General features: G+C 41.6%; 3 protein-coding genes and 2 long non-coding RNA genes across 6 annotated transcripts; 3 read left to right on the top strand and 2 right to left on the bottom strand.

The window, feature by feature from the left end:
- The first annotated feature begins 14,784 nt into the window (after positions 1-14,784).
- Positions 14,785-29,751, top strand: LOC101102188 (general transcription factor IIF subunit 2-like). The gene is made up of 2 exons (XM_060397059.1): positions 14,785-20,355; positions 25,176-29,751. Exon 1 carries the CDS (start codon positions 16,966-16,968, stop codon positions 17,737-17,739), a length of 774 nt encoding a protein of 257 aa, XP_060253042.1. The 5' UTR covers positions 14,785-16,965; the 3' UTR covers positions 17,740-20,355; positions 25,176-29,751.
- A 2,743-nt stretch (positions 29,752-32,494) lies between these two features.
- LOC132657615 (uncharacterized) lies at positions 32,495-38,907 on the top strand. The gene is made up of 2 exons (XR_009596039.1): positions 32,495-32,768; positions 38,067-38,907. It is a non-coding gene; the product is annotated as an uncharacterized LOC132657615 (long non-coding RNA).
- Positions 38,908-39,810: 903 nt separating this feature from the next.
- On the bottom strand, positions 39,811-54,915 carry LOC101122402 (large ribosomal subunit protein eL33). Its single transcript, XM_012105830.5, is given in 6 exon segments — positions 39,811-41,387; positions 42,503-42,604; positions 42,921-43,047; positions 47,176-47,213; positions 48,913-54,663; positions 54,665-54,915. Coding segments are annotated over 2 exon segments (366 nt in total). The 3' UTR covers positions 39,811-41,387; positions 42,503-42,604; positions 42,921-43,047; positions 47,176-47,213; positions 48,913-54,548.
- LOC132657608 (uncharacterized) lies at positions 49,189-58,786 on the top strand. Its single transcript, XR_009596027.1, has 2 exons — positions 49,189-58,156; positions 58,439-58,786. It is a non-coding gene; the product is annotated as an uncharacterized LOC132657608 (long non-coding RNA).
- Positions 56,125-67,545, bottom strand: EXO5 (exonuclease 5). 2 transcript variants are annotated; one of them, XM_042246294.2, is made up of 3 exons: positions 66,638-67,545; positions 66,474-66,563; positions 56,125-58,082 (listed from the first exon to the last, which is right to left on the bottom strand). In XM_042246294.2, the coding sequence occupies exon 3, from the start codon at positions 58,055-58,057 to the stop codon at positions 56,945-56,947; it is 1,113 nt and encodes a 370-aa protein (XP_042102228.1). In that variant the 5' UTR covers positions 58,058-58,082; positions 66,474-66,563; positions 66,638-67,545; the 3' UTR covers positions 56,125-56,944. The 2 variants fall into 2 exon arrangements, with proteins under 2 accessions (XP_042102228.1, XP_042102214.1); XM_042246280.2 differs by having other exon boundaries at positions 66,474-67,545.
- Positions 67,546-72,089: the final 4,544 nt, after the last annotated feature.

Below are 72,089 nucleotides of genomic sequence, written 5' to 3'. Positions count from 1 at the left end.
AATATAAAGATATTAACTTTCCAAGTTGATCCGTAAACTCAACACAAGCTAAAAATTTCAGTTGGTATGTTAAGTAAACTTACTCTACAACTTATGTGCAATAATATAAATCTATTAATGGTTAGATCAACTTCTGTTTAAAGAAGAGAAAACTCAAGGATTGGTATGTAATATATCTAGGAAATTAATATATGATGAGAGGGGTACCTTAAAACAATGAGGAAAAGTGGATTGTTTAAAATATGTATTAGAGACACTTTCACTATCTGGACAAAAAGAGAAAGAAATCCCTGCTGTTGGGTTGCACTCCACAGACTTGCAAGCCTTGTAGCTGCCTAGCCTGCAAAGGGAAGAGGAGTCTGGAGACAGCGCCAGAATCATCAGCAGTTTATTGGACAGGGGATATCACACATCCAAAGCAAAAGATCCTGGAGTTGCACTCCACTGTACATGACTAGCGGGACATGGCAGCAATCTTCGCTACCTGAGAGGAGAGGGAGGCTACCTGTATGGGGGAATGACGTGATCAGTTACCAGGGAGACCGTGGCTGGGGCAGGAGGCAAGCACGCAGGCAGTTACTGATTAAGCCCTCTAATTAAGAGGATTGGAAAGTTATGTGAGTGAGGCAGGCCCTGGTGGAGCAGGGTGGGGTGTACAGAGAGCAAGAGAACAGCCATCTTGGGTGGTCTGTCCATATACCACACCTATATACCTTGCTGGACCCTTACAATCTTGGTCCAGCTCTCTTCCATGCTATCCCTGGGATCAGGTATGTAGAGGTGCTCTGCAACCAAATACCACGAAGGCCATACAGACACCAGCAACTAGAGGGTATCAAGAGTAAGATACCTGCTACACTAAAAGCAGGGATTGCCAAGAGGTGGGCAATTTTAGAGCCAGACACTTGGCATGCAGGACAGGAGGAAGGTGAGAGTCGTCAGTCGCCCCCACACGGTCACGTTAGCTGGGTCACTCTTCTGTGGAAAATCGCTGCAGGCCTAGCAGTGTGACTCATTGCACAGTGAAGCCACCGTTATCACGCGGTCTGTGCACAGATTGCCTCCACTCAGGCTAGGGAGGAAATGTGAGATGTTTAACGGGCACAGTACAGGGGAGATCATGACCATTATACAAAATAAAAACAGAAACTGTATTCTGAGATAATACCATCCCTGCCTGAGGCGTTTGTCCTGGCCTGAAATACCATATCACCTGTCCACCACTTGGAGAAGGAAATGGCAGCCCACTCCAGTGTTCTTGCCTGGAGAATCCCAGGGACCGAGGAGCCTGGTGGGCTGCCGTCTGTGGGGTCGCACAGAGTCGGACATGACTGAAGTGACTTAGCAGCAGCAGCAGTCCACTTCTGTCCCCATAGCTAGTGCCCAGTCCTGGAGAGGTGGTATAGCAATGGCACAGAGTTAATAGGATGGGGAGGGGGAGCATCTTTCCCTAGTAGGGTTCCAGATTAATTACCTTAGTTATCTTGGGTGGGGCCGGGAAGAAGATAGGTGAAATCTCCAAGTCCCTTTCTAATTCTACTCCTCATCGGGTGGCACACCCAAACCACCAGCAGCTAACCTGCCAGTCCCAGGGCCATTTTAGAATGTTTCCCTGGGGGCAGATCCTATGATAGCAAAAAAGTGAGCTGCTATCCTGACCAACCGTTGGCCACAGTCCTTTGGTAGTAAACAGTTGAACTCAGATGGTGTTGACTAGCTGCCTCTGGGTTCACATGGCATTCACAATCACTCCTGGGATGTCCAGTTATAGTTTGTAGGACTTGAGTTAGCCTCCTGGCCCATGGGTTGAGAGCAGGATTCCTGTCTCAATGGTGGTTCTGTCCCCGTCCCTAGCTGGGACCAGAAGTCCAAAGGGCCTCTTATTTTGCCATTGCCAAAGGCTTTACCCAAACCTTTCTGAGTAACTGGCCATGTCTGGTTCACAAGCCTGTCCCTATCCCTGAGTTAATATCCCTGAAGTCTGTGTCAGTGCTCGTTTAGGGGTGGTGGGCCAGGGGTATCCTTGTATTTTGTAGATAATTCAGGTCTTTGCACTTTGTCTCTATTCACCAGCCACCCCCATGCAATCAGATGAGTCACAAGCATGGCGCTGCTACTTTTTAACTGGAAACAGACTCTGAGGTTAAGAAAATATCAGCAGTGTAATGAAAGAGAAAGACATCTCTTCATGTAGTCAGCTGCCATAGAGCCCCTAGCTAACGTCAGGATCACCCCACAAGCTTCCATTCCCCATCCTTATTTCTTCTTGACATCTCGGCACTCACAGGAGTTTGCTCAGCCTCCTGACTGGTTCACCTATTGTTGGGCTGCACCCCACAGGCCTACAAACCTTGTAGTTGCTCAGCCTCAAGATGGAAGAAAGGGCCTGGAGATAGCAACAGAGACAGCAGCAGTTTATCAGATAGGGAAATCTTACATGTCTGAAGCACCCCACTATGGGTGGCTGGCTGGCAGGCAGGCCGGCCACAGCAGCGACCTTTGCTCCTCAGGGAGGAGGGAAGCTACCACTTTTAGTGGGAACTGAAGTCAGGTTGGCTTCTCAGTTACCAGGGAAACCTGTGGCTGGAGCAGGAGGCAAGCACGTAGGCAGTTACTGATTAAGCCCTATACTTAAGAGGACCGGATAGTCAGGTGCGTGAAGCAGGCCTTGGTGGAGCAGGTGTGTGCAGAGAGCACAAGGACAGCCATCTCGAGTGACCTGACCATATACCCCCCCAAACCAAGACACAAAGATAAACCCTCGATGGCTCAGTAGACCCAAAAACAAAAGGTGAAATATAAAGTTAATGAGAGAAAAATGTAAGATAAACAGTTCTGTGAAAGAAAAGCAAGGAGGAACTTTGACTATTTCAAAAGCACCAACTATAATTTAGAAAACTGTGTAATGTGATTACATTAAAAGTAAACATTTCTATTTAATGAATGGCACCATGGACAGAAGTTGATAAACAGATTAAAGAATGGGAATTTACAATGCCAAAAAAATGGCAAGGGACCAACAGCTATAGAATATACAAGGAAGTCCTGCAAATCAACAATAAAAAGGTAACGACTTCCATGGGAAATGGGCAAAGGAAATAAACAGGCAAACGCCAAAAGTTGATAAGCATGTGAAAATAGCCTCAGAATCATTATAATAAGAGATATGCAAATTAAAGAAATAATGAGATATCACTTTACACCAATAATAATTGGTAAAAATGAGAAAACTGATAATGCCAAAGGACATCAAGGACATGGAGGTATAATCAGTGTAGCCATTTTGAAGAGCAAGCTGACGTTACCTGGTCTAATTATATGCAGATCCTATGACCTACACATTTGTATATATCTCCATTAAAGGCACAGGTACAAGGAATATTCATCATGACGTCATTTGTGGTAAAGTGTGGCTGGCAGAATAGTGAACCCCCCGAAGATGCCCACATCCTAATGCCCAAAACCTGTGACTATGCTAATTTACATGACAGAAGGGACTTTGTGGATATGACTAAATTAAGGACTTTGAGACAGGAGATTAGCCTGCACTATGTGGATGTCTAATGATCCGGGTCTTAAAAGCGGAAAACTTCCCAGCTGTGGTCAAAAGACGTGACTGAAGAAGGATGGACAGAGACACAGTGTGACAGAAATTAGACCCTGAAGACACGGACAGTTAATCATACTCTGTTCATGGACTGGAAGACACTATATTGTGAAGATGTCAATTCCTCCCAAATTTACCTCTAGAATCAGTGCACTTTCAGTAAACATCCCAACAGGTTTTCCCTGAAGAACTTGGCATGCTGATACTAAGATTTATTTGGAAATGCAAAAGACCTTGAATAGCTAAAGGAATTTTGAAAAGGAAGAGCTGAGTTGGAAGATTTTATTATCTGATTGCAAGATTGATCATAAAGTAACAAGGGTATTGGCATAAAGATAGATCAATGGAACAGAACACTATGGAAATAGCTTTTGACAAAGGTGCGAAAGTCATTCAATAATCTGTACAAGTGGTGATGTAATAACTGGATATTGGAGTGCAAAATATGAACCCTTCATGATATATACAAAAATTAACTCAAAATGGTTCATAGACCTAAATATAAAAGTTAAAATTATAAAACTTCTACAAGAAAATACAGGAAAAGGTATCTTCACAATTTTATGGTAGACAGCAATTTCTTAGAACATAAAAAGCAGTAACCCTAAAATAGAAATCAAAAGATAAATCAGATTTCATCAATATTAAAATTTCTTCTCTTTGAAATATACCATTATGACTCATAATAAGATGACAACTTAATAAGACAAAGTAAAAAAAAAAATGGGCAAAAGACAAACAGATGGGTCACAAAAGAAATTATACAAATTGCCAATCTGATGGAAACATAAAATGATATAACCACTTTGGAAAACAGTTTGGCAATTCCTTTAAACTTTCTTATACACTTACCCCAGTTCAGTTCAGTTCAGTCACTCAGTCGTGTCCAACTCTTTGCGACCCCATGAACTGCAGCACACCAGGCCTCCCTGTCCATCACCAACTCCCAGAGTTCACTCAGACTCACGTCCATCGAGTCAGTGATGCCATCCAGCCATCTCATCCTCTGTCGTCCCCTTCTCCTCCTGCCCCCAATCCCTCCCAGCATCAGAGTCTTTTCCAATGAGTCAACTCTTCGCATGAGGTGGCCAAAGTACTGGAGTTTCAGCTTTAGCATCATTCCTTCCAAAGAAATCCCAGGGCTGATCTCCTTCAGAATGGACTGGTTGGATCTCCTTGCAGTCCAAGGGACTCTCAAGAGTCTTCTCCAACACCACAGTTCAAAAGCATCAATTCTTCGGCACTCAGCCTTCTTCACAGTCCAACTCTCACATCCATACATGACCACTGGAAAAGCCATAGCCTTGACTAGGCGGACCTTAGTCAGCAAAGTAATGTATCTGCTTTTGAATATGCTATCTAGGTTGGTCATAACTTTTCTTCCAAGGAGTAAGCGTCTATTAATTTCATGGCTGCACTCACCATCTGCAGTGATTTTGGAGCCTCCCAAAATAAAGTCAGCCACTGTTTCCACTGTTTCCCATCTATTTCCCATGAAGTGATGGGACCGGATGTCAAGATCTTCATTTTCTGAATGTTGAGCTTTAAGCCAACATTTTCACTCTCCTCTTTCACTTTCACCAAGAGGCTTTTTAGTTCCTCTTCACTTTCTGCCATAAGGGTGGTGTCATCTGCATATCTGAGGTTATTGATATTTCTCCCGGCAATCTTGATTCCAGCTTGTGCTTCTTCCAGGCCAGCATTTCTCATGATGTACTCTGCATAGAAGTTAAATAAGCAGGGTGACAGTACACAGCCTTGACACACTCCTTTTCCTATTTGGAACCAGTTTGTTGTTCCATGTCCAGTTCTAACTGTTGCTTCCTGACCTGCATACAGATTTCTCAAGAGGCAGGTCAGGTGGTCTGGTATTCCCATCTCTTTCAGAATTTTCCACAGTTGATTGTGATCCACACAGTCAAAGGCTTTGGCATAGTCAATGAAGCAGAAATAGATGTTTTTCTGGAACTCTCTTGCTTTTTCCATGATCCAGCGGATGTTTGCAATTTGATCTCTGGTTCCTCTGCCTTTTCTAAAACCAGCTTGTACATCAGGAAGTTCATAGTTCACATATTGTTGAAGCCTGGCTTGGAGAATTTTGAGCATTACTTTACTAGCATGTGAGATGAGTGCAATTGTTCGGTAGTTTGAGCATTCTTTGGCATTGCCTTTCTTTGGGATTGGAATGAAAACTGACCTTTTCCAGTCCTGTGGCCACTAATGAGTTCTCCAAATTTGCTGGCATATTGAGTGCAGCACTTTCACAGCATCATCTTTCAGGATTTGAAATAGCTCAACTGGAATGCCATCACCTCCACTAGTTTTGTTCATAGTGATGCTTTCTAATGCCCACTTGACTTCACATTCCAGGATGTCTAGCTCTAGATGAGTGATCACACCATCGTGATTATCCAGGTCATGAAGATCTTTTTGTACAGTTCTTCTGTGTATTCTTGCCACCTCTTCTTAATATCTTCTGCTTCTGTTAGGTCCATACCATTTCTGTCCTTTATCGAGCCCATCTTTGCATGAAATGTTCCCTTGGTATCTCTAATTTTCTTGAAGAGATCTCTAGTCTTTCCCATTCTATTGTTTTCCTCTATTTCTTTGCATTGATCGCTGAAGAAGGCTTTCTTATCTCTTCTTGCTATTCTTTGGAACTCTGCATTCAGATGCTTATATCTTTCCTTTTCTCCTTTGCTTTTCACTTCTCTTCTTCTCACAGCTATTTGTAAGGCCTCCCCAGACAGCCATTTTGCTTTTTTGCATTTCTTTTCTATGGGGATGGTCTTGATCCCTATCTCCTGTACAATGTCATGAACCTCATTCCATAGTTCATCAGGCACTCTATCTATCAGATCTAGTCCCTTAAATCTATTTCTCACTTCCACTGTATAATCATAAGGGATTTGATTTAGGTCATACCTGAATGGTCTAGTGGTTTTCCTTACTTTCTTCAATTTAAGTCTGAATTTGGCAATAAGGAGTTCATGATCTGAGCCACAGTCAGCTCCTGGTCTTGTTTTTGTTGACTGTATAGAGCTTCTCCATGTTTGGCTGCAAAGAATATAATCAATCTGATTTCGGTGTTGACCATCTGGTGATGTCCACATGTAGAGTCTTCTCTTGTGTGGTTGGAAGAGGGTGTTTGCTATGACCAGTGCATTTTCTTGGCAAAACTCTATTAGTCTTTGCCCTGCTTCATTCCGCATTCCAAGGCCAAATTTGCCTGTTATTCCAGGTGTTTCTTGACTTCCTACTTTTGCATTCCAGTCCCCTATAATGAAAAGGACATCTCTTTTGGGTGTTAGTTCTACAAGGTCTTGTAGGTCTACATAGAACCGTTCAACTTCAGCTTCTTCAACATTACTGGTTGGGGCATAGACTTGGATTACGGTGATATTGAATGGTTTGCCTTGGAAACGAACAGAGATCATTCTGTCGTTTTTGAGATTGCATCCACATACTGCATTTCAGACTCTTTTGTTGACCATGATGGCTACTCCACTTCTTCTGAGGGATTCCTGCCCACAGTAGTAGATATAATGGTCATCTGAGTTAAATTCACCCATTCCAGTCCATTTTAGTTTGCTGATTCCTAGAATGTTGACGTTCACTCTTGCCATCTCTTGTTTGACCACTTCCAATTTGCCTCGGTTCATGGACCTGACATTCCAGGTTCCTATGCAATATTGCTCTTTACACCATCGGACTTTGTTTCTATCACCAGTCACATCCACAGCTGGGTATTGTTTTTGCTTTGGCTCCATCCCTTCATTCTTTCTGGAGTTATTTCTCCACTGATCTCCAGTAGCATATTGGGCACCTACTGACCTGGAGAGTTCCTCATTCAGTATCCTATCATTTTGCCTTTTCATACTGTTCATGGGGTTCTCAAGGCAAGAATCCTGAAGTGGTTTGCCATTCCTTTCTCCAGTGAACCACATTCTGTCAGGCCTCTCCACCATGACCCACCTGTCTTGGGTTGCCCCGCAGGCATGGCTTGGTTTCATTGAGTTAGACAAGGCTGTGGTCCTAGTGTGATTAGATTAACTAGTTTTCTGTGAGTATGGTTTCAGAGTGTCTGCCCTCGGATGCCCTCTTGCAACACCTACCATCTTACTTGGGTTTCTCTTACCTTGGGCGTGGGGTATCTCTTCACGGCTGCTCCAGCAAAGCGCAGCCGCTGCTCCTTACCTTGGACGAAGGGTGTCTCCTCACTGCCGCCCTTCCTGACCTTCAATGTGGGATAGCTCCTCTAGGTCCTCCTGCACCAGCTCAGCCACCACTCCTTGGATGTGGGCCCAGCAATTCCAATTCTAGCTGTTTATCAGGAAAAATGAAAGGCTATGTCCACCCAAAGACAAAAATACTCATGGCAACTTTATTCATAATAGCCCCATGTTGGAAACGACACAAATGCCTAATATAGCTGTCAGCAGTCAATCAAAAAATAGAGACCACATAGTTACTTGAACAAGGGAATGTTAATATTAAAAATTATTAACTCTTTATTGTTAGAGAAGGTGATAAGAGAAATATACAGAATATTCTAAAGCTGAGGGAGTGTCCAAGGAAGGAACAAATTGAAAAGATGACCTCTCCTTCAAGCTGGCACTCAAAATTTGTTGGAAAACATGTGTCGTGATATGAGGTGTGCTAGGAACCCAGGCCAGGCCTGATCCATAGCCTCCAGGCCAGTAGGAAACATCCCTCTGGGGTTCTGATGGCAGAGGCTGCAGGGAAACCCTGGAGAGTCCAGGTTAGGAACCTACTTTCAGGCTGAGTGGTGAAGGTTTAGGACACTTGTGCCCATGTCTGGAGGAAACAGCCTTCCAGGGAGCTGCTGGGTGGAGGCTGGCAGGTGGGTGCACAGGGAAGTTGGAAGCCTGCTCATCCCTGGGATGATGCCTGAGGACCACTGAGTCCACTGTGGGAGGCTCTAGTGAGGTGGGCACAAGCTGTGAGTTCACAGGCATGTTCTGGACACACAGCTGGAGCAGAATGTTAATGGATGCTGCTGGGCATCTGCCTCTGGGAGCAGGGCAATTGCAAGAGAAACGGAGCACATGAGACCCAGGGAAAGCTTCTTCCTGCAGTGTCCCTCCATTGCCATCTACTGACACAGCTTAATACTGTTCTCACTGCGAAGGAGAAATCCGTAAAGGGGGCTATCCAGCTATCAGAGAGCAGGTAATGAAGGGTAGATTTGGAATGAGAAGCAACAAGTTGACAACAGTCATATCTCGCTACATGTGCATGGATAAGCAATTGGTGGCAAATCAATGTAATGGGATACCACTCGGCACCAAACAGAATGAGTCAGTGGTATATGCAATAGCACAGAAGGATGGTGAAACAGGACCCTAAAAGAAAGACACCAGACGCAAAGAGTAAGTACCGTTACGTGAAATTCTAGGCCACACGAGACTCATCTATAGGGGAAAATGTCAGTCAGCATTGCCTGAGGATTTGGAGTGACTGGAATTTTTTTAACATTTTGTTTATTTATCTGTATCAGATCCTAGCTATATTTTAAAGGGACTTGGTGTTTTCAGTGCAGAGGGCCCAGGTTCAACCACTGGTCAGGGAACTAAGATCCTACAAGCTTCTCAGTGTGGCCAAAAATAATAATAAAATTTATAAATCAATTTAAACAAATTTAAAAATGTATTCAGCAAAAACAAGACTGGGAGCTGACTGTGGCTCAGATCATGAACTCCTTATTACCAAGTTCAGACTTAAATTGAAGAAAGTAGGGAAAATCACTAGACCACTCAAGTATGACCTAAATCAAATCCCTTATGATTAAAAGTGGAAGTGACAAATAGATTCAAAGGATTAGATCTGATAGAGTGCCTGATGAACTATGGACGGAGGTTCATGACAGTGTACACAAGGCGGTGATCAAGACCATCCCCAAGAAAGAAATGCAAAAAGGCAAAATGGCTGTCCGAGGAGGCCTTACAAATAGCTGTGAAAAGAAGAGAAGCGAAAAGCAAAGGAGAAAAGGAAAGATATACCCATCTGAATGCAGAGTTCCGAAGAATAGCAAGGAGAGATAAGAAAGCCTTCTTCAGCGATCAATGCAAAGAAATAGAAGAAAACAATAGAATGGGAAAGACTAGAGATTTCGTCAAGAAAATTAGACACCAAAGGAACATTTGATGCAAAGATGGGCACAATAAAGGACAGAAACAGTATGGACCTAACAGAAGCAGAAGATATTAAGAAGAGGTGGCAAGAATACATAGAAGAACTGTACAAAAGAGATCTTCATGACCCAGATAATCACAATGGTGTGATCATTCACCTACAGCCCGACATCCTGGGATATGAAGTAAAGTGGGCCTTAGGAAGCATCACTGTGTACAAGGTAGTGGAGGTGATGGAATTCCAGCTGAGCTATTTCAAATTCTAAAAGATGATGCTGTGAAAGTGCTGCACTCAAGATGCCAGCAAATTTGGAAAACTCAGCAGTGGCCACAGGACTGGAAAAGGTCAGTTTTCATTCCAATTCCAAAGGCAATGCCACAGAATGCTCGAACTACCCCACAATTGCACTCACCTCACACACTAGCAAAATAATGCTCAAAATTCTCCAAGCCAGGCTTCAACAGTACATGAACCATGAGCTTCCAAATGTTCAAGCTGGATTTAGAAAAGGCAGGGGAACCAGAGATCAAATTGCAAACATCTGTTGGATTATCAAAAAAGCAAGAGAGTTCCAGAAAACATCTATTTCTGCTTTATTGACTACGCCAAAGCCTTTGACTGTGTGGATCACAATAAACTGTGGAAAATTCTTCAAGAGATGAGAATACCAGACCACCTTACCTGCCTCCTGAGAAATCTGTATGCAGGTCAGGAAGCAACAGTTAGAACTGGACATGGAACAACAGACTGGTTCCAAATCGGGAAAGGAGTATATCAAGGCTGTGTATTGTCAACCTGCTTATTTAACTTCTATTCAGAGTACATCATTCTAAATGCTGGACTGGAAGAAGCACAAGCTGGAATCAAGATTGCCGGGACAAATATCAATAACCTCAGAAATGAAGATGATACCACACTTATGGCAGAAAGCGAAGAACTAAAGAGCCTATTGATGAAAGTGAAAGAGGAGAGTGAAAAAGTTGGGTTAAAACATTCAGAAAACTAAGATCATGGCATCTGGTCCCATAATTTCATGGCAAATAGATGGGGAAGCAATGGAAACAATGACAGACTTTATATTCCTGGTCTCCAAAATCACTGCAGATGGTGACTGCAGCCATGAAATTAAAAGACGCTTGCTCCTTGGAAGAAAAGCTATGACCAATCTAGACAGCGTATTAAAAAGAAGAGACATTACTTTGCCAACAAACGTCTGTTTAGTCAAAGCTTTGGTTTTCCAGTAGTCATGTATGGATGTGAGAGTTGGACTCTCAAAGAAAGCTGACCGCAGAAGAATTGATGCTTTTGAACTGTGGTGTTGGAGAAGACTCTTGAGAGTCCCTTGGACTGTGAGGAGATCCAACCAGTCCATCCTAAAGGAGATCAGCCCTGAATATTCATTGGAAGGACTGATGCTGATGCTGCAACTCCAATACTTTGGCCACCTGATGTGAAGAACTGACTCATCTGAAAAGACCCTGATGCTGGGAAAGATTGAAAGCAGGAGGGGAAGGGGATGACAGAGGATGAGATGGTTGGATGGCATCACTGACTCAATGGACATGAGTTTGAATAAGCCCCAGGAGTTGGTGATGGACAGGGAAGCCTGGCATGCTGCAGTCCATGGGGTTGCAAGGAGTTGGACACAACTGAGCGACTGAACTGAACTGAACTCAAAAAATATATCCACAACTAAGACTTGGCACAATCAAATAAATAATAAGTAAAAATAAATATTAAACAAAAAATAAAAATAATACAATCTCCATTTATATTTGATTTAAGGAGTGGGAATAGAGACACTCTAAACTCAGGCAGCAAGATAACCAAGACATGAAAGTAGCTGTCTACATGAAAGTAGCCCATCTTGGGAAAGAGGCTCTTACCTGAGGGAGCTGCCCCACCAGGTTGTGTGTCTGCTCGCCATCATCCAGTGTCCCCCAGGTCACCAGGATGCTACAGACCACATTCTCAGGACTTCCGGGAGGGGCCAGGTGCCCCACTGGAAGGGACAGGAGGCCCATGATGGACAGTGGGGATCATCAGGCCTGGTGAGGGCTGGTTGGGGCAGATGTCCCAGCAGAGGCAAGGGAGGCTTATGTGGGCCCAAGGTCCACGCAGGTGGGGAAGAGGCAGGGTGTGGAGGAGGGGCAAGGGGCAAGGTTCAAGGCAGGTGTGTCAGAAAAGAGGGGAACAAGTTGGAAGGGGCAGCGAATGGAAGGGAGAGGGAGAGGGGAAGGTGGGTGGTAGGAGGAGCAGGGGGATAGACCAGGGTAGAGGTGATCCAGGCAGCAAGGTGGGAAAGTGCCGGGGTCCAGCCCCGGTGGATCCAGGGAATTCGAAGGGTGGACGGCGTTGGCGTGAGAAAAACTTATTTATCGATTGATATAAGATTAGATTAAGAAACTATAGTGTAGTAGGAAGATTAAGTGGAGGAACAGGGCTGAATAGCTTGGGTTACGCGGAAGACCAATAAAATTCCAGACAAGGAATTTGCACCATCTACGTTGGGCCACCGGCGCCCGCTTGAATATCTAAGGGTGCCTCACCTTAGGCTCCCTTTTGCGCGGGTCTTAACAGCCAGGGCAAGTAAGTAGACCTGGCGAGCCTCCGCGCCCCAGGTGGAGATTCAGCCTGAAATTAAAGTAAAGAGCTGAGGAAGGGAAAGGGAGAGAAGAAGAGAGACAGAGACACGGGGGGAGCCAGATTCCCAAGAAACCAGGCCGAGAGACTAGCTCGAGAAACTGGTCCGAGAAACTGGTCCCATCCTTTATTGTTCAGAAGGCCTTTTATACTTTTGATAAAACATGGAGATCAATGGGTAACACAAAATTATGTAGCGTTCGAAACCCAGATTCTTTCCGTATATCATTTTGTATACAAAAGGTCTCAGGTGATTTACATTATCTTCTGGCCAAGAGGCTTGTTAAAACTTTTTGGCTCTCTTCCTTAATGAATGTTAATTTTGTTTCCCCTGAAGTGTTTTTCTTCAATCTACATCTCCTTAAAGCGCTAAAGTTACATCTCTATAGAACAAAGGTGCAGTGGGTTATAACAAAGAAGGTACTTAACTCAAAGATCTAATGTTGCTAATACAAGGTCTACTACTTGTTTTTCTATATACCAACTATATCTAAAAATAAAGGATATGAAAATTTAGCAGCAAGTATTGACTCAACAAATGAAACTTTTAATCAATCCTATTCTAAAGATTTTGATTCCTCGGAAGCCCCTACATTCCTAGGATGTTTTAAGCTTCCTGTGCCTCCCGCGGTCAGGAGGCCTCAAACAATCACACGCGCAGCTGTACGAGTCCTGCAGGCAGGCTAAAAAGCCATCAGAGGGGTTTTTGGATTGAAACACTCTTTCAAATGCAGAAAACTAAAGCCCTGAATTGACTTTTTCCAGAGAATGTCAGAAGAGTGGAAAAGCAGAGCACAAAAACCGGCAGATTTTTGTTGGGGTACATGCTTAGGAATTTCCAGAGGGGTCCCTGAAGTCTGAGCATGCCTTGCGTATGTCAGCTTCCTTCCTCATGACCTTGTCACGGGCGGGATTCCTCACACTGGCTTCCGGCAGGAAAGGGAAAAACTAGTAAGAGGAGGGAGATGGTCTGGGCATGTGGTAGCAAGGGGACCAGTGTGGTCTGAGTAGCTGGTGACTGAGGCAGGCATCGGGTGAAGAGACAAGGACGACATAGGGACAAAGGCAGGACAGGAGTCAGGAAGCGAGCCAAAAGCTGAACCTGGGCGGACGAAGAGGCCATCGAGCAGGAAGGAGACAGGGCAGCTCCTTCTGCACAACTCTGGGTTGAGAAGTGATGGGTTCAGTGTTCAGCATTCTTTCTGTGCTTAATGCCTTTATGACTCAGATTCCATCAACAGGCAGTGCTAAATTCTGTGGCATTTTGACTTGGAAGATACCTTTAAGATCCATGAGTACGCCTTCTCCATCTTATAAATAGAGAAACAAAGGCTCAAAGGGTTGCCCAAAGTCCCTCAACAGTTAGTTAGGGGCACGGTATGGACAAAATTCAATCCAGAGATCACAAAAACAGTCCCAGGTTGACCAGGGAGTGGGTCAAATGGGAGGATTCTCGAGGGCCTGGAGGGGGTCCCTCTGGCTATTAGAGCCCACCCTAGATAGAGGCACTGGAGGTATCTACTCTCCATTTTTGAAAAGTACCTTCTATCCCTGACTAGCATTGTCAGAACCTGCAAGGAGCCTCTTGTCTCCCCACCATGGGAAAGCCCAGGAAAGGGACTGAACATGAAGGAAGTACCAATACTGACCTGCTCTCCAAAGAATGAGTGAGTGAGTGAGTGAGACAAAGTCGCTCAGTCATGTCCAACTCTTTGCTACTCCATGGACTGTAGCCTACCAGGCTCCTCTGTCTATAGGGATTCTCCAGGCAAGAATACTGGAGTGGGTAGCCATTCTCTTCTCCAGGGGATCTTCCCAACCCGGGGATCAAACCCAGGTCTCCTGCATTGCAGGTGGATTCTTTACCAGCTGAGCTACCAGGGAAGCCCCCTCAGACAATAATTTAGCTCAAATGGGCTAGAGGTACGGGGAATGGGGGAGGAAGGACCTGGAGCAGGGGGATGGGTCAAGGAGAATTTAGACCCTCCCTCTAGTCTTTGCATTAGATGCTGCTACGTCTTGCTCACTATCTCATTGGGAGTTCACCAGGTAGGGACATTACCTCCATTTTAAGCAAGAAGAAACTATGCCCAGATTGGCGGAGGCACTTGCCCAGGGCCACTCAGCATTGGAATAACAATACTAAGACCAGAATCCTGGCACCTGAGTCTGTACTCTTTCCATTAAATGACTACTGGAAAATGGGACGGAAACACAAGGGAACAAGCCCCTGCACTAGAATGAGAATTTGGTTGAGTTTAAAGTTTTAGAGGTGGGGCAGGGCAGATGGTGGTGGCAGATGGTGAAGAGAAGGAGAATTAGCTGAGAATTAGGGAGATTTTGCAAAAAATGATGGTGAGCAGCAGTCCCTTCTGGAAAGGCTTTGGAAGCCACCTTATACAGAATGGCCTTCATTCTGTGACATATGGGGAGGCTCCCAAATCTATGAAGAAAGAGAAAGGAATGTTTAGAATCATGCTTTAGAAACACTACTCTGACTCCAGCGTGTGGGATGTAGGGACAGGAGGAACTGGGTTCAGAAGAAAAGATATTGCACTGAACCAGGAGAGGAAAATCAGAGGGGAAACTTGAGATGAATTAAGGAGACAGAATAGGTAGAACTTGCTGGCCCACTGGAGCAAGACATGGGGAGAAGTAAGCTTAACACTCAAGTATCCAGTTTAGGAGACAGGGTGGAAGGGGAATATAGGAAGAGTAGGTTTTTTCTTTCTTTCTTTCTTTCTTTCTTTCTTTTCTTTTCTTTCTTTCTTTTTTTTTTTTTTGAGGTGTTGGGGAGGGGTGGCTCCTGGTTTTGACTTACTAGGAATCATGCACAGTTGAGGACATCAGTTGGCATTTGGGTGGCCTACCAGAAGCTCAGGAGAGCTGAACTATGGATGCCCTTTCGAGAGGCATCTGCTGAAATATAGTTTTCAAAATGTGTGTCAAATGAGAAAGGACATCACCTGAGCCAATGGGCAGCATTTACGGCCCAAGACACACTGAGGTGCCCAGGAAGGAGGCTGAAATGGCAGTCTGAGAGGCAGGAAGGAACCCACGAGCTTGTGTCATGGAACCACAGAAAGAGAGCGTTTTAAGAAGGGGGCAATCAGGGAAGGAAATAAAGACTTTCCACATTCAGTCAGAGGGTGAAAGAAAGTGAAAGTGAAAGTCGCTTAGTCCTGTCTGACTCTCTGTGACCCCATGGACTATACCATCCATGGATTTCTCCAGGACAGAATACTGGAGTGGGTACCTTTCCCTTCTCCAGGGGATCTTCCCCACCCAGGGATCAAACCCAGGTCTCCCACGCTGCAGGCGGATTCTTTACCAATTGAGCTATCAGGGCAGCCAGAGGGTAGTGAGAGCAATTTGTTTTTCTTACATTTTTATTTTTCAGCCACACCTGGGGCGTGCAGCTCAAGCTGAAAAATAAAACCCCAGTTCCCCAACCAGTGATCCAACCCACACACACCTTGCTTTGGAAGCATGGAGTCTTAATCGCTGGAATGCCCCAGTGAGAGCAATTTTAATTCTGAGTGGAAGTGCTTCGTCAGGGACTGGGAATAACATGTCCCACAACTCCTCAAAATACCTGCATCTCCTGCCTTTTTAAAGATGCTGCAGCAAACTGTCTTCCCTTGAACTGTCCCTACACTGGAGAATTAAAGAAAATGGGTTCAGTGGAGGAAATAAACCAAGAAGGTCCCCACCCTCAGGATTATGCTTTAGGAGATGTTTAGGGGAAAACCCATAACTGAATCAAGGTGATTGGATTTTCAGTCTGGTTGTTACCTAATCCCATCAAGGACTCCCTACCAGTGGCAATAAATAGGGCCATACAGAGAAACTCTGTTCTCATTTCCCAGGAGAGGCAGCGTGGAGCCTGAGTGAGTCCCTACTCAGTAGAGAGCATCCTCCCTGGCCAGCCTTGCTCGACACAGCTTTCTGCTGCCACTGGTGAGTCTCAGCCTGGTGGAAGGGCCTTCCCTCCTGGTTTCCTTTTGTAAAATTATGCTCACTCTTTGCTCTCTCTGCCTCCCTCAGAGAAATAAACAAAATTATTAAACACCAAGAGCAAGCGATAAACTCTACCTTCATGGTGTTTAGAGTCTGGAGGCGGGGAGAGAGGATAATATAATGAATATGTAAATATATAAAGTATCTAGGATATCTCATGTGCTCCGGAGAAATTAGATCAGGGGAGAGGGAAAACTTGGTAGAGTAGGTGTTTAGGGATGACTGCGTCTTAAAAATTCCTACATTGGTAGATTGAAGCTCCTGTAATTTTAATTGCTGAAGTATTTCGTCTTCAGTTTGTGCCACACAGTTATCAAACTCCCCACTTTTATGGTTTGCCATTTCCCTTTATTATGAATAATCTGACAACTGTAGAATTGTTGAAATTAATAGCATAGCACTCTGTAGATTCTAAGACCCCATCTTTGAACATTTCTGAATGTGCGTGTATTTTCTGCTTCCTCTCTAGGCTTCTGGATTCCACCAGCTGGTTTTGGTTTCTTGCTTCCCCTGCATTCCTATCTCTGCACCCTCAGCTCATGGCCTCCGGAGGCAGCCGACTGAAGCCCCAGAGCATTCCACTCAACTTGGAGGGAATCCAACAGAACCAGCGGATGTGGCTGGTGAAGGTACCGAAGTACCTATCGCAGCAGTGGTCGGAAGCTTCTGGAAGCGGTGAAGTCGGGAAGCTGAAGATTGCCACAAATCAAGGGAAATCGGAAATCTCCTTTACTCTGAATAAGGAACTTACAGACATTAGGGGTACAGATGGACAACCGGCCCCAGTCCACGCTCCCACGGAGCATCAGTTTCTCTTGCAGACAGACAGAGGGCAGGTCCTCACGGTGCTGACTGAGCATGCGCCAGATCAATTTTCCCTGCAAGGAACCGTGGTCCATCGTGGCGAATGCAGACCCGCTCCCAGTGAAAATTACATGAGGCTGAAGAGGATGCAAATAGAGGGGGCTTCCAAACCTGCCAGGACTGTACAGAAACTGGAGAAGGTGGTCACGACCAATTATAAACCTGTTGCCAATCATCAGTACAATATTGAATATGAGAAGAGAAAGAAAGAAACCGGAAAGAGAGTGAAGGCGGATAAAGACCAAGTGTTAACCTTGCTATTTGCTGCCTTTGAGAAACACCAGTATTATAATATAAAGGACTTGGTTGGCATCACTATGCAACCTGTGGTGTACCTGAAGGAAATCCTGAATGAAATCGGTGTTCGAAATGTAAAAGGACCCCACAAAAACACTTGGGAGCTGAAGGAAGAGTACCGGTGCTACCAGAGAGCAGCCAAGAGACAGTGAGACAGCCCTTTGTCATGAAGGTGTCAGGATGAGCTTGAAGATCTTCCAACACAAAAACTGATGTGAGGCTGTGCTGTTAGGGGGTAGGGAGGTTTAATATCTTTCTAAGTATTCACATTTAGATTGTAAAACGAGGAAATAAAATAGGCTGTAAATTGAGAAAATATTGTCTGAAGACTTCTCATTTTTGCTGCATCCACAAAGGGGTCAGCTCATCTAAGTCTAAAGAGATCTGGCATCAGAAACTGGGCAGGGGTGGGCTGGGGATGTGGCTAGGGGTGGAGGTGGGGGTTCTGCTGGGAGAGGGGATGGAGGCAAGCAAATTCAATATTCTAAAATGACTGAAGAACAAAGTTGTTTCTGAAATGTTTAAGATATGGTCCCTTCATATGTAGAAACATGAATGAAAAATATTAAGGGTAAGAGGGTGAGATCATTAAAACTGCTAATTGATAGGTAGAGGAGGATGGTTTCCGTTGGCGTGGAAACAGGTTGTATTACAAGTCCTTTACTTACTTCAGGGAAGTTGTATGTGGATTGTAGTTTGTTTTTCTTAATGATAATTAGGGATTTTTTTTGTTTGGTTGGTTGGTTTGGGGGTTTTTGTGGGTTTTTTTTTTGGGGGGGGGCTAAGCTGGGTCTTTGTTGTGGCCCTCGGGCTCTCTAGATGGGGAACTGAAGTTGCTCCAGGCATGTGGCATCTTAGTTCCCCAATCAGGGATCAAACCCACCTCTCCTGCATTGGAAGGCAGATTGATTCTTAACTACTGGCCCACCAGGGAAGTCCCCGGATTTTAAGTTTGGATTCTTAATCATTGCCTGAAACATCTTTTTGAGAGATTGCACTCTGGCAGCAAGCACTGAAATGAAAACTGACAAGAATAATAGCAACAGTGACAATAATAGTGGCTAACACTTATGTTTTTGTGCTTAGGCTTTGACATTATTAGTTTTTCTCTCTTAGCAGCTCCATGGGGGAGACGTGAAGTCTCTCTTCCATTCTCCCACCCCATCCTTCAAAGTCTTTGGAGGGAGGTGGGGTTGAGGAAGGGTTGGAGCTTTTTTTGCTTTTGTTTTTAAAAATGTCTGCATGTTGTCAGCCAGCGAAGTCAGTGACAGTGGAGAAAGGAGGAAGTCAAAGAGGTTTTGACAGTGAATAGGATGGGGTCTTGAGCACAGGTTGGGCTGGGGGTTGGAAGTTGGCAGGGATATTTTTAGTGGGCAGAGAGAAACAAAGAATATTAGTGAAGAAGCAGGCATGCTGGTAGATTTGGTGGCAGGAAGAAATAAGTGGGCATCCCTTTCTGGTGCCTCATTATTTCAATAAAATATGATGCAAAGTCGTTAAATGTGAGGGGGGTGAGTGGAGAGAGGAGATCGTAATAATGACTAATACCCACTGAACACTTACTAGACTTCAGGGACTGTTCTAGGCACTTTGTTGGCGTAAACTCATTTAATCCTTTAAATAAGTTTTCCTTATTCGGGGAAAGTAAATATATTTGGAGCCCATTCTTCAGATGAGGAAATAGGATACAGAGAAGTTAAATAACTTGCCTGAGGCCACCTAGCTACTACATGGGCAGACAGTGGATTTGAACCCAGGTGACTCCGGTTCGATTCCTGGGTCAGGAAGATCCACTGGAGAAGGGATAGGCTACCCACTCCAGTATTCTTGGGCTTCCCTTGTGGCTCAGCTGGTAAAGAATCTGCCTGCAGTGCAGAAGACCTGGATTCGATCCCTGGGTTGGGAAGATCCCCTGGAGAAGGGAAAGGCTACCCACTCCAGTGTTCTGGCCTGGAGAATATAGCCCATGGGGTCGCAAAGAACTGGACTAGACTGAGCAACTTTTTTTTTTGAACTGTGGTGTTGGAGAAGACTCTTGAGAGTCCCTTGGACTGCAAGGAGATCCAACCAGTCCATTCTGAAGGAGATCAGCCCTGGGATTTCTTTGGAAGGAATGATGCTAAAGCTGAAACTCCAGTACTTTGGCCACCTCATGTGAAGAGTTGACTCATTGGAAAAGACTCTGATGCTGGGAGGGATTGGGAGCAGGAGGAGAAGGGGACGACAGAGGATGAGATGGCTGGATGGCATCACTAACTTGATGGACGCGAGTCTGAGTGAACTCCGGGAGTTGGTGATGGACAGAGAGGCCTGGCGTGCTGTGATTCATAGGGTTGCGAAGAGTTGGACACGACTGAGCGGCTGAACTGAACTGAACTGAACTGAGCGACTTTCACTTTCTGCAATTTCAGACACCATTTCCCTGACTTTTGTGTTGTCTTGGAAGGCCAGCGGCATGCTGACTGGTGAACTGTGAATTTCTGGGTGGTATTGAGTGTTTTTTATAGTGAAATGAGTTCTTAAAAATGAAGTTTTGACTTGGCAACAAGATAGAATAGACGTGAAACCAGCTGCCACAAGATACAACAGATGTGAAATCCCAGGTGAGGGGTCAAATCGCCCTCTGGAGATCTACAAGAAAATGGTCTGACTCTTCCAGAACTCCTTGATTGAATCCTCAGCCAGACCAAGGAGCTCAAAAGGGAGCAGACGGTGAGAGGAAGAGCCCAGAGAAGGGAACTCTTTGGAGAAAAGTTGCTGATGATAAGGTGAGAAATTCCTCTTTCCATTTGGGTGGTCAGGTGAGAGGCTGCTAACTTGGAACCCAAGTCTATTGAAGGGGCTTCAAAGTGCCCACCAGGACAGCTTTGAGTCATGTTCCCTGAGCTGGAAGCAGAGAGGCCTGAGGACACTGGGAAAATCTATAGCAGACTGTGGGCGTGGAAACCTGGAGGCCAGAGGAGGGCTGTCTTGCTCTGTTGGTCAGGGCATTCTGCACGGGGACCTATCCCATTCCTGGAACGTGCCCTGACAAGGGTTACACATGCTTCTTGTGGGCCAGGAGCTAGAGAGGGAGCTGGTGTGCTGTTTTCTCAGGTCCTGTCCAACAGGGCTGTCTGGAAGGGGTGGAGAGACCTTGGCCGACACAGGCTGAGGAGGGAATCGTAAGCAGCCATGTAGAGCAGAGGTGCCTTCCTCTGAGTCAGGCTTACGCAACGGGAAACCTCCAAATAACCACCACACGGCACAGCCCATGAGAGCACTGGCTTCCTTCATTTACCAGAGCCAACCAAAGTGCCAGCTGGCCACCAGAGGGCTTGAAACCATACTTCAAGAGTACCAGTTCACAAACTACTTTCTTTCCTCCTCTGGCCTTCCACTGTGGTGCGTCCCAAACCGTGATTAATGAAGAGGGGAGGAGATGAGCAGGAAGAGAGGAGGGAGCAGAGTGATGAAGCTGTTCGCAAGTGGGGACGGTGGGAGGGCTCAACACTGAGCCTTGTCTGGATATTTTTATCACTGAGGCAAGACTGTTTGGGTTGATTTACATGACTGTAAGGCTGTTTACTTCCTAAGAGAAGAAAAGTGAGGGAAGGAGATTACTCCGGAAATGAATGTTAAAAGGATGAAAGTAAAAGTTGCTCAGTCGTGTCTGATGCTTTGTGGCCCCTTGGAATAGTCCATGGAATTCTCTCGGCCAGAATACTGGAGTGGGTAGCTGTTCCCTTCCAGGGGATCTTCCCAACCCAGGTCTCCTGCATTGCAGGTGGATTCTTTACCAGCTGAGCCACCAGGGAAGCCCAAATATTAAGGGTAAGAGAATGAGATCATTGGGCATGTGCTAAGTCACTTCAGTCGTGTCCAGCTCTTTGCAACCTCGTGGACTGTAGCCCGCCAGGCTTCTCTGTCCATGGGATTCTCCAGGCATAAATACTGGATTGGGTTACCATTTCCTTCTCCAGGGGATCTTCCTGACCCAGGGATCGAACCAGCATCTCTTACATCTCTTGCATTAGCAGGTGGGTTCTTTACCACTAGCACCACCTGGGAATACAATTACTTTGATCATATCATGAGTGGTGCATGTTCAGAGTACCTGTCTAGTCAGGAGATTAATGTGAAGGCAGTCAGTGATGTGTGACCTTATTCCAGCAACAATCAGCTCCTGAGTACAGGCCCAGGGTCAGAGTTGGGGTTATCACCAGTATGGGGTTTTCTAGGTTAGTATGATGGATGGAGAGAGGAGAGAGTGTTGAAGCTGTTTGCAGATACCTACGATGATGGAAAAGTGGAAAGTGGAGATAGGAGGGGAGAGACAGAGAGTGGAAAGTAATGGGTCTCAGGTCCTAGGAGACCCCAGTGGGGTTGAAGAATTATTGGCGTGTAAGTACCAGAGAACTGGTACTTACTGGAAAGACAGGAGGTGGTGGTCAGTGATGTTAAGTAATTTCTGTGAAGTCATAAAGCCATCAAGAGGGGAAATGGCAGCCTTCTGTCATTTAGACTGGTAGTCCCCAACTCCTGCTAATTGTTTCTGTATTATTGGGAACACTTGGAATAAATTTCCTTCTTCATAATATTCCCTCCTGGAAACTATGGTGTCAGCTTGAAAGAATACTATATTTTCTGCCACTAGTTTTCCCCTTGCTTTCTACAGTCTCTCTAGGAAATAGCTCTCAGGTCCTCCCATACTCTCCCTTCCGAGTTTGGTCTCCATCCTCCATGACTGAAACACTGAGTTTCTTACTATTATCTACTGCTGCCACATACTTTCTATTAATAAATAATGTCTCTGCAATTTTTTTCACCTGAAACATCCAGCTTTATTTTATATCCAGTATAAAACCTTAGATGATTCCTTATTCACTGCTTCAAGTCATAGACATCCACCTAATTTTCTAGGCCATCCACACTTTCTCCTGCTATTATGGAGAGCTTTCCAAGAAATCTGAGTTCCAGTTACTCATAGAAGATGAACAAAGGGAATCATGCTCTACATGATCTCATTGATGTCCTCAAAAATAACAATTCTTATTGAAGTTCTGGCTGGCATGCTCAGAGTGACGCATATAGTGCTGGCCGACCTGGGCCAGCTCCCAGAGAGGACCAGCATTTGCAGCCCACACAGAGGGGCCCATGGAGAAGCAAGGAGCAGGCCAGTCTTTCCCATCAGATCCCCTGGCACAGGACCTGCACTCACTCCTTAAATGAGTGAATGGCTTTCAATGCAGGAACATTTACTAAACCTATCCATCCAATTAGATGGCTAAGGACAAGTCATGGTTGAATTTAAGTCCATTTGAATGGTTAAGTGAAGCTCTGGAAATTTAAAAACAAGTGAGGAAAGTGGCTTCAAGGATTTTGTGGCTAGAAGCTTAACAAAATTTGGAATGAGATGAGTATCAAGATCATACAAATTCATTTTGAGGATTGCAATTCATTTAACTAGAAAAATATGACTAAATTAAGTAAAGATTGGCTCTGTATCCCAATTGTTAGTGGAGAGGAACAAATAATTATATTCAGAACTGGTGGAGAGGGAGATTGAGAGGCTGGGAAAGATGGCCAGCTACCTAGTTCTACCAAAGCTACCTTCTTTGTATCAAATTCCTCTACTTATACTGTTAAAAAAAAAGAACCAGTTTTATGTATAAATATAAAACAATAACATACATATAAATAATAAATATAAAATAAATACAAAATAAAAAATTTATATACAAATTAAACAAGGTCCTACTGTATAGCACACAGTGGCACAGTCGAATATCTTGTAATAGCCTATAATGGAAAAAAATCTGAAAAAGAATGTAAATATATATATATATATGATTGAATCACTTTGTTATACACCAGAAACTACCACAACATTGTAAATTAACTACACTGCAATTTTAAAAAGAATTTATTCAATGCTTATTTTTGTCTCCAGTGAGAGTCTTTGAAATAAGCCATGGTCCTCCTTTATTTTTCTTTACTGAGTTATAATCAACATATATGATTATATTAGTTTCAGGCATACAGCATAATGATCCCATATTTGTATATATTATAAAATGATTATCACCAGACTACAAAAATTTTTTTCTTGTGATGAGAACTTTCAGGATTTATTCTCTTAATAATTTTCAAATCTGCAATAAAGTGTATTAACTATAGTCACCATGCTGTACATGACTTATTTACTTTATACTGGAAGTTGTACTTTTTGACCTCCTTTACCCATTTTGCCCCCTACACCTCTGGCAGCTACCAGTTTGTTCTCTCTGGCTATGAACTTGGTTTTTTATGTTGTCGTTTTGTTCTTTGGCCATACTGCACAGGAGGTGGCATCTTAGTTTCCTGATCTGGGACTGAACTCATGCCCCTTAGAGTGGAAGCAGAGTCCTAACCACTGGACTGCCAGAGAATTCACAAGATTTCCTTCTTTTTATGGCTGAATAATATTCTGGTGTGTGTGTGTGTGTGTGTGTGTGTGTGTGTGTATGTGCGTGTATGCTCCTGCGTGCATCACGTTTTCTTTGTTTATCCAGGGATGGACATTTAGGTTGCTTCCATATCTTGGCTATTATAAATAATGCTGCAATAAACATGGGGGTGTAGATATCTTTCTGAGTTAGCATTTTCCTTTTCCTCAGATAAATACCTAGAAGCAGAATTACTGGATCATATGATAGCTCTATTTTTAATTTTTTCATGAAACTTCATACTGTTTTCCATAGTGGCTATACCAATTAAGCCATGGTCAGCCTTAATGTTTGAGCAAAAGAACTTGCAGTCAGAATTCTGGATGGTGTAGGGCTACACACAAGAAGCCCATCAAGGATTACCAGGAGCTACACTCTCAGAGATTACTTAGCAGCAGGGTAGCCCTGGCCTGAGAGATGTTACTCATTTCTAATTCTAAGGCTCAGTATGTAGGTAAAAGGCAGAAAAATAAATCAAAAGTGAAGATGACAATTATAATCACTTGAGGGTAACATTTTTGAGATTTGGGAAATAAGGATGGTGGTAGAGGAGAAAAGTAACTCCCTAAGTGCAACCTGATAGCCATTCCAGGGCTTAGGCATTGATTTGAAAAGCCTTAACACAAACCAAGACTTTAATAAAAATAACAATTTCCTATTTAAGAGGAAATCGTAATTGGGAGAAAGGTTTCATAAAGAAGTTGATTCAGCTACTTATGCGTGAATTTGTCAAATATGCTTTGGTGTTCCAGATGACCCAGGTCAGCAGAAGGAATCAGAGAATGTAAAGGGACTAGTTTGTCCTTATTCTCTGTAACTGATAACCTACAGACTGATCATATTAGTTGCTTAATAGTAGATTATTAAAATAAAGGCTTAGGCTGCAAGGCTATACTGTTCAGCATATATTTTATAATAAATTTGAATGGAATAGAACCTATAAAAATATTGAACCACTATGTGGTACATCTGAAACTATTATAAATCAATTGTACATCAATTAAAAATAATTATTAGTTAAATATAACTCTCCTAAAAATAAACAAAATAAAATAGCTGTTTATTTGTTAGGGTACAGTGGACCTTCCAAAAGAGTGATTCTCCTCTATCTCTGCCCCCAGATTTCTCACCTTTAGTCCCAGACAAGTTTGCTGAGAAAGCACTTGGTGAGGAGGCTTCTCCTGACCACGGCTTGTTTCCCGAAGTGACCTCATCCTCAACTGTTTGCTGATTTCAGGGACACCAGGTGTTAAATGTCTTAAAATGTCATCAGAACAGGATGGAGAGCACAGCAGCTCTGTCCTTGACAAGCGCTCACTCTTCCTGGTCTCTTTGGCCCTCCTCAGCCTGTTTTCTGAAGTAGACGCCTGCTCCTTATTGAACTCTATGGACTGTCTCTGACAAAGTATCAGAGCCCTATATAAAGGTTTCTATAGAGAGCCTGGGAGTCTGGGTTCAGAGCCTGTGGGCTCACTCACTCCTATGGTACCATGTCCGAAAAGGGGGCGTACATAAAACTTACAGAGCAAAGTGTTCCAGAACCAGAAACATACTTTCAGTGAGGAATTGCTAAGTGAAATTTATTTTTATATTCTTTAAACAGTACTTGTCCACATATTCAGTTGTCTCTGAGTAAGGGCCATCAGAGATAGCTTTAACAACTCAAATTGCAGAGCCCTCTTCTTGTGCGGTTCCTTTACTTCTCTTAATCATGACCTCAGGAAACTCTGTCAGCATCAGTACCTTAAACAGGGTGTTTCAGACCCCACTTTGCCATGACTGAGATTCTGAATCAGCCAACTCTGAGGAAGCCCAGATTCCATTTAGAAAAGGATGATGAAGCACAGCAGTTCCAAAAACCTGGAACATAGATGCTTAGTCAGGCCTTCTCACAGAAATGCTGAATCTCAGCCTCCTGGAGTGGAACCCAAGATAACTATATTTTTAACAAGCTACAGTTGATTCTGATGCCCACGCACATTTGGAAATCACTGATACAGATTCAGATTAGGCTATAAATTGCATGTTTATACCATTCCATATGACTATTTACAGTAAATAAGCTGATGCCAGAGACAGCACAAATTATTTCAGTGACAGACTGAATTTATGCTGATGTTTCTAATTTAATCATCATTGCTCTAAGGACAACTTAACCAGTATCTTACTTAACTACATAAATTTCTCAATCTGTCTTTTTCCATATATAATAGACTCATACCAGACTCCCCTTATCAAGTTGTAAGTTCCCATACCAAACCATGTTTAAAGCTTTAGAAATAACATCATTTAAAAGCTGAGTTGTGGTTGCTTGTCCCCATTATTTTTCATTTGTGGTCATCACCCATCTCATCTTGGGTGATGTCAGAGAATCCTTTGTTAATATTTCTTTTGGCAGCTGATGTGCATTTTCAAGTCTCTTAGATTTGACCTCCTACTTCAATCAATTTATTAGTAGAAATTTCTGTATTCAGTAGGTTCAGCACACTAGTAAAATGCCACCTAAGATTTTGTTTCTTTTTCTTAACCTCATGCAAACATTCCATAGAGCAGTAGTTCTCCAACTTTGGTATACATAATAATCACTTACAAGGGGAGGAGGAGCTTTTATAAATGCAAATCCTTGGTCCCCACACCTGTAGACTGACTAGATTATGTTGAAGCCCAATAAGATGATTATATACACTGAAGTTTCCATGCACCAAATACTAAGGTATTATTTACACTTAAATGAAGCAGGGCAAAGGCTAATAGTTTTGCAAAGAGAATGCACTGGTCATATCAAACACTCTCTTCCAACAACACAAGAGAGGACTCTACACATGGACATCACCAGATGGTCAATACCGAAATGAGATTGATTATCTTCTTTGCAACCAAAGATGGAGAAGCTCCACTCAGTCAGCAAAAACAAGATCAGGAGCTGACTTTAGCTCAGATCATGAACTCCTTATTGCCAAATTCAGACTTAAATTGAAGAAAGTAGGGAAACCCCTAAGCCATTCAGGTATGACCTAAATCAAATCCCTTACAATTATACAGTGGAAGTGACAAATAGATTAAAGGGATTAGATCTGAGAGACATAGTTCTATGGACGGAGGTCAACAACATTGCACAGGAGAAGGTGATCAAAACCATCCCCAGGAAAAAGAAATGCATAAATGCAAAATGGCTGTCTGAGGAGGCCTTACAAATAGGTGAGAAAAGAAGAGAAGCGAAAGGCAAAGGAGAAAAAGAAAGACATACTCATCTGAATGCAGAGTTCCAAAGAACATTAAGGAGAGATAAGAAGGCCTTCCAAAGTGATCAATGCAAAGAAACAGAGGAAAACAACAGAATGGAAAAGACTAGAGACCACTTCAAGAAAATCAGATATACCAAGGGAATATTTCATGCAAAGATGGGCACAGTAAAGGACAGAAATGGTATGAACCTAACAGAAGCAGAAGATATTAAGAAGAGGTGGCAAGAATACACAGAAGAACTATACAAGAAAGATCGTAATGACCCAGATAACCACGATGGTGCAACCACTCACCTAGAGCCAGACATCTTGGAGTGCAAAGTCAACTGGGCCTTAGGAAGCATCACTATGAACAAAGCTAGTGGAGGTGATGGAATTCCAGCTGAGCTATTTCAAATCCTAAAAGATGATGCTGTGAAAGTGCTGTACTCAAGATGCCAGCAAATTTGGAAAACTCAGCAGTGGCCACAGGACTGGAAAAGGTCAGTTTTCATTCCAACCCCAAAGGTAGTGCCAAAGAATGCTCAAACTACCCCACAATTGCACTCATCTCACATGCTAGCAAAGTAATGCTCAAAATTCTCCAAGCCAGGCTTCAACAGTATGTGAACCGTGAGCTTCCAAATGTTCAAGCTGGATTTAGAAAAGGCAGAGGAACCAGAGATCAAATTGCAAACATCTGTTGGATCATTAAAAAAGCAAGAGAATTCCAGAAAAACATTGACTGTTTCATTGACTATGCCAAAGCTTTTGACTGTGTGGATCACAACAAACTATGGAAAATTCTGAAAGAGATGGGAATACCAGACCACCTGACCTGCCTCCTGAAAAATCTGTATGCAGGTCAAGAAGCAACAGTTAGAATCAGACATGGAATAACAGACTAGTTCAAAATTGTGAAAGGAGTACATCAAAGCCATATATTGTCATCCTGCTTAACTTCTATGCAGAGTACATCATGTGAAATGCCAGGCTGGATGAAGCACAAGCTGGAATCAAGACTGCCAGGAGAAATATCAATAACCTCAGATATGCAGGTGACAACACCCTTATGGCAGAAAGCAGAGAGTAACTAAAGAGCCTCTTGATGAAAGTGAAAGAGGAGAGTGAAAAACTGGCTTAAAACTCAACATTAAAAAAAACTAAGATCATGGCTTCCGGTCCATCACTTCATGGCAAATAGATGGGCAAACAATGGAAACAGTGAAAGAGATTTTTTTGGGGGGGCTCCCAAATCACTGCAGATGGTGACTGCAACCATGAAATTAAAAGACACTTGCTCCTTGGAAGAAAAGCTATGACAAACCTAGACAGCATGTTATAAAGCAGAGACATTACTTTGCCAAAAAAGGTCCTTCTAGTAAACCTATGGTTTTTCCAGTAGTCATGTATGGATGTAAGAGTTGGACCACAAATAAAGCTGAGTGCCAAAGAATCGATGCTTTTGAACTGTGGTGTTAGAGAAGACTCGAGTCCCTTGAACTGCAAGGAGATCAAAGGAGTCAATCGTAAAGGAAACCAGTCCTGAACATTCATTGGAAGGACTGAGGCTGAAGCTGAAGCTCCAATATTTTGGCCACCTGATGCACAGAGCTGTCTCATTAGAAAAGACCCTGATGCTGGGAAAGATCAAAGGCAGGAGGAGAAGCGGATGACAGAGGATGAGATGATTGGATGGCATCACTGACTCAATGGACATGAGTCTGAGCAAGCTGCAGGAGATGGTGAAGGACAGGGTAGCCTGGCATGCTACAGTCCATGGGGCTGCAAAGAGTTGGACATGACTGAACAACTGAACATCACACTCACCTTGGGTAATTCCAATATAGGTGATCTGCAAACCACACTGTAAGAAATAACAATACTCACCTAAGAAATGTAAAAGTGGAAAGTTCACATATATCAAGGCAAGATTTTAGTTATCATTACCCTGGAAAAGCAGCGCTGTGGACCTACATCCATGATTATTTATATTCTTGGCAGAATCTTGTACCACTGGACAAGTCATGATATGAACTCAACTCTTTGTGAGGTTTTTTCATTCCCCTTATGGGTCCAGGGTGTCCCACAGAAATAATTCTTTTCAACTTTCTTTTTATTGCTTCTTCATAAACAGAACTTTAAGGTGACAGCTTCTGTATCTTGCAACATTAAAAAGCTTGACAACACTTTCATTTAAATTTCACTTAGGTTATTGGTATGGTTTATTTCTTATGTGCCACTTCATTATGAGTATATTCATTATGCATATTCATTATGAATGTAAATTCATTACGTGTAACTTCATTATGAGTGTTGAAGTTTTGGGTGAACTCTCTCCCTTCCACAATTGTCATATTTGTAATAGGTGTCTCTGCTTCATGTCTGTAACTCAGTTTTGACAGTCCTTATTATCACATCGATTATAAAGGATTTATCTTCCATGTAGATTCTAATAAAGGTATTTCCTTTCTGACTGAAGTCCATATCACATTCGTTAATATCGGTTTTCTCTTGTGTGGGTTCTCAGGTGAATATGAAGTGTTGAAGCCTCAGAGGAGCCTACAGTCCATGGGGTTGCAAAGGAGCCTACAACCAGGGGGTTGCACTCATCACATTTATAGAGTCTCTCTCCCTATGGGCCCTCTCGCAAATGCCAAGTCTCACACTCATAAAATTCTCACCACGCATACCACATCAGTATGCTTTCTCTCCTGAATGGGAATGGAGGGCATAACGGAGAAGAGTGGAGCATCTGGCGAAGCCCTTACTGTGCTCATCATGTGGATATGGTTTCTCTCCCACGCGGACTCTGAAGACGTCTAAGGTAGGCAGCTCTTCAGTAACTCTCACCACCTTTATGTCCTTCATAGAGTTTCCCTCCTCCACAGACATTTTCATGATTGCAAATATTTTTCTACTGGCTGATACCCTCAACCCACTCAGACCATTTGCAAGGCCCTTCTACTATGTGAACTCCAAGATTGTTAAAAGCTTTAGGCTTCCCAGGTGGTGCTAGCAGTAAAGAACATGCCTGCCAAAGCAGGAGTCACAGGCAATGCAGGTTTGATCCTTGGGTTGGAAGATTCCCTGGAGGAGGAAATGGCAACCCACTCCAGTATTCTTGTCTGGGAAATCCCATGGAAAGAGAAGCCTACAGTCCCTGGGGTCACAAAGAGTCAGACATGACTGAGCACGCACACACAGTTACACAATCATCTGAAATGGGTGTAGAGTAGGAAGCTTCTGACGTGGCTGCCATATTCATGCCTCCAGGTAGGTAATTACAGCCTTGGATAATCCCTTCGTCTGGAGTTCAGGCTGGACCTTGCTTCTAATAAGCAGAATAAGAAATACTAACAATGTTAATTTCCCTTTCGTTTGCTTAAACTGAAATGATTTTGAATTAGGGTTGTTATTATACTTCTGTGATTAGGTAACAGAAGATTGCGACTTCTGTCTTGTTGGTCATTTCTTTCTAGCTCTTCTTGTGTTTAGTTGTGCAACCAGCACCACAAGCTAATTTTAGGACACTTTTATCCACCCACCCCTCTAACTCCACACCATTAGCAGTAAATCCTCTTTTCCACTTTTAGCCCCGAGCAACCACTGACTTATATTCTGTCTCTTCAAACTTGCCGATTTTAAGCATTTTATATAACTTGAATCAAACAGCATGTGATATTTTGTGACTGACCTCTTTCACTTAGCATATTTTCAAGGTCCATCCATGTCCTTACATGTGTCAGTACTTTCTTTCTTTTTATAGCTGAGTAACAGTTTCCAGGTGGCTCAGATGGTAAAGAATCTGCCTGCAATATGAGAGACACAGGTTCGATCCCTGGGTTGGGAAGATCCCCTGGAGAAGGGCATGGCAACCCACTCCAGTATTCTTGCCTGGAGAATTCCATGGACAGAGGAGCTTGGGCTATAGTCCCCGGGGTTGCAGAGTCAGACATGACTGAGCGACTTAACAACAAAGTGATTTGGTGTTACCTAAGTTTAATTAGCACATAGAATGAAAACTCTGTAAAACAAAGTTTCACTTAGATCTGATGGATATTCAGAAAATTACTTTCATTCACATGTCTTTGCTCATCACCCTGCAAGAATGCTAATGAGGAAAAACAATTCCAAGCTCACATATTTAATCGAAAAACTTATGGTTCCAAGAGAAAACCTGATTTTGTGAGTATAGGTTTAAGCTCAACACTGTACCTAAGCTTCACAAAAATGTCTGAAGAAAGAGCTTAAGGACTCTCCAAAAATTTCACTTAAAGTCATTGTGAGTTTTTAAAGGGAATACACAGAATGTATGTAATGTCAAATTATAAGAGTTGCTGAGTACTTCAAGGAAGCAGACAAGATTTTCAAAATAGCTTGGTATGATACCTATGCTAGTCACCTGGAAATTTCCAGACATGTCTGAGATATCTCTGAATCGATTTCCTAAACAAAAAGGTAATGACTGATTTTAACAATAATATTGACAATTTAATTTTATTTTAGTCAATAATGTTGATTTTTAAAAGTGTTGCAAAATATTTTAACACCTAATTTTTAAAAACTAGGTACTCCAGTTATATGCTGCTTCAGCTAGGCTCATTTCTACTTATGAAGTCGCTCCAGCAGAACAGGATGGCTTTTATTTATGACTATCTACTTGGAGAACTGCCTGTAGGGAACAAGGTGTAAGGAAGGTTGAGAAGTGCTTGCAGACGAGACTCTCAACAAGGGCTGAACATTCTTGCAAACGAGATGTTCTACCCAGTGTGGGGAACTAGGTATAAGGAAGGTTGAGAAGTGCTTGCAAACGAGACTCTCAACCAGGGCTGAACATTCTTGCCAACAAGATGTTCAGCTAAGAATCCTATTTGTTCCCGTGGGAAAAGAACATTTCTTGCACACAAGGATGTTTCTCTGATTCCTCAAAAGGAACAGACCCAGGGACAAAACGGATTCTAAGTTGATAAGGAAGTTCCCCAAAACAAAGTCTTAGCTGCAGTAAATAAGTCAAGGTAAAGGTTATCTCGCCCTGTGCCTGCGCACTGTATAGTCGCTGAATTATGGTGTTTGGCAACTTGCCCTGTAGATTGTTGTGCAAAAGATATAAAGTAAAGCAGCTGTAAAAAGCATGGAATTAAAGTAAAAAGATTCAAACCACTCTGCAGTGTTGGTGTTTCATTCCGTCGCCAGCAGCTGCCTCTTTCCCTGTACTAAGTGCTAGGAGTAATACAGAACACAGATGCTTCCTTTCTTCATTGTCTGTTTAATCAGGATTGAATACATACACACACCAAGTGAAAGTGAAAGTGAAGTCGCTCAGTCGTGTCTGACTCTTTGCGACCCCATAGACTGTAGCCTACCAGGCTCCTCTGTCCGTGGAATTTTCCAGGCAATAGTCCTGGAGTGGATTGCCATTTCCTTACCCAGGGATCGAACCCAGGTCTACCGCATTGCAGACAGACGCTTTACCGTCTGAGCCACCAGGTAAGTCTACATACACACACATATTTTGCATAAAGACAAAAGCACATTACATGATGTACTCAGCTGAGCAGAGCAGAAGACTTCACGACCGTCCCTGACTATTATTTAAGAGGAGGCTCAAGAAGGTTCAGGCTCGGTAACAACTGCTGCAACTATTCTCAAGTGCCCCAAAATGGTTAGAGATCAAGCTCATACTGCTGACCTTCATTTCCATAAGAAACCATATTATTTCACTTACAGTTGGCAGTTCTGTATATGGTGATTTTAGGCTTTGAAGAGACAATGATGGTGTTTACCAAAGACATTAATAGATATACTTTTAGAAGGGGGTTAAGGTTTATTTATATATTTTTTATTTTAGTAAAATATACATAACATAAAATTTACTACACTCAAACCATTTTTAAGTGTACGATTCATTGGTATTAAGTACGTTCACAATGTTATACAACCATTACAACAGATAGAAATTAGTATAATATGCATAGCACATATGTCAAATCTATAAGATATACAAATTTCTAAAGCAATGCAGACATTTGTATAATTGGTGTGAACATCACAAATCAGGGGGCAGAGTATATATGCAATTATAGCCAGTTTAATGCCTAATTATTCAATTTTTTCACAACTTCCTCAATTTAACTGTACGGTTAAGTTGCCTATAGCTCAAAATTTTCCATAATTGTTTCCAAAACATTAGTAATATCACTTACAGAACATGAATTTCAGACATGCTCTTCCACATTTATTCAACTGACAGGGTTTTTCTCACAATGAATTCTTTGCTGCTTTTGTAAAAGGCTAATTTTAAGTTATCCCACATTTACAAAGCTCTCTCGTTTCTATGACTTCTTTGATGGATAACAAGATATGTCTTCTGGTTAAAAGATTTCCCACATGTGCTGCCTTCATTTTGTTGCTCTATGCGAGTTATGTTAAAGAAGATCTGAGCTCTTGATGAAGGCTTTGCCATATTCAGTGCACCTGTGAGGTTTCTGGCCTGTGTGAATTCTCTAATGCATGCTCAGCACTGACGAGTCTACACAGGCTTTGCCACACTGTCTGCCTTGGTACAGTTTCTTGCCTGTATGGATTCTGGAGTGTCTATAGACGGATGATCTGTACTTGAATGTTTTCCCACATTCCTTACATTCATATGTGTTCTTGGGTATGCGAGATTTCATATGTTCAGTAAGGGAGTAAGGCCAAGTGAGTGATTTCCTGCAGTGACCACATTCGTAAGGCTTCTCTCCAGTGTGAACTCTCTGTTGGATCTTGAGCTGTGTTTCATGCATAAACACTTTCCCACAATCACTGCACACAAAGGGTCTCTCTCCACTATGAATTTTTTGATGAGCTGTAAGATGTCCCTTTTATACAGTTCATGAGGTTCTCATGGCAAGTATACTGGGGTGGTTTGCCATTCCCTCCTCCAGAGGATCACGTTTTGTCAGAACTCTCTGCTATGACCCGTCTGTCTTGGGTGGCCCTGCACAGCATGACTCATAGCTTCATTGAGTTACATAAGCCCCTTCGCCACGACAAGGCAGTGATCCATGAAGGGGATTGCAAAAGTAGGCAGTCAAGATATACCTGGAGTAATAGGCAAGTTTGGCCTTGGAGAACAAAATGAAGCAGGGCAAAGGTTAACTGAATTCTGCCAAGAGAATACACTAGTCATAGCAAATACCCTTTTTCAATAACACAAGAAATGACTTTACACATGGACATCACCAAATGGTCAATACCAAAATCAAACTGATTACATTCTTTGTAGCTGAAGATGGAGAAGCTGTATACAGTCAGCAAAAACAAGAACTGGAGCTGGCTGTAGCTCAGATCACCAGCTTCTCATAGCAAAATTTAGGCTTAAACTAAAGAAAACTGGGAAAAACAATAGGCCAGCCAGGTATGACTTAAATCCTGTATGAATTTGCAGTAGAGGTAACGAATAGATTCAAGGGGCTAGATCTAGTTAACAGTGTGCCTGAAGAACAATGGGTGAAGTCCATAACACTGAACAGGAGGCACTGAACAAAACCATCCCAAAGAAAAAGAAAAGCAGGAAAGCAAAGTGGTCCTCCGAAGAGGCTTTACAAATAGCAGAAGAACAAAAAGGAGTGAAAAACAAGGGAGAGAGGGAAAGGTACATCCAATTAAATGCAGAGTTCCAAAATAAAACGAGAAGAGACAAGAAGGCCTTCTTCAATGAACAGTGCTTAATAATAAAAAGTGCTTAATAGGAAGAAAACAACAAAAAGGGAAAGACTAGAGAGTCTCTTCAGGAAAATTGGAAACTTCAAGGGAGCATTCCACCCAAAGATGGGCACAATTAAGGATAAAAATGGTAGAGACCTAGTAGATGCTGAAGAGATTGTGATGGAAAGAATACAGGGGAGAACTGTATAAGAAAAGATCTTAATGAACTGGATTTCTACAATGGTGTGTTAGTCACCTAGAGCCAGACATCCTGGAGTACAAGTCAAGTAGCTCTTAAGAAATACTGCTGTTAATAAAGCTAGTGGATGGAATGAAATTCCAGCAGAACTATTCCAATCCCTAAAGGATGATGCCATCAAGGTTTTGTATTCATTATGTCAGCAAATCTGGAAGACCTAGCGTGGCCACAGGACTGCAAAAGGTCAATCCTCATCCCAATCCCCAAGAAGGGTAATACCAAAGAATGTGCTAACCAATGGACAATTGCACTCATCTCCCATGATAGTAAGGTCATGCTTAAAATCTTGCATTCTAGGCTTCAGCAAAACGTGATATCAAGAACTTCCAGATGTCCAAGCTGGGTTTAGAAAAGGAAGAGGAACAAGAGATCAAATTGCCAACATTCGCTGGCTTATAGAGAAAGCAAGGGAACTTCAGAAAAACATCTATCTCTGTTTCATTGACTATGCTAAAGCCTTTGTGTGGATCATGGCAAACTGTGGAAAGCTCCTGCCACTGCTGCTGCTAAGTCGCTTCTGTCATGTCCGACTCTGTGCGACCCCATAGACGGCAGCCCACCAGGCTCCCCGGTCCCTGGGATTCTCCAGGCAAGAACACTGGAGTGGGTTGCCATTTCCTTCTCCAATGCATGAAAGTGAAAAGTGAAAGTGAAGTCACTCAGTCGTGTCCGACTCTTAGCGACCCCATGGACTGCAGCCTACCAGGCTCCTCTGTCCATGGGATTTTCCAGGCAAGAGTACTGGAGTGGGGCACCACTGCCTTCTCCGGTGGAAAGCTCCTAGAGAGATGGAAATACCAGACCATCTTGTCTCCTGAGAAACCTGTATGCGGGTCAAGAAGCAACAGTAAGAACCCTGTATGGAACAACTGATTGGTTCAAGATTGAGAAAGGAGTATGGCAGGGCTGTCTGCTATCACCCTGTTTAATCTATACACTCAGCGCATCATGAGAAATGTGAGGCTGGATGAGTTACAAGCCAGAATCAAGTTAGGCGGGAGAAACATCAACAACCTCAGATATGCGGATGATACATACCATGCTAATGGCACAAAGTGAAGAGGAACTAAAGAGTCTCTTGATGAGGGTGAAGAGGGGAGTGAAAGAGCCAGCTTAAGACTAAATATTAAAAACACTAAGATCATGGCATCCACCCCCATCATTGCATGGCAAATAGAAGGGGAAAAGGTGGAAGCAGTGACATATTTCCTCTTCTTGGGCTCCAAAATCTCTGCAGACATTGATTGCAGCCACGGAATCAGAAGACAATTGCTTCTTGGCAGGAAAGCAATGACAAACCTAGACAGCATATTGAAAAGCAGAGACATTACTTTGCCGTCAAAGGTCCATGTATACTCAAGGCAATGGTCTTCCCAGTGGTCACATACAGTTGTGAGAGTAGGACCATAAGGAAGTCAGAACACTAAAGAATTGATGCCTTCAAACTATGGTGCTAGAGAAGACTCCTGAAAGTCCCTTGGACTGCAAGGAGATCAAACCAGTCAATCCTAAAGGAAATCAACCCTGAATATTCATTGGAAGGACTGATGCTAAAGCTGAAGCTCCAATACTTTGGCCACCTGATAAGAAGAGCCAACTCATTGGAAAGACACTGATGCTGGGAAAGATTGAAGGCAGGAGGGGAAAGGGGCGGCAGAGGATGAAACGGTTGGTTGGCATCACTGACTCAATGGACATAAGTTTGAGTAATCTCTGGGAGATAGTGAAGGACAGGAAAGCCTGGCGCGCTGCAGTCCATGGGGTTGCAAAGGGCTGGACATGTCTTAGTGACTGAATGACAACAAAAAAAATAAGAGACCATTGTTTCTTCCTCATCGTGGGTGAGTTTAACCCATTTTCAGTTAATATTATTGACATGCTTTTGTTTCTACCTTTTTTGGGGGGCAGGGGGACTTTCTATTTATCATGCCTTTTTTCTGCAACTTTCACCTTTCCTGCTCTGTTGGATTTATGAAGTTTTCATTATTCCTCTCTTCAGATTTTTAAGTTATACATTATATTTCTGTTTTTCTAGTTACCATTACATTTTTTCACCTTATAAGGCCTTATCCTTTTTCAGAATTCAAGGATTTCTAATTTCAGATCTCCCTTTTCCACATTCTGTGTTTGCTTCTTTTCATTATCCTTTTCATATTTAATTCTTAAAAATTACCATGTATGATATAAACAGAAAAAATGGAGCAGATTCACTGGCGGAAAAAATGCCCTAAAAGAGAAAGAAAGGATTTTTCAGTGATCGTTTTATAAAGTTGAACAAGAGAGAAATCTCAGTATGACAAACTCTTGGAGGTGGGAAAAATGGAGGGATTTTCCCCTTAGACTGTGTCTGGCTGTTTCAGCCAGAGAATATAGAATAGGGAGTTCTGGGAATCTGAGATGTTCGGATGGAGCTAAGCATACTTTTGGTTTTCTTCTTGTCAAAATCTTGTACAGCCTGACAATGAGGTCAGTGACAAAAGCTTTCAAGGTGGCAGTTTATATTTGTCTAGTATTGGAAATATATTTTTAACTTGCTTATTGTATTCCTTCTTTCACTTATGCTGCTGCTGCTGCTGCTAAGTCGCTTCAGTATGGAAGGGAGCAAATTAGAGAACCTAGATCACAAGGTTCCTGATGTATTATAATGAAAACTCCCTTATCTGGGGGACTCCTGTGGTGGTCCAGTGGCTAATATTCCATGCTCTCAAGGCAGGGGGTCTAGGTTCAATCCCTGGTCAGGGAATTGGATCTCACATGCCACAACTAAAAATTCCTTATTTTATTCACAATCTTTACACACTTCTTGCCACATCTTTACACATTTCTTGCCTACACAGCTGCTCTTCCAAGGGGACCTCACATCATGCTGACAACAATAGAGCTCCCTGCTTGCTGCTGCCAAGTCACTTCAGTCGTGTCCAACTCCGCGTGACCCAATAGATGGCAGTCCACCAGGCTCTTCCGTCCCTGGGATTCTCCAGGCAAGAACACTGGAGTGGGTTGCCATTTCCTTCTCCAGTGCCTGAAGGTGAAAAGTGAAAGTGAAGTCGCTCACTACTTCCTCTTAAAATGTGTCCTTCTCCTATAGTCTTAAGTAGTTTGGAGTTTCTCAGATGAGAAGCATGGGCATGGGAAGGGGAGACAGGATGGGAATTGGAAGCACTAAGCAGGGCAAAATGAGGATCCCATGTAGGAAATGAGAAAACTGTTGAGTTGAAAAAAGGCAAATTCCATGACTATAACTGCTTAAAGAATTCCCAGGACTTCCCTGGTGGTTCAGTGGTTAAGACTCTGCACTTCCACTGCAGGGGGTGCTGGTTTGATCCTGGGTGGGGAACTAAGATCCCTCATGCCATGTGGCCAAAAACAGAATCCCCTGTGTCGCTGGCAAACTGATTCTGAAGACAATTCCAAAATAAGGTAACAGAGATTTGGGGAACTTGAAAGAGTATAAACAATATGTAGTTTCCTAAAATAACTGGCAGACTGTTAAAGAAAAAAAGGTATTTGATGACATTTGTTAAAGACGACAAATGACAAGGCAGACTTTCTTCAGTACCAGTGTGATAGGCAGAGGGACCATCACAATGGGGTTTTAGTTAGGCTCAACTCTGAATATACTGTGGACAAGTGGGTATTTACAGCCAAGGAGTAGGGTAGGGATCAGTGAATGGAAAATTATTAAGAGAAAACATTAGGGAAAAGAAGTGGAAACATTAGGGGTAAAGGAGGGTTCTGGCTAAATCATCCTAACAGGATTCTTGCTGAAACAGGCCAGGGTAATCAGACATTACCTGAAGGATGATGGAGGATGAGAAATCTGATCAGACACTCAGAATGGAGAGTTCTGTTTAAAATGACTAGCAGGGTTCTTGCTAAAAATAGATTTTTTAAGGAAGTGTGCAGGTGAGCCTCAGAAAGTTTCCGGAACCTGACTAAAGTTTAGTCAAGCAAAAAAATATTCAGTAAAAGATTTAATTTAGATCCTTAAGTTCTAGTATGCTTGTTCAAAAAAGCACTAGTATTCATTTATAATCATTACTCAACATTACTCTTCAAAACATGGTTAATGAAAGAAAAGCAATGTAAAAAATTTCTAACTGAGCCTAAACTTGAAAAGGCCTGATTTCTGAATTTAGGATCAAGCTGTTCTGCCACAACTCAAAAAAAGGCATAAACATTTTTTAACATTATTAAGGAATATTGTGTACAATAATAAAAACTGTAGCTTAAGTAATGACTGGTTCATCCTTTTAAGGGAATATTTGGAATTTACCAAATGTTACATTCCAAAATGAAGTAGCTAAACAAAACATAACAAAAACAGTGCTCTTTTCAGCTCAATTCAAGTGCCTATGGAAATTTTCCATGTGCTGTCACATGGAAAATTCCAGGCAGTTCTAAGAATTAAACCTGTATCAACCTCTTAACAAGAAAACAAAAAAACAGATCCAAAAACTTGCTCCCTGAAAGTTGCAAAGTATCGTGACACCCTACTTTATTAAGATGAAATTCAGATGATACCCTAGGTAACTATGCTTACACCTTAGGTGGATACATCAATGAAAAAGAACAGGGATATCTGAAGTGCAGATGTTTTATTTATATACTTCTTTAAATACTTCCTTTTCCACAACTGAGCACTTAGTGTATAGAATACAACTGCTTTCACCATCTCAATTGATATCTTGTTAAGTTATACACACTTGTAATTCTATATATCTTTATAACAAGTTTTAGAATTAAAGAGGAGACTCTGAGATTCAGTAACACTGCCATACCCATTAAAAGTGCCAGTGAATGGATGAAAATATTACTGAAATTCATACTATTTATCTTAAACCACATTTTTTCACTTGTATGTTACTATTCAGATTGGAAGGAAAAGTGTGATATTTACTTCAGAAACTCTTAATAGATACAATTTAATATATAAACTTATTTTATATTCACACTTGCATAATTATATAATTTGTAATAAAAATAATCAGAGATGCTAAATGTAGTTTTTACTGATTCCTTGACTGTTTAATTTATGCTTTCCAAGCTCTAAGTTTTATCATTATAAATTAACGTTTTCTGTGATCTTTCCTCTAAAAACTTTATCACTTCCAGAACATGACTGGCATTGATTTTTTTTTTATGGGAATCTATTCTTTCAGTTCCTTCAAATTGTTGCATTTCTCCTCACCATGAATTCTCTACTCAATAATTTATCAAATATTAAAGTCTTCTCATATTCATAAGTAAATATTACATGTGAATTTTCTGATGTACAATAAGATTTGACTTCTGGGAAAATGGTTTCCCACATTTGCTACATTCATAGGGCCTTTCTCCTGTATGAGTTATCTGATGTCTAAGGAGATGAGACTTCTTGATGAAGGCTTTGCCACATTTAATACATCCATAAGGTTTCTCTCCTGTATGAATTCTTTGATGGGTAACAAGCACAGAACTGTTGCCAAAGGCTTTGCCACATACAATGCATTGATATGGTTTCTCTCCTGTATGAAATTTAGAGTGTTTATAAAGGGATGAACTATACCTGAACGTTTTCCCACATTCCTTACATTCAAATGAGTTCTCAAGTGTATGCGATTTCATGTGTTGATTAAAGGAAGAATTCCAAGTGAATGACTTTCCACACTGACTGCATTCATAAGGCTTCTCTCCAGTGTGGAGTCTCTGATGGACCGCAAGTTGTGCTTTATGTGTAAACGCTTTTCCACAATCACTGCACACAAAGGGTCTCTCTCTGTTATGAATTTTCTGATGAGTCACAAGGTGTGCCTTGCTGCTATAGGCTTTCCCACAGTTGTTGCATTCAAACGGTTTTTTTCTTGTATGATTTTTTTCACGTCTAATGAAATTAAATTTCTTTTTGAAGGCTTTCCCACATCCATTGCATTCATCAGCATGTTCTCCATTATAACATCTATTATAATTAAGAAAGTCCAAAGTAGGTTGCAAACTCTTCTCATATGACTTACATTTATATGATTTTTTTCTTGTAGGATTAAGACTTGTGCTCATATTATAACCATGAAGTCTCTCCACAGTCAGAATTTTATTGAACATGAACAAAACTGAATTTAAAAAATTGTCTTTGCTTTTCTGGTGCTTGTCTGATTCATCAACAAGTGGGCAGTCAGCTTCTAAAAAGGAGTACAATGAAATGTTCCTAGTTAATTTTTGCCATTGACAGTCATAGAAAGAAACTTGATTTCAAACCTAGTCTCATTCTGAAACAAGTATGCTTTCACCTTGCTCCTGAACTTTAAGAATAAAACTACTAGACAGGAAAACGGAGACAGAAAGACAGTGAGAATGGGTGGCTTAATTTGTGACCTGGAAAAAAAAAAAAACAACAGTAAAATAGCACAAGGTAGTGAGAAGAGCACAAAGAAAATTAAAAAGTTGCTCAACAGGGTGTATGTCAACTCACAGAACAAAGACAGCCCCCTACGGAGATGTGATCAGTGGACAGGGAGAGCAACAAGAGACAATGGAGTTAAGGGAAAATTAGATTTGGAAGAGGATGATCAGAATCAGAGTCCTCACTGCATAATTCCTAGATTACCCTGGTAGAATCCTCCCTTTTTCCTTCATTCATCTCTCTTTTTTCCTCTTGGTCATCTGGCACAATATCAGTTCCCTTCAGGAACATTTTTACGTCTCTGGTCCTCTGCTGCTGCTGCTGCTGCTGCTGCTGCTGCTGCTAAATCGCTTCAGTCATGTGCGACTTGTGCGACCCCATAGACGGCAGCCCACCAGGCTCCTCCATCCCTGGGATTATCCAGGCAAGAATACTGGAATGGGCTGCCACTTCCTTCTCCCTCTCCAGTCCTCTAACCTTATCCAAAAGAGGTTGGTGGAGTAAGACTGCAAATCCACATAAGCTGACTACATTATTAGAACTAGATGTATGGAAAGATCTGCCATCATGTTGAGGAGGAATGAACAATGAGGATTCTAGGAATTGAGAGAGCCAAGCAAGCACTTCGATGCAACGGGCAGTGTGAGGAGTCAAAGCGGAGTGGCAGGACGTCCTCCTACACAAGAGCTGAGGAAGAGAAAGAGCAGCCACGTGGGAGAGTGGAACTGGGGGTGTCATCTGGGGATCTGACGATGTCAGGTACATGCCAAGTGCACCCAGTCACTTCCAAAGGTATGTGCGTCCTAAAAAGTGTTTCGAAGGTGCCAGTCTCTCACTCACCAACTGGGACCCCAGTTTCAAAGACTCCCATCTTCCTGGGTTTCTCTGACTCACCTGGAGAGCTCCAACGTGAGTCCTCTCCCTCCACCATCCATGGTTCTTGTCCTTGCTCCACTCTGAATATCACTGTTGTTTCAGTAACTGGACACCCTGTTCCTAGGAAACAACACAGAACTGGGGACAAAGTGCTAGGAACAATTACCTCATAATTCGGGTTTGCCTCCTGGTGTCTTAGGGCCTGTGAAGGCTGACAAACAGGCTTCAGAACAGAAAAGACCCTTCTTCACTTAGGAGGCAGAAGCATAAACACAGTACCTGATCCCCAAAGGAGATTAAGAATCTTTGACTAATGAAGTTCAAGGCCAAACTTACTAATGCTTCAGAATGTTCATGGCTTTCACAGGTCTTAAAGGAAGGGTACTGTTAAAACATTCTGAGTTACAACTAAAAAGTTACCACCCACTGTCCTTACCCACTGAGATGAGGTTTCTAAAGTTCTCCAACATCACATCCCAAAACAGGGTTCTCTGATCACAGTCAAGCAGCTGCCACTCCTCTGGGGTGAATTCCACAGCCACATCCTGGAGTGTCACTGATCCCTGTAATAGTACATGGATCTTCAAACTAAAGTGTGCACCATTTGGGGACTTGTAAGAGCCATGGCAGCCTCTTAGGATCATATCATGTTCATTGATGAGTTTTCAAAGTTATGTATGAAAACTACCATACACCTGATTCAGAAACATACTTTGTGTGATAGAAACAAAAATTATATTAAAAATATTCAAATAGTATCAGAACAATTCAATAGCAGAAAGATTAGTCTTTTAAACAAATGGTGTTGGGACAGTTGGATATCCACATGCAAAAGAATGAAGCTGGACTCCCTCCAACCCACCCACACACCTCATATCATAATAAAAGGAAGTGAAGTCGCTCAGTCGTGTCCGACTCTTTGCGACCCCATGGACTGTAGCCTACCAGGCTTCTCCGTCCAAGGGATTTTCCAGGCAAGAGTACTGGAGTGGGTTGCCATTTCCTTCTCCAGGGGATCTTCCTGACCCAGGGATCGAACTCGGGTCTCCCACATTGTAGGCAGAAGCTTTTACTGCTTCTGAGCCACCAGAGAAGTCATCATAATAAAAATGAACTAAAAATGGATCAGAGACCCAATGTAAGAGTTAAAACTACACGTAACCCTTGAACAGCTTGGGGGTTAATGTGCCAACCCTCCCCACAGTCAAAAACCCACATAAGTTTACAGATATCTCCATATCTGTAGTTCCACAATCATGAATTCAATGAACCACAGGTCATGTAGTGCTACAGTATGTATTTACTGGAAAACACCTGCATATAAGTGGACCCACACAGTTCAAGGCTCTGTTATTCAAGGGTCAATTGTATATAATTCTTACATGAAAACAAGGGAGTTAATCTTTATGACCTAGGATTAGGTAACGGTTTTTTAGACATGACAGAAAAAGTGTGATAAAAAAATAGATAAGTTGGAATTCATCAAAATTAAGCATTTTTGTGCTTCAAAGGACACCATAAAGAATGTGAAAAAGACAACTCACAAAATAGCAGGAAATATTTGTAAATCATATATCTGAAAAGAGAGTTGTCTCTAAAAGAAAAAGAATTCTTACAACAATAAAAAGAAAACTCAATTTAAAAATGGGCAAAGGATGTGAACGGACATTTTTCAAAAGACAGATATGATCCAAAAGCACATGAAAAGATGTACAAATCAAAATCACAATGAGATATCACTTTACATCCAATCGGATGGCTAAAATCAAAGGCAGACAATGACAAGTTTTTCACAAGGGTGGAGGGAGAAACTAGAACTCTCATACACTGCTGATGGAATTGTAAAATGGTGCAGCAACTATGGAAAACAATTTAGGAGTTTTTCAAAACATTAGAGTTACCATATACCCAGCAATTTTTCCTAGGTATATACCCAAAAGAGTTGGGAACATATGTGCACACAAAAACCATACACACATGTCCATGGCAGAATTATTCAGAGCAGGCAAAAGTGGTAATAATATGGGTATTGAGCAAGTAATAAATGAATAAACAAAATGAGGTATATCCACATGATCCAATATTATTCAGTACTAAAAAGGACTCTATGACATATATGATCCCTGAAAATATTGTGCTAGGTGAAAGAAGCCAGTCACAAGAGATCACATATTGTATGGTTCTATTTGTATGAAATTTTCAGAACAGGCAAATCCATAAAAACATAAAGTAATTCAGGGCTGAGGGAAGGAAGGAATGGGGAGTAACTATTAATGGGTATGGGGTTTCTTCTGAGGATATGAAAATGTTCTGAGATTAGTGATGACAGTTTCACAATTGTAGTAATATACTAACTTTAAGGTGGTCAACTTATAATAAGTGAATTAAGTCTTAATAAAGTTATTTAAAAATACTGCTTATATGTTTTTCACTCATTCACTCATATAATATTTAATAAGGACATACCACGTACAGTACTGCTGCTGCTGCTGCTGCTGCTGCTAAGTCGCATCAGTCGTGTCCGACTCTGTGTGACCCCATAGACGGCAGCCCCCCAGGCTCCCCTGTCCCTGGGATTCTCCTGGCAAGAACACTGGAGGGGGTTGCCATTTCCTTCTCCAATGCATGAAAGTGAAAAGTGAAAGTGAAGTCGCTCAGTTGTGTCCGACTCTTAGCGACCCATGGTCTGCAGCCTACCAGGCTCCTCTGTCCATGGGATTCTCCAGGCAAGAGTAATGGAGTGGGGTGCCATCGCCTTCTCCGAGTACAGTACTCTTTTTCTTGTTTGTATCGCTAGTACTGTACTAGCGATACAAAAAAGAAAAAAATTATTACTGTCCTCAGTAATCTTACAGCCTATTAAACACTACAAAATAAATGTATAAAGGTAATTAGATGTTAAATGGGCTAAAAAGTTAACAGGCTAGACTTATATAAGCATAATAAAATAGAAAAGCACAGATTTTTATATGATAAAATATATCCTCTTAACCGTGAATCAAAATCATTTTTAATTTAAACTGAAATTAAAAGGCACATAGCAACATTTCTATCACAAAGAGATAGTTAAGATCATATAAGGAAGCAAACTAAAACCTATAAGCTTTTTTTTTAATGCCACAGAAATAATTTTATTTAGAAGAAATATAATTTTATAAATAAAACGTAACTGGAAAACAGTTATGCCTACTTGTTTTACTTCAACTACAAGGGCAGAGTTGAGCAGTTGTCACAGAAGCTATATAGCCTTCAAGCCTAAAATATTTACGGTTTGTCCCTTTAATGGAAACAGTATTAGAAATTCTTTAAACTGTTATGTTAAAAGCATGAAATATATTATTGACAAGTATAAAAAAAGGATATGAGGAAAAAAGTTCCCAATTTATGAAAACAATCTTAATAAGCTAAGAATCCTTAACTTGAAAAATAAAAAAACAAAGAACAACTATCTATCAGAATATAAGACACTGGAAGAATTGCCATTAAAACTGGACCAGAAAATATTCTGGCTAGCAATTATATTCAAAATTATAGTACTAGAAATCCTGTCAATTGCAATAAGACAAAAAAAAAATGGAGATAAGTGAATAAGAGACAAAACTCCATTTGAAGAGTATATGATGGTCTATCTAGGAAATTTAAGAATAAACTAAAAAACTCTTAGACTTAGTAAGAGTTCTATAAGTTGAATAAAGTCAAACAGACAAATCCATACTTTCCTATGCACCGGAGTAGCCAGTTAGAAAATATTATGAAAAAAATATTCATCCCATTCTCAATAGCAACTTAAACCATGTGTAAGAATAAACATTATAAGAAATGTATAAGAATACCATAAAAACCTATACAACTATAATGAAGGACCGAAATAAAAATGGAAATAAAATGGAGAACTTATTACTGAATTCTCTCCAAATTTATCTAAAAGTATAATGCAATCACAATAATGATACCTAATCTATCCCCTGGGTTGGGAAGATCCCCTGGAGGAGGGCATGGCAACTCACTCCAGTGTTCTTGCCTGGAGAACCCCCATGGACAGAGGAGGCTGGCAGGCTACAGTCCATGGGGTCGCGAAGAGTCAGACACAAATGAGCGACTAAGCCCAGCATAGCACAGCACACACGGACTTACAAATGGAGTTCTTGGCACTATGTTCTCTGCTTATTCTAGGGAACACTCTTAAGAAGGTCATTGGAAATTGGATGTTATATTTATCACAGAATTGTTACTGGCAATACTGTTGCTAACATAACCTCTTTGAAACATTATTGTAAGATATTTTCTTTGGAGAACTGTGCTAGGAAAAATTTTACTCATCAGGGGAATTGTTTTCTGCTTTATGCTCCTGGACAAAGCCAATACTTTGGTTGGCTACCCATTTTCTATGATCACCAGAAAGAGTAGGTACACATATGAAGCTCTACCTAAATGCTGAAAAACCCTATAACCTGGATATCAATTTATCAATTTTCTGAATTTCCTATTGGACCTGATCTATTCAGTCTACATTCTCCCTAACTATATATAATCGCCTTTTTATATGGATTTAAAAAAAAGAGATTTGGACCTCTTGCTTTCTGAGATAGTGCACACTCTGTCTATGGACTGTGTATCTCTCTAAATAAATCCACTTCTTACCCATCAAAAAAAAAGAGACAGATTTTAATAACAATAAATGGATGCCTTACCTTGAAGCTGATCATTTCTGCCTCTCTTGCATAGAGATCTATGAAAGTAGAAATGGGGAAGAGAATAAAGACATGAAATACCAGGACTGCAATGGAGAACCCTGCTGTATGAGAAAAAAAGCACACAGTGCAGTCTGAGAAAATGCCACCCCGTGAGAGAATGACATTTCCAGCAAGTCAGAAATGTCCACATTTTATAAGCAATGATCTTATATTAGTAGGCTGTACATTTCTATCCTACTGACCTAGTAGCAAATTGCTAACCTTTAAACCAGTGACAGGTTTTTTCTCCCAGAAATTCATTCTAAGTAGATAATAATGAATGAGTTAAAGTGATAACTAAAAGCCTGATCTCTCAAGCTCAGTTATCTTTGGAAGTCATTCCTTCCTGTGATTCTCTGGCCTCTGTTCTGTAGGTGGGTTGGGTAAGAGGTCTCAAATTAGGTTTTATGAAGAGGCTGGATGCAGGGAAGTGCGGGGGGGGGGGTGGATTTTTTTTTTTAAGCTGAAGTCTTCAGTTGAGACTCTAAATCTCAGTCTCTCTCTCTGAATCTCACCATCTCCTACAGGCCCAATCTGGGCTTTTTGAAATTCCAACCAGCACTGCTAGGGCCCTATAAAGGCTAAAATGTGCAAGAGGCACTCTCAGCTTTATTTACAATCATCACTGGAAAATCTGCAGATTCACCAAGGGTTCTTTTAAACAAACAAACAAACAAACAACTTTATTTTGTATTGGGGTAGAGCCGATTAACAATGTTGTGGTAGTTTCAGGTGAACAGCAAAGGGACTCAGCCATACGTAGACCAAGAGTTGTTTTTTTTTTTTTTTTTTTTTTAAGGATGACAAACCGAAATTTACTCAGCATATATAAAAATATTTCAAAAGAAAGATAAATCCAATGATTTGTTTTGCAGGTTCTTTTCATCTTGCAAAAAGAATGAAATTTGAAGGAAACTCATCTGGAGTTTAACTCTCAGATCGTCTATACTAAACTGCCTGAGTCTAGGCAATTTAAACTCACCTTTCTGCTTCAGTTAACTCATATACAAAACAGAGATAATATTTACTTCAGATGATTGTTGAGAGTGTTGACTAAAAAATATAGTCACAATCTGAAAGTAGAGAATTATTTTATTTGGTGGGAATGTTAGCCTGGGAGACAGCATCTCAGTAACTCTGGGAAACTGCTCCAAGGAGGCAGGAGAGGACGTCAGGCTATATACAAGTTTGCAACAAAGGAAGCAGGCAGGCTGAACGTCAAACATCAGTATCAAGTTAAGGAATTTAGCATTCTGTGTATGTGACATTTCTTGTTTATTAATATGGCAGGAGTTATTTTCATTTCACATGAAAATACCCTAAAGCATGCACCGAAGTTTCTCTAAAAATGTTTTCTTCCTAGATCCCTTAAAATGGTTTACTATTTCCTTTTGCAGGCTTTGGTAGGGCCAAAGGTGCTTTTGTCATCAGGAAAGGTGCAGTTTAAAGCACAAGAGCAGGAATGCAAACTGAACTTGCTCAAGACGCAACCGGGGTCTAGGAGCCCACGGAGTGGCAGCTGGACCCTTCCTTGCTTTCTCTGAACTACTCCAGAATCGGACAGGACCCACACACCCAAACTGGAAGTCACCGCATGTGAAGGTTTTCACATGTTATTTTCGTTGGGTAAGCCAATAAAGCGGTCCCTTTCTTCCTGCCCTTTCCTTACGTCCCCCAAGTTCTGTACAGTCATACTTGCCAGCTTTGCACCGCCACACTCCCAGCTCCGGCTCTAAGCTGGAGATCAGGTTAAGGAGATCTCCCAGATCCGGGAGATACCCCAACTCCCACTTCATGCAGTACTGGTTCAAAAATTACAGAATACCAGCTACCACCCTACTACGCGTGTCCGGAAGTAACTCTTCGCCCAGAGTTCCCAGGCTCCCGCGGGGTGCAGGCTATTTACCCAATACTACATTTCCCATAAAGCCTATGGAGCTTATTTCTGGAATGCGTTGGTTCTGCCTCCTTAGAGGGAGACTCCAGATCTGGTATCTCTGGGGCTGCTTGAAGAGACATGCTCACTTATAAAAGAGAAATGTAGATATCATTTTTGTTTAAAAGCTATAGACCTCAGAATTTTTAAATACTGGAAAATCTAAGTCAGCAGTTCGCTAAGCGAACAATTTGCCTTTACTCAGTTCAGTCTTTTCTAGTAATACAGTAGCTTAGGTCAGAAACATGAAGAGGACCCAACAAAGACTGAGACGGAATAATCCTGAGGCAGATGGAAAAGCAGGAAGGTTTGGATCTGCAAAATCAAGGGAAGAGAACGTTTCAAGAAGGAGGGAGTGATCCATTGAGTTAACTGCTGCTGTTACGTTAGGTAGGATGAGAATAATTGACCATTGGATTGAACAATGTGGGGATGGCTGAAACATGCCCTTTTGGTGTACTGATTGAAGTTTGATGAAGTCTGACAAGAATTAGGAGTAGGATGAAACAATGGGAGAAGGCAAGTATTTATAGACATACTCCTTCAATTTTTAAAAGATGAATAGGAAAGTAAAACTGTCCATTGCAGATGGATTTGGGGTTCAGAATTTTTTTTTTAAGATGGAAGAAATTACAGTGTTTGTACCCTAATTAAAATGATACAATGGAGAGGGGGAAATCAACAATACAGGAGAGACAGGACAGTTGCAAGAGCAACGTCCTTGAGGAAAAAAGGGATAGAATCTAGCACACAATTGGGAGGATCAGCTATAAGCAAGAGCCTGGGCAATTTATTCATTGAAATAACAGGAGAAGCAGAATCAATAGGTACAGATTTGGTGGGGGGAAAATGAAGATATCCTCCCTGAGTGTTTCTATTCTATAAGTGAAATTGGAAGCTCAAAGTGAATTTAGGGAGAAGATGTTTGAGATATGAGGAAAGAAAAGAAATTCTGCATTAGATTGATTCTAATATTTTTTTCATATTTCAACATATGCGAAATTGCTACCTCACAAATGATGACATGCCATAGTTTAATTGGTAGTCTTTTTTCTTTCCTAGTAATATGTAAAATAATGATGTATCTTATAATCAGTGGCATCTGAGATTCTAATGTTAGTTATTTAGGAATGTGGGGAAGTGAATGGATTCAGAAAATGAAGTACTATTACACAGCACCATTAAGATCTCACTTGATGCTAGTAAGCCTTTGACTTTACTGGCGTTTTCAATGTCATAAACACATATTTTTATATCTTATTTTTTTAAAAATCATTTCTTGACTTTAGCTCACTCGAGCAATTGTGGCATTTCCTAGCTTGCTTTCTTTTTTTTTTTTTTTTAATGTTTTGACTTTGTCCTGCAGCTTTGGTAGTTTTGTGACCAAGGATCAAACCCGTACCTCCTGCAGTTAAAGAGCATTGTCTTTTTTGGGGGGGGCGGGTTAACTTTTAATTTGGAAACACTCAAACTCAGAAAACTTGGAAGCAGAGTACAAAGAACCATTTGTTTAGAACAGCAATGATCTAAAAAAGGAAGTTCAGTTCAGTCCCTCAGTCGTGTCAGACTCTTTGTGACCCCATGGACTGCAGCATGCCAGGCTTCCCTGTCCATCACCAACTCCTGGAGCTTGCTCAAACTCATGTCCATCAAGTTGGTGATATCATCTCATCCTCTCTCATCCCCCTTTCCTCCTGCCTTCAATCTTTCCTGCATCAGTCAATCTTTCCTGCCTTCCTAGCATCAGGGTCTTTTTCAATGAGTCAATTCTTCACATCAGGTGGCCAAAGTATTGGAGCTTCAGCTTCAGCCTCAGTCTTTCCAATGAATACTCAGGACTGATTTCCTTTAGGATTGACTGCTTTGATCTCCTTGCAGTCCAAGGGACTCTCAAGAGTCTGCTCCAACACCTCAGTTCAAAAGCATCAATTCTTCAGTGCTCAGCTTTCTTTAGAGTCCAACTCTCACATCCATATGTTACTGGAAAAATCATAGCTTTGACTATACGGACCTTTGTAGGCAAAGTAATGTCTCTGCTTTTTAATAGGCTGTCTAGGTTGGTCATAGCTTTTCTTCCAAGGAGCAAGCGTCTTTTAATTTCATGGCTGCAGTCATCATCTGCAGTGATTTTGGAGCCTAAGAAAATAAAGTCTGTCAGTGTTTCCATTGTTTCCCCATCTATTTGCCATGAAGTGATGGGACTGGATGCCATGATCTTAGTTTTCTGCATGTTGAGTTTTAAGCCAGCTTTTTCACTTTCCTCTTTCACTTTCATCAAGAGGCTCTTCTTTAGTTCTTCTTTGCTTTCTGCCATAAGGGTGGTGTCATCTGCATCAGTTCAGTTCAGTTCAGTCGCTCAGTCGTGTCCGACTCTGCGACCCCATGAATCGCAGCACGCCAGGCCTCCCTGTCCATCACCAACTCCCAGAGTTCACTCAGACTCACATCCATCGAGTCAGTGATGCCATCCAGCCATCTCATCCTCTGTCGTCCCCTTCTCCTCCTGCCCCCAATCCTTCCCAGCATCAGAGTCTTTTCCAATGAGTCAACTCTTCTCATGAGGTGGCCAAAGTACTGGAGTTTCAGCTTTAGCATCATTCCTTCCAAAGAAATCCCAGGGTTGATCTCCTTTAGAATGGACTGGTTGGATCTCCTTGCAGTCCAAGGGACTCTCAAGAGTCTTCTCCAACACCACAGTTCAAAAGCATCAATTCTTCGGCGCTCATCCTTCTTTACAGTCCAACTCTCACATCCATACATGACTACTGGAAAAACCATAGCCTTGACTAGACGGACCTTAGTCGGCAAAGTAATGTCTCTGCTTTTGAATATGCTATCTAGGTTGGTCATAACTTTTCTTCCAAGGAGTAAGTGTCTTTTAATTTCATGGCTGCAATCACCATCTGCAGAGATTTTGGAGCCCAAAAAAATAAAGTCTGACACTGTTTCCACTGTTTCCCCATCTATTTCCCATGGAGTGATGGGACTGGATGCCATGATCTTCGTTTTGATATTTCTCCCAGCAATCTTGATTCCAGCTTGTGTTTCTTCCAGTCCAGCATTTCGCATGATGTACTCTGCATATAAGTTAAATAAACAGGGTGACAATATACGGCCTTGACATACTCCCTTCCCAATTTGGAACCAGTCTGTTGTTCCATGTCCAGTTCTAACTGTTGGTTCTTGACCTGCATACAGATTTCTCAGGAAGCAGGTCAGGTGGCCTGGTATTCGCATCTCTTTCAGAATTTCCCACAGTTTGTTGTGATCCACACAGTCAAAGGCTTTGGCATAGTCAATAAAGCAGAAGTAGATGTTTTTCTGGAATTCTCTTGCTTTTTCAATGATCCAACGGGTGAAACCAAGAGAATAAACAAATATACCTCCTGCCCCCAAGTGGAATCAACCAGACAGCACTGTCCCCCAACACGAGGGGTCCCATGATGCCCCCTATCCTACCTAAGGATGCTTGGCTGGCACTGGCTGGGCCCAGGCCTGCCTCTCAGAGATGCTTGACCAACATCTCCAATGGCCTGGGTCACTTTGTGGAAGCGAAGTCTTAATCATTGGGCCACCAAGGAAATACCCTAGCTTTCTTTCCTAGGAAAATTTCTCTAAAGAGTTGCTTCTTGGTTCTGCCTACATTTTCTCACCTCCAATTCTCTCTTAAGTCCACTCTAATTGGGTTCTTGACCATAACTACACTCCTGAAACTGCTCTTGTCAATTTACCAATGAAATTCCAATTGAAAAATTAGATGGGCTTTCTTTGTCCTCATCATATTTGACTTCAACAGCATTTAAGATAAATGAAATACTTCCTTGTTTTCTACATCTCACAAAAGATAATTTCTCCCACCTCACTATTTCTCTATTTTCTTTATTGAATAATCTCCCTCTATTCCACCTCCAAATGTTGGAATACTTGGCCTTGGGTCTTTTCTTTTTGAAGTTTTCCTCAAATGGTCTCATTCACTGCCACAATTTTAAATACTATTTATTTGATGACAAATTTATTTAACTGACAAATCTGTATCTCCAGCCCTCATCTCTCCCCTGAATTTCTGAGCCCTAATTCCTTATGCCTACTTGAAATCTCCCCTTAAAAGCTACCTTCAACTTCACATGTTCAAATCAACCTATTAATCCTGTCCCCACCCACACTCCCACTATAACACTTCTCTAAGTTCAATAAATGTATCACTCACCTGGTTACTTGAGCAAAAATTTAGGAACCATCCTTCATTTCTCTTCTTCCTGTTTACTTTCTTTGATTTATTTGTATTTAGCTTTCATCCCCAATTCTGAATCAGAGCTCCTAAAACTCTTGGAATTTCCTAAGATATGAGAATGAGCATGTCTACTGTTATGTTAATGAGGCGACTTTTGGACAGCACCTAAGGATGAGGGCTGACTGTCAGGAAAACCAAACCACATGATTAGAGGGTTAGAACTTTCAGTCTCACATCTCCTAACCTATGGGAAAGGGAGAGAGGCTGGAGGTTGAATCAATTGCCAATGGCCAATGATTTAATCAGTCATGGCTATGTAATGAAGACTCCATAAAACCCCAAAAGGGGACTTCCCTGGTGTTCCAGTGTTAAGAATCCACCTGCCAATGCAGGGGACACAGGTTCAGTCCCTGGTCTCGAAGATTCCACATACTGCAGGCAACTAAGCCTGTGTGCCACAACTACTGAGACCATGCACCCCAGAGACCATGCTCTGCAACAAGAGAAGCCACCACAATGAGAAGCCCACACAATAACTAGAGAGTAACCCCTGCTCACAACCAGGTTGGTGAACAGTGAAGGTGTGGGGAGAGCCATGTACCCATAAAGGGCATGGAAGATCTTTACCCTTTACCGATACCTTACATTATGCATCTCTCCATATGGCAATTCTTGAGTTATATCCTTTAATAATAAACTGGTAGTCTAGTAAGTAAAATGTTTCTCTGAGTTCTGTGAGCCACTCGAGTAAATTAATCAAATCCAAGGAGGAGGTTGTTGAAACCTCCGACCCATAGCCAGCAGGTCAGAAACACAAGCAGACAACCTGGACTTGTATCACTGAGTAGGGAAATTTCCCTCCCATTTTCTGGATGTTTGTCTAGACTTCAGTGTCATTTCTAAATATTTGGTAGAATTCAGCAGTAAATCATCTGGGCCTAGAGCTTTCTTTGTGGGGAGGTTTTAAACTACAAAATCAATCTCTTTGTTGGATATAGGGCTATTTAGGTTACAAATTTCTTGAGAGATCTTCGGTAGTTTGTATCTTTCAAAGAAATTTTCTGTCATCTAAGCTGTCAAATGTATTGGCATAAAGTTCTTCTTCATATCCCCCCCCCCTTTTTTTTTAAAATAAATCCACACCTTATTTACTTTTCAGTAAGTTTAAATTCTCGAAGGGTACAGCATTACATGGATTCTGTGTTCAATGTCTTCAGTAGGAAGGTTGCTTTGGAATTCGGCAGGAACCATGCCACTGTTTCCATGGGCTTGATTACTAAGGTTTTCTGCCAGGAGTTACAGTGTTGTTCTTTGCTTTGTACACAGAAACACATCTTTTGCCTAGACAGAATTCCGTTTCATCTCGAGTATATACACCTTCAATTTTCAGGAGAGCTGCATGCTCCCTCTGGTTCTGTAGACCCCACTTATAGCCAGCAAAAATGGCTTTGGACCACAGCCTTCCAGACATATTTGTCAATTTAGAAGTCCTGTTCCTAGCAGGCCTCCACAGGATCCAAGGTGGCTGCATAATAGTCCCTTATTTTCTTTTAATATCCATAATATTTGTAGTGCCGTCACCTCATTCCTGATATTGGTCATGTGTCTTCCCTCTCCCCACTCCCACCCTAACTGCTCTGGCTAGAACTTATCAGTTTTACTGATCTCAGAATCAGTTTTTTGTTTCATTGATTTTTGTATATTATCTTTTTCTATTTCATTAATGTCAGCTCTGTTGCTTATTTCATTTTTATGCTTTCTTTGAATTTCATTTTCTCTCCTTTTTTTAGTTAATGGGGACACTGAGGTCAGTAATTTGAGAGCTTTCTTCTTTTCCAATTAGTGGCATTAGTGGTGTCAGTTAGGTATCCAATTAGGCATTTAGTGTTATCAATTTCCTTGAAATTTACTGCCTCCCACTCATTTTTGGATATTTTCATTTTCAATTAAATATAAATAATTTCTCTTTTTGTGATAACTTTATTGACTCATAGGTGTGTGATTACACTTTGGTGTGTAATTTAGTTAATTTAGTTAGCACATAATTTTTGATTGTTCAGATATCTGTCATCAAACTCTAACTTAATTCCATTGTGATCAGATAGCATACTTTGTATGACTTTCATTCACATAAATTTATTCAGATTTGTTTTTATGGCCTAGAAAGAGTTTATTTTGATAAATACTCATGTTCACCTGAAAAAAAAGCATGCTATAGAAGATTTTTTTATGTCTAATCACATACACCCAACACATGTATTTGATTTATATTTAAATATATGTTGATACATCCAAAAAGTATCTTGAAGAACCTTATCCAACTTCCTATTGATGGTTATTTTGGGATTCAGGATTAACAGGTATGCATGTAAGACCAATATTTACTTTCTACTTTATACATTATTATAGTGTTTGTAGTAGGAAAAGATAGGAAATAGCTTAATTATATATAAATAGAGGTCTAGTTAAACAGTATATCTTTACAATGGAACCCTTTGCAGCGACTAAAAGGAAGGAGGTGAACTATAAATACTAATATGAAACAACTCTAAAGTACACTGATAAGTAAAAGAAACAAAGTGTGTTGAAGTTGAAAAATATTGTATATCTTAAGTGAGATACCAAAAGCACTAATGAAACATTCAAACTGGTCTTCAGTAATATTTTGTTCATCAAAAGACATCATGACAGAATAAAAAGGCAAGCCACAGACTGGAAAAAGATACTCCCAGTAAATATATTCAATGAATGTTGTGTTTATTGGAGACATTATTAAAGAATAGCAGAAGTGAAGTTCAGTGGAATTAGATACTGAGGCTGGGATAACAATTCTTAGCTTATTCGTGATCCATATTCACAGATTCTGATATGAGGCTTAATCAGTTTTCCTAGGATACTGACCTGGAATTCAATACAGCTCATTTTTCACTTCATCCAGACCTCAAGGACTTAGACCCTCCCCTTATTCCCAAGTCAACAGAACCATCTGCATTTTTTGCTTCCACATGTGAGGATCTAACAACCTGGTGGACTGTGACACCACTGTAATATTTCCAGTTTCAGACCCATCTGAGATAAATCATTCTGCAACATTTTAGCTTTTACCATGTCAGCTCCTCCTCTGGAATACTACTTTGCTCTCATTTACTTTTAAAAGCTATTGACACAGTAGAATATTATTCAGTCTTAAAAAGGAAATTCTGGCACATGCTACAGCACCTTGTAGAAATCTTGATTGAGAAAAACGTAGGGAAGAGACTTAAAATAAATGGAAGAATCTTCTTAAGAAAACAATGATTGTGCTCCAGCCATAATAAGCATTTGTCTTTTTGGCAACCTGTGGCAAAGATCTAGGGTTAGTATAATCCCAGATCTCTCCCACTCAGCCATGAGCCAGGGTCTTGGATTTGTAAGGTTAGAGGCTAAGGAAATATGAAAAGAACCAAAATAAGAACACTCTCCAAGAAATTCAAGCTTGGTTGAAGAGAATGGTCCTCTTTAACTCTGCTGAGTACCTTAGATGCAGGAAACATCCCAGTTCTTGAAGGCACATCTTCTGTTTATTTGGCCTTTTTGAGTTGTGGCTCCTGCGTGGCACTGGTCAACCCACCGCTCTTCTTCCACTCACAGATATCTGCATAGTTGCACATCCGGCATTTCCAGGCCTCCTCCACGTCAACCCCTTGAGGCTCTCGGTGGCCCATCCAGTAGGTCATATAATGCTGCACTTTGCTTCTCACCTCCTTCTCTTCAAAGGTCACTATCTCTGTACCTAGCACAGTGGCAGTCTCTTGGTGGACATACTCAATTTTCAGGCTATCAATAAGTGGGAGGTCAGACAGTGTTAGAGACAAGAAGACCAGTTCTATGAGGTCACCCAAGGACTTCACAGAGTAGCCTCCCTGCTGGGCATGCCTCAGCACTGAAGGTCCCAGTGGTTTTTCTGGATGCAGTTTTGTGTGGTGGATTAAGCTAGCAGCAGTCACTTTCCCCTGTACCATGGCATCAAAGATATATTTGTACAGGCTGACTTGAAAACAGTCTTTTTTTTTCTGAGCATCTGAAGGGAGCACAGGGTTCCCACGTGTCTTGAGTTCAGCCAGTTCCAGTTCCCCACTGGCTGTATAGTGCAGCTCATCAATCACACCAACAAGAAGCACACCCTCCACTTCTCCAAACACTGGAAACTCTCTGATGCGCCCTTCTGACTGCAGGGTAGGAATCATTGATAATATGTTTAGAAACTTCACTGCCCAAGCATCTTCTTTACTGGTGATGGGGATATTCACAAGATCATGAACTTCTAGTTCTCTAGCTAGATGGATGCTGGCACCAGTATCCAAAATAGCTGATTTCTCAGGTGTCAAGAAACCAGAAAACTCCTTTCCATATACCATTTGCTGTTCACACCAGTCCTGAGTAGACAGGTCAGTGACATACAAGTATTTAAGATGAAATCGCTCCATGGGTGATGAGACATCCAATCTTCTTTTCCATTTTGGTAACCTTATGCACTTGTCATCCTTCCCAGGTAATTCATAAGAAGGACCAGGCTTGCTAGGTGAAGCACTTGACTCTTGTGTATCCTCCAGGTCCAAAAATTCCGAGTCACTCAAGTCTGAGAATCCAGAAGCCTCTTCTGACACCGTCTCTTCTTCCTCAGTCTCTGCCATGGCACAGCTCTGGATTGGGCAAAGGCTATACACATCATATGAAAGAAATGCATTATCCAAATGAAAAATTTCTCAAAAGCACTTTTGAATTCCAATGAGGTAAAAAAGATTCACAACTAATTATTTATATATAGTCTTTAAAGATGCTTATTAATTTATGAACAATTAATAATGCCATAGAGTTGTAGCACACGTGCAGTTTACAATAAGGCTCACTGTATCATCCATATATGAATACTTGGCAAATATTTTTTAAGTGCAAAATAGTTTTATTCCTAAATCTGGCACTAACATATTATGTGACTTTAAGCAAATCACTTTCCTCATCCTCAATTTCTTCATTTAAAAGGAGATTTAAGGTTTGTCCTTTTTCCTTCAAAGCTCTCCTGGGGCTTCCCTGGTGGCTCAGTAGTAAAGAATCTGCCTGCCAATGCAGGAGACATGGGTTTGATCCCTGGTCCAGGAAGATCCCACATGCTCAAGAGCAACTAAGCCTGTGTGTCACAACTATTGAGCCTCTGCTCTAGAGCCCAGGAGCTGTAACTACTGAAGCCTGCGTACCATACAGCCCATGTTCCACAACAAGAGAAGTCACTGCAGTGGGAAGTCCATGCACCATAACTAGAGGGTAGCCCCTGCCAGCTGCAACTAGAGAAAAGCCTGCACAACGAAAAAGAACCAGCACAGCCAAATATAAACAAATAAATAAAATTATATATATATGCAAAATCTCTACTGCCTTGGGATATTATTTCATTATTTTAAGTAAATACAGAACATTGTAAATGTTGCAGCAATGTCTGCCAGTTTATCATGGACTGCTTCTACAGTTCCTCTGAATACAAAGTCCTTGGCTAGGAAAACAAATCTCAATACCAAACTATTCCATGAGAAAAATCAGCTCTACAATGACTGTTTCAGGAACACGGTGTGGCAAAATTAAAAAACGAACTACGGACAAATACAAATAGACCTACCCATATACAAAGTAACAGCATACAGTAGTAAGAGGATATTCACAGCAATATGCAAAAATCAGTTGTTTTTTCTATTTGAGATATATTAATACTTTACCTTTACTGCCTTTATAAAGTCCTCCTAACATTATAGAAATTGATGTTTCTTGCTAAGTTTTATTTTCTCTCCCCACAAGAAATTAGCTTATGATGGAAAACATGTCAGTGAACACTCTGAAAATATTACTGTATGAGCATGCTTGCTAAATCACTTCAGTCATGTCCAGCTTTTTGCGACCCTATGGACTGTAGCCCACCAGGCTCCTCTGTCCATGGGATCCTCCAGGCAAGAATACTGAAGTGGGTTGCCATCTCTCCTCCAGGGGATCTTCCTGATCCAGGAACTGAAACCACGTCTGTTATACCTCCTGCATTAGCAGGTGGGTTCTTACCACTAGCACCACCTGAGAAGCCAATATTACTGGATTTTGCTATACATAATAGTGGATATTGGGAACTCCCTAGCAGTCCAGTGGATTGGGCTCCATGCTTCTACTGCAGGGGGCACAGGTTCAATTCCTGGTTGGAGAACTAAGATCCCACATGCCGCACTGCACAGCCAAAATGTGCTAGACACTGAGCCAAGTGCTTCACATGTAATATCTCACTACTTTACTACAGGACAAATACTCTTTCTCTTTACAACAAGCAATTTCACAAACACAGGAGATAGAAAGACTAGAACAATGAACACAATCTAGTTAGCAACTGTTGACATGTTGCTGTATTTGCTTCTTTCAGGTGCTTTTTGTTTTCAGTTTAACTATTTTAATATAAATTACAGGCAGCATAATGCTTCAAATATAAATGCTTCAGCATACATTTCCAAAGAAGACTTCTACATTAACTATAATATTATCACATCTAATAAAATGAATAATTCCCTAATACTCTAGTCCATATTCAAATTTCCCCAAGTGCCCTAAAAACATCTTGACATTGTCCAGATTCCAGGCCTGCCCACAAGCATAGTAAGTCAGGCGGCACTTCAGATAAGAAAGGGAGTGGGTCTTGGAATTCTTGAGCCCCTGGAGGTTTGGCCAAGTGCTCAGGGTTTAACAAAATTCTGTGACTCACAAGATAAACAGTATTGTGAAAAGATTAAAGTAAAACCAGAACTGCATTCTTTCTTGAAAACTGATAATGTATCAGTTTTCAGCCTGGATTTTTAAGTGGGAACTCCCAAAACTGCAGTTTGGAGTCTCACTTGTGGAGTGGACCCACTACCTGGGATCTTTTCCCAACTGGGACTCCAGGCTGCTGTATAAGGAGGGTCTTCCCAGTGCTGTCTATATCTGGATGTTGGCCAGCCCAATTTGGTGATGTAAGTCCTGTTACTTTTCTCTATTGTTTCTTTTGGAGAAGACTCTTGAGAGTCCCTTGAACTGCAAAGAGATCCAACCAGTCCATTCTGAAGGAGATCAGCCCTGGGATTTCTTTGGAAGGAATGATGCTAAAGCTGAAGCTCCAGTACTTTGGCCACCTCATGTGAAGTGTTGACTCATTGGAAAAGACTCTGATGCTGGGAGGGATTGGGAGCAGGAGGAGAAGGGGACGACAGAGGATGAGATGGCTGGATGTCATCATAGACTTGATGGACGTGAGTCTGAGTGAACTCTGGGAGTTGGTGATGGACAGGGAGGCCTGGCGTGCTGCGATTCATGGGGTCACAAAGAGTCGGACACGACTGAGCGACTGAACTGAACTGATTAAAATTAAGTCAGATAGTCTCCTATAAAAAATTGAATTGTGAGTAACACGTGGTTTCTTTTGTTAATGACTCCTTCAAACCTGAAAAGTACAACTTCAGGCAAAATATAAACTGGCACTGTAAGCAGGATTCATGAAGCAAAATGCCACAAGAGATTAAGATTAATGAAGTTTTTAATTCCCGGGTGGGAAGATTTGCCTTACTGCTCATTAGCTACTAAATGGGGTGTATCCACTGGATTGCGTGAGAACTGAGACCCCAAATTAAAACATGCCAAAACTTTAGAATTTATTGAATGTTTGCAGCTCATGCCAATTGAGAAAGGATAAGAATGTACTGCCCTGGGTCAGAGAGGCTGGATCTACCTCTCTGCCTACTGTAAGGTACATGAAGCCAAATTAAAACTGGCTGAAGAGAAGTCAAAATTGGAGAAAGAATTATGCAATTCACAAGGGCAATTGTCCATGTTACAATGTCAAAGATTTATTTTAGCTGATCAAGTCCATTTTCCAGTTGGTAGCCAAAAAAGTCGCTATAAAGGTTGCAGAAACTATGAGCCATGCCGTGTAGGGTCACCCAAGATGGATTGGTCACAGAGAGTTCTGACAAAACGTGATCCACTGGAGAAGGGAAGGCAAACCAGGTCATCAGTATTCTTGCCTTGAGAATCCCATGGACAGTATGAAAAGGCACAAAGATATGACACTGAAAGATGAACTCCCCAGGGCAGTAGGTGCCCAGCATGCTACTGGCGAAGAGTGGAGAAATAGCTCCAGAAAGAATGAAGAGACAGAGCCAAAGCGAAAACAACACCCAGATGTGGATGTGACTGGTGATGGAAGAAAAGTCTGATGCTGTAAAGAACAATATTTTATAGGAACCTGGAATGTCAGGTCCATGAATCAAGGTAAATTGGAAGTGGTCAAACAGGAGATGGCAAGAGTGAACATCAACATTTTAGGAATCAGTGAACTAAAATGGACTGGAATGGGCAAAGTTAATTCAGATGACCATTATATCTACTACTATGGACAAGAATCCCTTAGAAGAAATGGAGTAACCCTCATAGTCAACAAAAGAGTCTGAAATGCAGTACTTGGATACAGTCTCAAATATGGCAGAATGATCTCTGTTCATTTCCAAGGCAAACCATTCAGTATCACAGTAATCCAAGTCTATGCTCCAACCACTAATGCCAAAGAAACAAGTTGAATGGTTTCTATGAAGACCTCTAAGACCATCTAGAACTAACACAAAAAAAGATGTCCTTTTTATCATAGGGGACTGGAATGCAAAAGTAGGAAGTCAAGAGATACCTGGAATAACAGGAAAGTTTGGCCTTGGAGTACAAAATGAAGCAGGGCAAAGGCTAACAGAGTTTTGCCAAGAGAATGCACTGGTCATACCAAAAACCCTCTTCCAACAACACAAGAGAAGACTCTACACATGGACATCACCAGATGGTTAATACCAAAATCAGATTGATTACATTCTTTACAGCTGAAGATGGAGAACCTCTATACAGTCAATAAAAACAGGACTAGGAGCTGACTGTGGCTCAGATCATGAACTCCTTATTGCCAAATTCAGACTTAAATTGAACAAAGTAGGGAAAACCACTAGACTATTTAGGTATGACCTAAATCAAACTCCTTATGATTATAAGCGGAAGTGACAAATAGATTGAAGGGATTAGATCTGATAGATAGAGTGCCTAAAGAACTATTGATGGAGGTTCGTGACATGGTACACAAGGCAGTGATCAAGACCATCACCAAGAAAAAGAAATGGAAAAGCAAAATGGTTGTCTGAGGAGGCCTTACCAATAGCTGAGAGAATAAGAGAAGCAAAAGGCAAAGGAGAAAAGGAAAAATATACCCATTTGAATGCAGAGTTCCAAAGAATAGCAAGGAGAAATAAGAAAGCCTTTCTCAGTGATCAATGAAAAGAAATAGAGGAAAACAATAGAATGGGAAAGACTAGAGATCTCTCAAGAAAATTAGAAACACCAAGGGAATATTTCATGCAAAGATGGGTACAATAAAGGACAGAAATGGTATGGACCTAAACAGAAGCAGAAGATATTAAGAAGAGGTGGCAAGAATACAAAGAAGATCTATACAAAAAAGATCTTCATGACCCAGATGACCATGAGGGTGTGATTACTTACCTAGAGTCAGACATCCTGGAATGCAAAGTCAAGTGGCCTTAGGAAGCATCACTACAAACAAAGCTAGTGGAGGTGATGGAATTCCAGTTGAACTACTTCAAATCCTAAAAGATGATGCTGTGAAAGTGCTGCACTCAAGATGCCAGCAAATTTGGAAAACTCAGCAGTGGCCACAGGACTGGAAAAGGTCAGTTTTCATTCCAATCCCAAAGAAAGGCAATGCTAAAGAATGTTCAAGGTACCGCACAATTGCACTCATCTCACACACTAGCAAAGTATGCTCAAAATTCTCTAAGCTAGGCTTCAATAGTACATGAACTGATAACTTCCAGATGTTCAAGCTGGATTTAGAAAAAGCAGAGGACCCAGAGATCAAATTGCCAACATCCACTGGATCATCAAAAAAGCAAGAGAGTTCGAGAAAAAATATTTCTGCTTCATTGACTATGCCAAAGCCTTTGACTGTGTGGATCACAACAAACTGTGGAAAATTCTTCAAGAGATGAGACTACCAGACCACCTTACCTGCCTCCTGAGAAATCTGTATACAGGTCAAGAAGCAACAGTTAGAACTGGACATGGAACAACAGACTGGCTCCAAACTGGGAAAGGAGTATGTCAAGGCTGTATATTGCCACTCTGCTTATTTAACCTATATACAGAGTACATCATGCGAAATGTTGGGTTGGATGAAGCACAAGCTGGAATCAAGATTGCCAGGAAATATCAACAACCTCAGATATGCAGATAATACCAGCATAGCGGCAGAAAATGAAGAGGAACTAAAGAGCCTCTTGATGAAAGTGAAAGAAGAGAGTGAAAAAGTTGGCTTAAAACTTAACATTGAAAAAACTAAGATCATGGCATCCAGTCCCATCACTTCATGGAAAATAGATGGGGAAACAATGGAAACACTGACAGATTTTATTTTTTAGGGCTCCAAAATCACTACAGATGGTGACTGCAGCCATGAAATTAAAAGACGCTTGCTCCTTGGAAGAAAAGCTATAACCAACCTAGAGAGCAATTAAAAAACAGAGACGTTACTTGGCCTACAAAGGTCCATATAGTCAAAGCTATGGTTTTTCCAGTAGTCATGTATGGATGTGAGAGGTGGACCACAAATAAAGGTGAGTGCCGAAGAACTGATGCTTTTGAACTGTGGTGTTGGAGAAAACTCTTGAGAGTCCCTTGGACTGCAAGGAGATCAAAGCAGTCAATCCTAAAGGAAATCAGTCCTGAATATTCATTGGAAGGACTGAGACTGAAGCTGAAACTCCAATATTTTGGCCACTTGATGTGAAGAACTGACTCATTGGAAAAGACCCTGACTATGGGAAAGACTGAAGACAGGAGTAGAAGAGGACAACAGAGGATGAGATGGTTGGATGGCATCACCAACTTGATGGACATGAGTTTGAGCAAGCTTTGGGAGTTGGAGATAGACAGGCCATGGGGTCACAAAGAGTCTGACACAACTAAGAGGCTGAACAACAACATGCTCTTTCAGTCTAAACAACCCTGAGGCTGACAGTTAGGGAAATTAAAATGGAGAAAGTCTTGTTCAGGCTTCAGAAGCAGGAGGGCATGCCCCTGACCTGGCTTCTGACCTGCCCGGACACTGCCCAGATTCAGTGTCTGCCCACAAGCATAGTAAGTCAGGCAGCACTTTAGATAAGAAAGGGAGTAGGTCTTAGAATTCTTGAGCCCCTGGAGGTCTGGCCAACAGCTCAGGGTATAATGAAATCCTATGACTTACAAGATTAAAAAAAACAACATTGTAAAAAAATTAAAGTAAAACCAGAGCTGCATTTTTGCACACAAATATGTGGAAACCCTTGAAACTGCAATGTGAAGTCTCATCGGTGGAGTGGATGCACTGCCTGGGACCTTTTCCTAATTGGGACTTCAGCTTGCTATTATCGAGGGGCTTGCCAGCACTGTTTAAATTTGGATATTGACCAGCCCAATTTGGTGATGCATGTGCGGTTACTTTTCTCTATTGTTTCTAATTCTTTTCTTTAATGATAGTATATTGAAATTAAGTCAAATAATTTTCTATTTAAAAAACCTGAAATTGTATGTAACGAGTTATTTCTTTTGTTTGCAAACCCTTCGAACCTGAAACGAAAGTAAGACTTCCGGCAAAACAAACCCTTCATAGGAGAAAAAAAAAAAGTATGATCAGTCCACTAGTATTTGACTTTGGGTGTCCAGGAAAATAATTTGACACAGAATCTAAGCTGATTGAGGTTATACGCCAAATTTCCTCCTTGCTACTCTAATGAACAATAAAAGAGATGCATTCACCAACTCCCATGGTAAAAGTTTAACAATTGGTACCTTGAAAATGGTATAAATATTAGCTGTCATTGTACTTAACTAATTTTTAAATAGTCTAAATTCCCCCAAAGAAAGAAGACACAGATAACTGAAAGAAAAGTTATTTGCAATAAACAAAGGTAATACAATGCTCAGACTTCTGGGTATATCCTATTAATTTATTGCTTTATAGGATACTTCAACAGTAATAAAACACAGGAGCACATTTGCACAAGTGTCTTAAACTATAAGTGGGTCTTAGATAATGATAGTTTCAAAATGAGTAATGTTATTTGGACAATGAAGTCCCTGAAAGTGGGAGAGAATCTTTACCCTTCATCAAAAAACAAAAGTTAAAAAGGCATGACAATGCACCCTGTCCCAAATTGCAGTCTGTATCTTTTTGACAGGAGATGATTTTACATAGTACATAGATCAACACTTTCAGATACATCTTAGAATAAATATAAAGACTTTAGAGCATCTAGCAAATGCATAATTTCATATACAGTGTTTCTCAGTGCAAGTTTGTTTTTTAAAATAAAAGTTAAAAATTAAAAATATGAGAATAAGAATAATACAGGTAGTGCACAGGTATGGCATAAATAGGTGGTAAGTGAATAAGATGTTTGGGAAACACCGGCATAGTGTCAAGAGTCTGGAGGTCCTATAGCTCTGGACTCTGAATCTGACTAGGTCGATAGTATTAAGTAGTAGGCTACTTGCTTTCCGAGTACTCTTGGGCAAAAAGTACTCTTTTTCATTTTACTGAGGCTACTGACACATCTTTAAAATTAGAGTACTTCTTCCAACAGTACTTCTGCCAACACCAGCTTCTCTGGTGGTTTAGCTGGTAAAGAATCTACCTGCAATGCAGGAGACCTGGGTTCGATCCCTGGGTTGGGAAGATTTCTTGGAGAAGGGAATGGCTACCCACTCCAGTATTCTTGCCTGGAGAATTCCATGGACAGAGGAGCCTGGTGGGCTACAGTCCATGGGGTCACAGAGTTGGATATAACTGAGTGACTAACACTTTCCAACAGTACTCAGCTACCCAAATGATAGTGTGATGACACAGTAGACACTGCCACTCAACAAATGTGGGTCTCCTCCTTCCCAAGGAAGACATGAGGTGGTGTATCTATTCCCTCTGTCGAATTGAAATAAATTTTAAGAGGAAAAAAAACTTCTACTCACCTGGGACTTGGCTGATCTTCCTCCTCACAGGGAAAGGCAGAATGCTAAACTGACAAGTCTGGGGGAGGAGAAAGCTCTGAAAGACCAGGTCTGAAATTGGAGAATCCAGATTAGCAACCGCCGGACTTGCTGTGGTAAAAGAGCAACTTTGGGTCTTTTCTCACCTGACCAGTCCCTCACACTGTGGTGTTTCCTCCTCTCTGATCCTCACCGCACAGACTGTTGCCCACCCAGATCCTAGGTAATGCTTGCCTCTCTTTACGGGCAAATTCTCCGTAACTTCTTCGTTTTGCCCACACCCTGGATGCAGACACTCGATGCAATCCCTGCTTCCAGCAACTAAAAGTGTCAGCAATAGCGAAGATCTCCCAGCAACTCCGAGGTCAGTTCCCTCTTCCAGCCCCAACCTGGGCTCAGAAGCTCAGAAAGAGATATCAAATGCAGAGGCTTTTCCTCCCTGACGGATTCCTGATGCCTCCGGAACTGCCACTGGCTTTACCACCAATATTCTGACATGGTCGGTACAAGCCCGGACTTGCGGTCCCAGAAACTTCTGCTTTCAGCGGGGACCTTCCCACCGTCCCCAAACCACTGTCTCCCCGGGAATCTCAAGCATGCCCAAAAGTTTACTGAGCACTCCCTACAAGGTGCTAGAGGAGCGGCGAGAAGGGGATCGCTGGCTTCGGGAAGGGGTCCCAGCCGACAGCACGGTCTTCCAAGGTGAGAAGGTCCTCAACCCACAGGAACAGACGAGATAAACCGCTTCTCCGGAGCCGTTCCCACCCGGAGAAGGCGATAGGGGGACGTCGTAACCGCGGGTACAGATCCCAGGGTTCCAAAACGCAGCCCCTCAGCCCGCCGCCCGCATTCGCCGGCCTTCTTCTAACCCTCCTAACCTTGGATACGCCTCCGACTCCAGGACTTCACCTGCTCCTCTCGAGCTTCGCAACCGCTCCCGGACTCTCCCTTAGGTAGTAATCAGGTCCTCTTTCTTGAAAGGACGGTTTCTCAAGAAAGCCGCCGGAGACGACGCCCACAAGGCCCAGCAGCTGCCCAAGGACCGCCCCCTCCCAGAGGCCTCTGCGGCGCCGCTTAGTCTTAACCTGCTTGCGACTCAAGACTGGCAAGCCGCTAGCTGCGGATCGGAGCGGGGTCCTGGTGCGAGTAAGCGTTAGTGCTGAGTCTGCGCTTTGCCACCTTGGATTCTGTATATTGTTCTTTGCATCTCGCACCAGCTTCCCCAGCGGAGAGAAAAGCCACAAACTCACTTTTCAAAGATGCTGGCACTCGTCTCATCAATGTATTTCTTTTTTCTATTTGCTTACTTTTTAGCTAACCCTTTTGTTAGGAAATATAACACAATCATATTATGAACTAGAAAGATAAGTATAATAGTCATTGAACAGACATGTCATCATGTAGAGCAAAACTAGAATAGTGTCAGGCGCTTCACAAATGCACTCTCTGCCTCCTTCCTAAGACCAGTAGTCTGACTTTTTCTTCTGTTTAATTTTGGTTTTATATTGGAGCACTTTTGATTAACAATGTTGTACTAGTTTCAGGTGTGCAGCAAAGTGACTCACACATATACACGTATATATTTTGGGAGGGGGGCTTCCCTGGTGGCTCAGTGGTAAATAAGGCACCTGCCAATGCAAGAGATCCCAGTTCGATCCCTGAGTTGGGAAGATTCCCTGGAGCAGGACATGGCAACCAACTCCAGTATTTTTGCCTGGAAAATCCCATGGCCAAAGAAGACTCGCAGGCTACAATCCACCCGGTCACAAAAGAATTGGACACAACAGCTAAACAACAGCAATCCTGTTTCAAATTCTTTTCCCATTAGGTTACTACAGAATATTGAGCAGTGTTCCCTGTGCTATACAGTAGGTCCTGGTTGGTTATCTATTTTAAATATAGCAGTATATATATGTCAACCCCAAACTCCCAATGGATCCTTCCCCCCACCACTAGTCTGACTGATATGACGATCATTGTTTTAAAAAACACAGTTTTTAATAATGTATTTGCAAACTTGATTTGTGACAAAGGTGGCATCACATAGCAATGGAGGAAAAAAAGATGGTCTTTTCAATGAGGGTCTGTGACAATAGGGTATCCTTATGGAGAAAAGATAAAATGAGACACTTACCTCATTTCATCACAAATATCAATTCCAGGAGGATTTAAGACCTAAATACATTTTGGACTTCATAATAGGGAAATATTTCTTTTAAAAAATACATGAATGCTTACTCAGTTGTGTCCAGCTGTTAGCAACCCTGTGGACTGTAGCTGACCAGGTTCCTCTGTCCATGGGATTTCCCAGGCAAGAATACTAAAGTGGTATTCAAAAATTAAAAAAATGTTAAATAATAAAGAAAACTACAAAGGACATTTTGGGTCTGTTGAAGAAGTTAAATGTGACATATATTAGATAATTAGATAACCAATTACCAACATCCTGAGTGTGATTTTGTGGCTGTGTAGGAAAACATCCTTGTTCTTGGAAATGGGAAAGTTGAGGAAAATCTTCTTAATCAAGTGAAATATGAGTGGGCATTGCTTATTGAGGCTGGAGGTTTCTGCCTCCTCCCAAATGTAACTTTCCTTCACCAAGATGTAATTCCCAATGCTGTGAAAGCCCCTCCTCCACTCTTTCACATATGGACCTATTATCTTCCAATAGAGTTTGAGGAGGCAGTACTGAGGGGTGGAATCAAGCAAAAGGGACTGAGAAATGATCACACCATGGGGAAAAGATATGTCCAAGTTAGCTGGATAGTGTTCCCCAAAACTTTCAATCTCAAATTTCAGAAAATATTACCTTCCCCCCAAAAGGCTATCATAAGAAGCCTAGGTTTTTAAGGGGTGTGTGTGTGTGTGTGTGTGTGTGTGTGTGTGTGTGTGTGTGTGCGCACGCGCGCATGCGCGCGCTCAGTGGTATCTGACTCTGTGACCTCATGGATTGCAATCTGCAGGGCTCCTCTGTCCAAGGAATTTTCCAGATAAGAATACTGGAGTGGGTTGCCATTTCCTACCCAGGAGATTTTCCTGACCCAGGGATTGAACCCGTGTCTCTTGAGTCTCCTACATTGGCAGGCAGATTCTTTACCATTTGCCTCTATTTAAGGTCCTCGATTAATGTCCATCTGTATACGAAAATCATTGATTTAGATCTTCTATCTCCAGGGATGTCTGTAATCTGGGAAATACTATTAGACACAAATCATGTTTCCTCTTTCTGTCTTACCTTCCTTACTCTTTCAGAGCATAGAATTTGTACCTCTAAACCACACTGATTACATTCTTTCATTTAAATGTTTATCTATATGAGTGTTCTCTAGAACTCTACTGTCCAATACATTAGCCTCTAGGCACATGGGGCTCTTAAGCATTTGCAATGTAGCTAGACCAAAATGAGATGTGCTGTAACTATAAAACACTGTATTTGTAGATTTAGTAAAAAAAAAAAACAAAAAAAAACTAATAACTTTTATTTCGATTACATGTTGAATTATAATATTTGGATATGTTATATCAAATTAAATATATTTAAATTTTCATTTTATTTACTGCCTTTCATTATTAGTTTGGTTGCTAGAAAATTTTAAATTCCTTATATGATTTGCATTTTCATTTTGACTCACATTACATCGCTCTTGGACAGTGCTCTTCTTGAGCATCAGAATATAAGGGCAAGGAATTTATCTTACTCAAGTTTTTGTTTGTCACAAGTGCTAGAACAATTATTGATATAATTGTTACATGCTTAAAAGAAACCCACTGATAATATTCTGTATTTGAGAATCTCTTCTTCCCTGTGTTAGGATCAGCTTCTCTTTAGCAAAACACCAGTTTCTGGTAATTGAAAAGAGCATTGCTTAGTTGGAGAAAGCCAGAAAAGGTAGCCCTAAACCTAGGAATTTTCCACTTTGATTGTGATCCACACAGTCAAAGGCTTTGGCATAGTAAATAATGCAGAAATGGAAAATTCTGAAAGAGATGGGAATACAGACCACCTGACCTGCCTCTTGCGAAATCTGTATGCAGGTCAGGAAGCAACAGTTAGAACTGGACATGGAACAACAGACTGGTTCCAAATAGGAAAAGGAGTACGTCAAGGCTGTATATTGTCACCCTGCTTATTTAACTTCTATGCAGAGTACATCATGAGAAATGCTGGGCTGGATGAAGCACAAGCTGGAATCAAAATTTCCAGGAGAAATATCAATAACCTCAGATGTGCAGATGACACCACCCTTATGGCAGAAAGTGAAGAGGAACTAAAGAGCCTCTTGATGAAAGTGAAAGGGAGTGAAAAAGTTGGCTTAAAGCTCAACATTCAGAAAACTAAGATCATGGCATCTGGTCCCATCACTTCATGGCAAATAGATGGGGAAACAGTGGAAACAGCGGCTGACTTTATTTTGGGGGGCTCCAAAACCACTGCAGATAGTGAAATTAAAAGACGCTTATTCCTTGGAAGGAAAGTTATGACCAACCTAGATAGCATATTAAAAAGCAGAGACATTACTTTGCCAGCAAAAGTCCCTGTAGTCAAACTTAACGTTTTTTCCAGTAGTCATGTATGGATGTGACAGTTGGACTCTAAAGAAAGCTGAGCACCGAAGAATTGATGCTTCTGAACTGTGGTGTTGGAGAAGACTCTTGAGAGCCCCTTGGACTGCAAGGAGATCCAGCCAGTCCATCCTAAAGGAAATCAGTCCTGAATATTCACTGGAAGGGCTGATGTTGAAGCTGAAACTCCAATGCTTTGGCCACCTGATGCAAAGAACTGACTCATTTGAAAAGATCCTGATGCTGGAAAAGATTGAAGGCGGGAGGAGAAGGGGACGACAGAGAATGAGATGGTTGGATGGCATCACCAACTCAATGGACATGAGTTTGAGTAAGTTCTGGGAGTTGGTGATGGACAGGGAGGCCTGGCATGCTGCAGTCCATGGTGTCGCAAAAAGTCAGACACAACTGAGCAACCGAACTGAACTGAAAGCTAGGAAGTTAGGGGACCTGGGTTAAGAACGTAAGACTGGGCCACACTTCTGCTAAAACAGGCAGCCTCAGATGTAGGACATTTGAACCCTTGACTCAACTAGGGTTTATTCATTTATCAGTTTAATAAACCCAGGAGCTCTAGCCTCAAGTGAGGCTTGATCCAGGTCTCAAACAGTATGATCAGAACTGAGTTTTTGCTCTCCAGTTTCTGGATCTGTTTCCTCTGTGTTTCATTTATATGCAGTCTTCCTCCTCTTCCACTGTCAGTAGCTTCCAGGGCCGCTTCCAAGGCCAGTTTCAGGTTTCTGTCCAGTGACGAAAACAGTCCATTCCCTAATATCTCAAATATAAGTCCAGAAATTGTCCAATTGGCCCTGATTACTCAAAGGGGGGCTATATACTTGTCTTAACCAGAGCTGCCAAAAACAAAACAAACAGAGCCTGAAGTAAGGATTAGATGCTTGCTTTTTTTTTTTTTTTTAGGTACAAACCCAGGACTTCCCTGCTGGTCTAGTGGTTAAGGACTTCCCTCACAACTCAGTCGGTAAAGAATCTGCCTGCAATGCAGGAGACCTGGGTTCAATTCCTGGGTTGGGAAGA

This window comes from Ovis aries, chromosome 1 (genome assembly GCF_016772045.2).
Source record: "Ovis aries strain OAR_USU_Benz2616 breed Rambouillet chromosome 1, ARS-UI_Ramb_v3.0, whole genome shotgun sequence".
Lineage (NCBI taxonomy): Eukaryota > Metazoa > Chordata > Mammalia > Artiodactyla > Bovidae > Ovis > Ovis aries.
Note: the sequence above shows the minus strand (reverse complement) of the source record. Positions and strands in the feature narration are given on the sequence as shown.

Excerpts from the sequence above, each read along its gene's own strand:
- LOC101102188 (XM_060397059.1), top strand. The coding sequence starts at position 16,966 with ATGGCCTCCGGAGGCAGCCGACTGAAGCCCCAGAGCATTCCACTCAAC.
- EXO5 (XM_042246280.2), bottom strand. The coding sequence starts at position 58,057 with ATGGCAGAGACTGAGGAAGAAGAGACGGTGTCAGAAGAGGCTTCTGGA.